Source organism: Ambystoma mexicanum, chromosome 4p (assembly GCF_040938575.1).
Source record: "Ambystoma mexicanum isolate Mex_15411 chromosome 4p, UKY_AmexF1_1, whole genome shotgun sequence".
Classification (NCBI taxonomy): Eukaryota; Metazoa; Chordata; class Amphibia; order Caudata; family Ambystomatidae; genus Ambystoma; species Ambystoma mexicanum.
The window spans coordinates 174563279-174635367 of NC_090927.1; positions in this window are offsets into that span (position 1 = coordinate 174563279).

Here is a 72089-nt window from a genome sequence, read left to right on the forward strand (position 1 = left end):
CTAGCAACCAACATCAACCACCAATGCTGTGGCACTACACAATATCACAACATCAAATTACTTTCCTTTATTTAAAACAACAAAGGTAGAATTTTGGAATATGCAATCACAACTTACATTAGATTTAATTGCAAATTAACCAGTGTTGCAGTTTATTACACAAACACACTCAACTCAGGGAGTTCCTTTCCAGCCAATGAATATGGCGCACAATAAAGCACCATTAGTTTGTTAAGGTTCCCTTTGGTAAGGCCTCCAACCCATCCCACACCCAACCTCAACAAATACTGGGTGCCACAATGGACTAAGAACCACGCTGGTTTGTAGTAAGAGTATAGATTTACACATTTTTTTAAACCAAATTTGACAAACAGACTAACATCAGACACCAATGCTGTGGCAACACAAGAACAAAAATGACGTCCGAAATGGCACCAACACAGAGATAATACTAAGATATGCAGTCACAATTCCTGCAGCTTTCTATTCAAATCACCCACCAATACAGAAAAAGAACAATTGAAGCCACACAGTGATTCCTATTTTGGTTACAATACTTTTCCTCCCAGCAACCCCTACTCTCCAAACATCAATTAGATATGACTCCTCTGAATTCAAGGCCAGTGGCAGAGAGTGGGAATACAATGGGAAAACCATTTTGGGTTCTGTTAGAAAGATGCACTCTTTAGAAAAAGGGATTCAAGGGGAAAACTCGTTTTGCACTTATACAGATGCAATATGAGGGAAAGAAAAGCAATGGGAACATTCATTTTTCCCTACCAAAAAAGAATTGGCAGGGTTTTTTGGTTTGAGTCAGAGCACAATGGCATAAAAGGGCCAATTTTGTTTTTTCCACCACACATGCAAATGAAGTACAAGGTTTCACAGTTCTGATTTACAATGAAGGGGATCAATGAGGAAGTTTGTTTTGCTCTCTGCCCACGCATTTGTAAACAGGCTATTTGGGATTAATTCCTTTGGATTCAGGACCCCTTTCTATACTGAAGTCAGAGCTTTTTTTTTTTACAAATAGTCAATCAAATCTTTATGTCTATACCGGCTCGAAACACTCTGGGAAGAGCTTGTTATTTTAGGATGCTAACAAAACACATCCCATGATTTCTATAGGGGAATTAATTGATTCACTTTAATTAAATATGCTAAGGATCTACACAGACAAACAGGTTATTTTGCTATGGGGAAATAACTAGAATAATGCTTGAAAAATGCAGGGCCTACACAGTCTAAGGCTTTGGGATAGTTTTACTTACAGGCGAGGCCTTGTAGTGGGCATCAGGGAACAGCAGGGCATCTCTGGGACAGCAAGGGTGTCAATCAAGGATAGTCCCCTCTGACTCCTCCAAGGAGTCCCAGTCCGCTTCTATGTCTCCTTGTCCTTGTCTCCAATGCAAGATTTGGGGCCTCTCTGCTTGGGTGTTTCTCGCAAGAGTTATGCAGCAGGTCACTTCCTGGAATAAAGTGAAAAAGCCCAGTTCTGATGCAAACTGGTCTACTTATAGGGCACATGACATCACAAACTTGTCATGATTCCGCAGAATGGATTGGATGGTTTTCTCCATCCACTCCCCCACCTGTGTGCTAATAGGACAAGGAGATGAGGGGTGTGAGTTAGGAAAGCTTGGGTAGAAGAAAGCATTGTCATCCCAAACTGACATGTGGGTTTGGCATGTATAAACTCTGAAAATCTATCAACATGGCAAATACCCCAATATTTCAAATCTTTACATGTATGAATATATTTTTAAGAACTACATTTTAAGGCAAATCAGATGATACTAATCTGAAGTCTGCATGCCCTTCCTATCCAGAGATATGTTTTTTCTTTAGTCAAGAGCCGCATCACTGAAAAACATAATACTTCATAGTTCCCATCCTAATGTTGTCCTTCACCCTCACACCAACTTTCAAAACTCTCGGAATCATGGGAAGGCCCAAATCAAAATTTCCTTAATAACTTCTGTTATGTTTATCACACAAAGAACGTTTTGGCATGGTTCAAAGGGGATTACTATCACCTTTAATAAAAGTCTGGAATGAGCGTTGTGGCATATACACTGCCCTTTTTATGCAATAAAATATATTTGCATCACCCCCACCTTTTCTTTTCTTCCCAAGTTTCCTTTACCCTTAAACATGTGACCAGCCAGATGCTGGCTCGTGTTTATCTTAGCCTATCCCTCCTTGGCCTCCCAATGGTTCTGGCTATAGCTTTAATGCACATTTTATGGGAGTTGTGATCTCAAGGTCACTTCTGCTAAAATAATAGGCAGGGTTTTATCTATCTCCACTGTGGTTTCCATCAATGGCAGTGTATCTCTTTGTATTTTGTAGCACTGGACCTGATAAATTGTTGTCAACCAGACCTCCCTCTCTGGGACACGAAGAGAAAGGTCTTTGAAGTTAAAGTTTCATTTCAGGAGAAATGCCCAGCTGTGTGTATGATTCTCATGGCTTTTAACTCATACTGAATGCATTTTACATTAACTATGTTATAAGGCATCTGGGCCTTATATCCATGTGTAATGTATTTCTTTAATCTCACAGTTTTTTCAAAACACATGAGTAACACTTCTGGTCTGCCCATATATAGGGTAGTTATATGATGAAACCATGTTCTCCTTGAAACCAAGTAGGCACTTCTCTTTGCATACTGTCATTTAGGATGAGGAAAAGAAAGTTATTTTATTTCTTATAAATGCAATAAGATTGGTTTCACTTGAGATTTCGGGATCAGAATCTGGTATTACATTGAAGATAGTGTACACAGTGCTGTCTGTCTCTTTCAGTAAAAAGTGTAGCTTTTCCATGCATTTAGTAAAACAGCATTGTCAGCCACATGTCTTTCTTGCTGAAATGCATTGCACATGTCTTTGAACTTTTGAGATTTAAGCCCACTTTCCTTCCTTTGAGATTTAGGCCTGTTTTTGGTTCAATAAGCTTCATGTCTGACATCACCATTTCTGTTTTGGCTTTAGACTTCAATGGGACTTCACAAATCACTCTGCCTCTTTATTTATGGCCTTCAGGGGCTATATTTTACCCCCACATGTCCCCATTCCTGGTTCTTTGATTCAGGTGAGACAAAGAGAAGAGCATGGTTTCTGTTTCTTTATGGCGTTGGCCTTGGTTCATCCCAGGAATTTCTTAGCCAGAGCACATTGCTTGTTTCCCCATCCTGAGGAATTTGCCCTGTGGTCTGCACTGCACACTTTTTGGATTTTGGGTTTTGTGTAACGATGCCTGCCCCCAGACATCAGGAGCAGGCCAGTCTACCCAGAGTACAGGCACCCATGGAAACTCATGGGGGCCCAAAGGATTGCCTAGGGCTTCATGGACTCGTTGGCGCCAGGCTCATAGTGCCTTTTTCAGACAGATCAGGTCATCAAGTGGAGAAATCATGTACAGGCCACCGTGAGGCCTTTGAAGGGATTACTTTCTTCCAGGGACTATATTCTTGGGTGTGGTACTGGGACTATTTAACCTGGGGACTACTTTGTGGTGGCTATTTAAACCACGCCCGGAGAGCAGAACACGCTTCGCTTTATTCTGCACTTCTGCAGCGTAACGCTCACCGTGCCTGCAGCTCCAGCATCCAGTTCGCAGCTACGCCCGTCTTGTTCTCCACGAACCAAACCTGCAAAAGAGAAAAGGGAAAGCAGAACAGGAGCCTTACTATTTGTCATCGCATTCATCTAGGAGTCGCCGCACCTGCAAGAAAAGGAACACCTGTTACCGTGCTGTACTGTCAGCAGCAGCGCTGCAGAATACTCACCGATGCTCCTTTCATCCACACGATCCCGCGAGGCACTCTGATGAGATTGCCGCTCGGAGCACCCGCATCTGCAAAGGAAAGAAAGACAACACCTGAGCTGCACTGCGTTAAAAGACATTTAAATTCGCACCGCAAGATACTTACTTGGGAACAATACCCGCTCGAGACCTCGCTAGTCACCATCATACGTCCTTCATTCTAGAGAAGCGCCGCACCTGCAAAATAAAGAGAGGACAATTGATTAATCACATGAATGAACAATATCACTTGCTAAGACTAGTTCTTGGTGCAAAAACGAACTCTTACCTTGGCCCTACTCGTTTGTTTAGGAGAAGAGACATTTCTGCAAGAGGAAGAAACATAAGAAAAAGTGCAAGAGTAAACTATAAGACAACCTGAACTCTAAAGCATTGCATCATACTTTGGATTGGCATAAAGACTTACCTCAGAGTCATTGTTGTCTTGAACTCTGCCATAAGATTACAGGATCAGTGAAGTTAACTGGTTTCTACACACCCCTGCATTCCGACGCAGGATGGAGAGCCCATCCTTCTTAACAATAAGGTGAGACATAATAAGGGGAACACAAGGTGGTTATTGAAAAAACAGAAGTAAAACCTCTTTACAGCAGTCGGCTAACTACCATTTTTACCACTTTAGGAAAGTCCTCCTATGTGCCAGACAGACGAAACTAAGTGGGCAAGTGCAGTTGCTCGTCACTACACTACGAGTCACATCGGTGGAGACCGTTGCAATCCAGCTTCATTCGGCGCCCCTGTGGAACCCAGGTGAGCGTAACATTTTGGTTCTTCGCCCCTCCATTTCTGGTAGCTCCACCTCTGGCCTGTACAGGCAAGCTGTTATTTAATCTGCTGAAAATAAGAGAGGTTAAATATTTCACACAGTACTAATTTCCCCGGTAAGATTGACGTACGAATTAACAACAAAACCACAAGTTACACATTACTTTTCACTTGACATATACAATTCAGAACATGATCATTACTTTTGGTACATTCCTGATAAGTATACATTATTTTACTCCCTGTAAATGTTTGATTTTCTCTATCCTGGTTTCCATTCTTTACTTTTACTCTTCAGATGGTTCCTGGGCACTACCCTCACTGGGTTCTTCAATCAGTCGTAAAGTCTGTCTGGAATGACAGCTTTTCAACTGATTGATATGGACCCATTTCTCTTCCCTCTGTTCTCCTTTAGGGATGCGGATCTTATAAGTGACAGGTGAGATTTAATCAACAATTTCAAAACAACTTCAGCTCTTTGGTTTGGCTCCTTTGGAAAATGTAAAAGTAGACCCTGTCTCCTACTTCATACTCTATCTTGGTAGTCTTCAAGTCATAGTGGGTTTTCATCCCCTCTGCTGACTTTTCTAAATTGCCCTGAGCATAAATCAAAGCGTGCTGAAGTGTTTTTGTAAACGTTCAATGTACTCATGGTTCGTGGACGCGATGATCAGGGTCTGCTCTTGAGCTCTGTAGAGCAGATGCTGAAATAGGACCATTATTCATCCAGTCATGAGCTCAAATGGAGAAAGTTTTGTTGCAGAAGATGGTTTAGACCTAATGGCCATCAGGACAAGCGGTATTCGGATATCCCAACTAGGTCCAGAGTCCGCCACAAACGTCTTCAAGATGCCCACATTCATTTTATTGTACCTCTAGTCTCTCCCGCTCAAGTCTAGGTGGTAGGCAATGTGGAGTTTTCTCTTTACCCCTAGTATCTCCCACATCTTTGTCATTACCTCACTGGCAAAATTACTTCCTCGGTCCGACTCAATCCTTTGGGGAAGGAAGAAATTAAATGTCATTGATCATTAGGGCGGCAGTGGTCTCTGCCTTGTAATTTGGTGCCGGAAGACATTCCACTCACTTGGTAAATAAGCATGTCAGGTCAACATGTACTTGTTTCCTCTAGAGGAGCGAATCACTAGCCTGATGAAATCGACTTGCAAATCTTACCAAGGCAGTGTAATTCCCCTTTTCTGTAGGGGAGCTCTATGTGTGAGGGAACTTGGCAGAAACTGAGTACACACAAGACACCCCTTTATGATATGGTATGGTAATGTTTTATTATATAGCGCCTATACACAGGCAAGTGTTTCAAAGTGGTCAAGGAGGGAAGGAACACTGGGAAAAACAACAGTCACTCAGAGTCCTTGAATATCTCAGATTGAGGTCTTGACCCATGTTTGGCCAGTATGCAACCTCTTACAGGATTTCTAAGGTTATATGAGCCAACCTATGACGGGCAGTGGCCGCATCATGGGCATGACTTAACATCAGGCTTTGGAATGAGGTAGGGACCACCCACTGGTCACATCCAGATATGGATCTCCGTACCAACAAACCGTCTTGGATTCAGAACATTTTTGAAAACTTCATCAACACCCAGAGATCCTCCTTCCCGATATAATCGTATTCTGTCAGAGAAAAATTCACAGGGTCTTCAATATGTTGATGCAATTTCCTAATAATCGGATCCTCTTTTTGTGCAGTAATCAAATCTACATCTGGGGTTTCTTTACTCCACTGGGCAGTTGAGCGTGCATTTTGGGCATATGTTTGGAACCTGGTGACAGCAGCATCCTGGATTTCCCCTAACAGAGATTCGGTTTCTAAGAGATCCCTGTGGATGGCTCCAGTTTTGGCCAACTGGTCAGCCAAGTAATTTACAGTTTTGTCTCTAGTTTGGAGTGACCACTGATTTCTTCCAATAGATGGTCATCTCATTAGAGATGAACAGATCATCAATTGATTGGATTAATTTCCCGTGCTTGAGCGGTTTGTTATTCGCATGCCCTGATTTTTCCAATTAACCAGGTGCTCCACAAACCCATTCCTGACATAATCTGAATCAGTGATTATGACCAGTTCTTGGAGTTGGTGTTGCATGGCAGTGAGGATGGCTTTGTGTACTGCCATCAACTCTGCCACCTTACTACTTCAGGGTCCTATTTTGTACCCAGCAGATGGCTCTGGAGCATCATTCACCCAGACATTCCCAACGCCAGCTACTAGTTCTTTTTCCCTGTGATTACCAACATGGTAGCACCACCCATCCACATAAATCGTGGGTATCCACTGGCACGTGTCTTCCTCATAGACTTTGTGCAGGGAAGTAAGGTATTCCTCTTTGGTTGTTAGACTTTCGTCCTCAAGACAGTTTTCTTGAGCACAGTCATGCAAGTCAGCCAAACCTTGCGCTACGGGACTCTTATTGTTTTGGCCATTTCTGACCTCCACAGGAAAGCCTTGCATGGACAGAATCCAGGAAATAATTCTGGAATTACTCACATTAACTGTTCGAATGTGGTCACTTTGGAGATATTGCAGGGGCTGGTGAGGAGTCTCGACAATGATGTGCTCCCCCTGGATGAACGGGCAGTAATTCTTCAACACCACAATGTCACCAGGAGTGCCTGTTATCAATCTTTGAATTCTTCCTCCACAGAGGACACAGTGTTGCTCGCGTAAGAGACTATTTTGTTGACCTTGTCATGCTTTTGGTATAATACTGCTGCTAAGCAAGTATTTGAGAACCCTGTCTCCAAGAAGAACTCCTTGACCTTGTTCTTTATGGAATAAACCAAACAAAGCGCATGGGAAAGGCTTCTCTTTAGTTGTTTTACTGCCTCGGATTGTTCTGGGCCCCACTCCCACTTCACCCCAGTCTTTGATAAATGAACCAAGGGTCACGTGACCTCTGCGTAGTCTTCAATGATTTTTCTATTATAATTAGTGAGTCCAAGAAGACTTTGTAGTAGGGTCTTTTAATTTCAATAATCCTTCCACCTTTTTCACTTGGGGACTGAGACCCTCAGGGGTGATTCCATACCCTAAGAAGTTCACATGGCTCTTACACCACTGTGCCTTCTGAAAGGACAGTTTTGCTCCGGCTTTCTGAAACTGGGTCAGAACATAACATATTTATACTATCTGTTCCTCCACAGTTGAGCTCTTGATTAAGACATCATCTACATAGGCTAGGTTTCCCTTTTCACCTAAGTCGGGCATGGCATCATGCAGGAAGATATTAAATTAATTGCCAGAGGGGGTTTGGGTCAACATGTGTTGCTGCTCCCCCGAAGGTAAAGGCAAGCTTGTACTGGTCTTCCCTACTCACGGGTACTGTCCAGTAACAGTTGCTCAGGTCAATGGCGGTATACACTTTTGACCCTTGGATCTCGGCCAGACTCTGATCGATGTAGGGAAGGGGACAACTTGACATGTGGACCCGTTTATTTAACTCCCTAATGTCTGCACAATGCTACATTGGCCATTGGGTTTGAGTATCCCCAGTACCGGGTTGTTAAAGGTACTGTGGACTGGACGAATCATCCCACGGGATTCTAAGTTTTTAATAATCTCTGTGAGTAACTCCATAGATGTGAGAGGCAACCAGTATTGCTTCACAAATACTGGAGCCATCTCCGGGTCCGTAGGTATATAGGTTGAATGTATCTCTGTACATCCACAGTCGTACGAATCCATGGCAAAGATATCCTGAAAATCCAAAAACACATGTTTCAGCTTCTGTTTTTGCTCCTCGGTCTCACAGGCATCAGCAAGATTGATTTGTTCCTCACTCATCTGCCTAAAGCCTGGAAAGACCTCGGTTTTGGCAAATTTGGCGGTATCCTCCAGCTGAGCGGAGAGATCTCTTTTTATGGTGTTGGCGTGGACATGAGGCTTCAAGGATGGGAGGTAGTCACTGTTGACTCGAAATATCACCTTTATCGTGGGATTTGGGTTTTCTTCTGATTGTGGATTGGTATAACATTTCAGAGTGTTTCCTTCCAGTGTGGAATGCCACTTAAAACTGGGAGGGAGGTTGATTATCAAAAATGGAGAAGGGTTCCCATCACCAGTTTGTTCTCCTACCAAGATGACAGTGATGTCTGGCACTTGATTGTTCCTAACGTGGAATTCTATTTTGTTGGAACAGTGTTCAAACATGTGGCATGTGCCATTTAAACTCACATAATTTGCACTTTGTTTAAATTTTAGTGGCCGGTTAGTCTGAGTCCAGAGGACCGTGTTCACGCAGTCAATCAGGGGTGATAACCTTCAAAGGAAGTTATTCTCCAGTAGACAAGGTGTGCCTTCTGGAGTGATGACTGTCACCGGATGTTTCACCCTTTGTCGCCCAATTTTGATTTCCAAATCCACAGTCCCTTCGACGGAAATGTCATTCGCATCAAAGTTTTGGAGTTGTCTAGGAAGAGGTGTGAGGGGAATTTGGTGACTCTCCCCCTTCCTGAATTTAGTTGGTCAAAGGCCTTTGGGACAGAAGGGTGGCTTGGGATCCAGTATCCACCAGCACTGATAATGCACAGTGACCCTGTACCTAGGCATAACATCCTCATTTTCTCTCTTCAAGGGGTCAAAGAAAATGTGCATTTTGTGCCAGCTTGGCAGTTATTTCTTTTTATATTGTCACTATGGGATCTTGGACTAAGAAGATTTTGCACCCAGATATCTGTGGGATTGGAAAGTCCCCTTTTTCCCCTGATTCTTGGCTGTCCCCTTTTTCCTGCAGTCAGTTACCCGAACCTGTTTGGGCAGAGGATACCTCAGTGCTTTCAGAGCCATCGGGGTGACATATAGTTTGGGTTTAAGAATTTGTTCCTTTGGGTGAGTCTCCATACTTACCCAGTCTAAGTTAGGATATTTTGGGACCCATTTGTCCTTGGGAGGGATCCCTCCATCCCTAAAAGAGAACATTTTCTTCCCTGAATCCTTCAGGGATTCTTCCCCTTCGAACCAGATGATGCAGACTTCCTCCACAAAATGGGTTCTCTTTGGCTCTTGATTTCTCCTGCTTACCCTATATTCCCTAGTTTTCGGAATTTCTGGTGGTAGACGATTTGTATTCAGGTTCAGAGGTTTCCAGGGGTTTTGATCTGATGAGAAAGGAAGCTTCATGTAGGGCTTTGCATCTTCCTTCCTCCTGGGCCCCCTCCTCTGGAACCTGTTGGTTGTCAGAGGTTTCTTGACGTCATTGCTCCAGGGTACCAGACCCGGGTGTCTTGCTGTTCTGGACAGCAATTTCCATTTGAGGGCTTTGCTGAGCCCTCAACAAGTGACTCAGGTTTTGTGTTACGTGTTGGACCTGGCGCTCCAGTTGAGGCATCCTTTCTGGTTGCTATGGGAGTCTAGATTCATATCTCTGCTGCTCCCGGAAAGGGTACATGCCCTTCTCCCAGAGTAGCTCGGGTACTGGGAGTTTCCCTGATAACCCGTGATCCTAGGTTTCCCACCTCCTTGATTTGGGAATCTGTTGTCCTGAAAGCGGGGAGAGAGAGAGAAGGATTGTTCTGGAAATTGATATTTGAAGGGTATCTGGAAAGAAACTGAGGAAGTACTTACCTGGTTTGGTCCCCCCTTTTGCCGGGGGAGTCCATATGTACCACAAGATGGGTATGTTACCCTTGTATCTTGGGCTGACATAGGTGGCAGGGTCAGATGGATCATCTGCCTGATACGCTTCAAGGCTACCACCCGATTGGGTTGGATCAGAGGGTCTCCTCTGCCTCTCATTCTGCTTATTAGTAATAACGGGAGGAATATTTATAGGCCCCCCCATTTCAAGTCCAATGTCGGGGTATTTTTCACCTCGGACACCTTTGCAGCAGCGGGTGTATTTAACAGTTTGGGGTTTATAGGGTTATTTTTATTTTCAGCTGACTTTTGTACTTCATAAATCCGGATGGCATGTTCTATTACCCAATCCAGGGTCCTAAGCTCAAGGATGTCCCTTACCAGTTAAGTCATAATGTATTTCAGGAGCGCATGGAAGTAAATGTTGATGAACGGCGGCAAATGACACACCAGTGGGCAGTAGACTGTGACATCATATCCGAAGAATACAACATTTTGTAAACTCTTTACTTGCTAATGGCTTTCTGTGTGAGTCGTACACATCCAATACTATAGACATCCATATTCGGTCTTCAGAGGAAATTTGCAGACTGGAAGACTTCCCCAGAGCAATCTGATGGTTCACCTAGATACTCTGACTGACTGTCTTATTAGGTCTCACCTCACAGCCTCCACTCTAAGTCAAAGCAGGCTACATGTATTTAGTAGCCCTTTTTTGACACCCTGGAATCACATTTCTTTAGTATTTTGCTTTGACCCTTAGCTTATTAATATGATATGATGCTACATAGGAATGTATTCCTCTCTCTACTGTACCATCCTTGCTCTCTCCTCTTCACTCCCGGTAGTGTGAAATGACATTGTTGTAAATTGATGCATTTTAAAACACAAATAAATAAATAACTAGATAAATAAACTTGCCTATGTTCACCAGTCCTGCATGGTTGAGGAATCAAGTATTATACGATTGAGGTCCTCGTCAAAGTGTCTTAGGGGTATACGCGTTGTTTTAAGCAGATATTCCGCTGTATGATCCAGTTACCAAAATCTTCAAACTAAAGAAACGCAGGTGGGAGAAGGTCTAAAAACCACGCCAAACACATGGCAGCCATCACACGTGAAGCAATCATTTCTGTTCAATACCTTCCATGAAACTAGTTACGGCTCCAGAATAGAGCTGGTGTCTCTAGGAAATGCAATGACATTATGCATAGATGATGCCACCTTTTATCTGAGAAGCAAAAGCTAGAATTGCTTCCACTCCTTGAAAGCGACTTGATTGTCTCGCACCGGAAACAAATTAAACAGCGATGAATTAGCAGAGACAATGTTAATTAGGACTTGTTTGCTTTGACTCATGTTCCCATGCCAGATATGGTGATTACAGTGAATCAAGCTGCTGCCTGCTGCATCAGTGCCAGGAACAGCCGATTAAAGCTCGGTCGCATGTGGGTGGTCCAGTCTCGTGTGCATAATGTATCGGTTTGTAAAATGCACGAGCCATAGCGAACAAAAGGGAAATGAACAAATTTTGATGAGACCAACTTAAGGTGTATGCTCGAACTACACTTTAAAGACATGCATCACAGTTTGTGGATGAGACATTTTCCCTGGTTGTTCTATCTATCTATCTATCTATCTATCTATCTATCTATCTATCTATCTATCTATCTATCTATCTATCTATCTATCTATCTATCTATCTATCTATCTTTCTATCTATCCATCTATCTATATTTGTTTTCACAAAGCGCTAAATCACCCATAGACCTCAATGCGCACACTTAGACAGACAACATAGTACACAGCATAGCTACAACTGGGATCCAATATCCTAGGCGTGAAGCAAAGTTAGCACTAAGGATATATATAAGTGTGCGCCTCATAGAAGCACATGCCTGGATGGCTGTTTCCTCCCCACACCATTATGCAATAGTACAAATCCTGATGAGAGCACGTTCTCACCTAATGAAATGTGTTTCTCTTTTTTGACAATTTGAATGCACATCTCCATAATCGATAGAGCAAAGAAATCGAAGGCAGCTTGGCCTGATAGCCTATCTAACCACACCCTGAAGGATAATCCTAAATTATGGGCTAGGATATTGGTTATGGTTTTTAATGGCATTCTAGTATCCAAGGAAATCACAGCCTCTTGGAGAACTGAATTGTAGTTCCTATCTTCAAAAATGGTAAGCGTCTATTGCCAGCTACTGATCGGTCACTTAATTAATTGGATGTGAGTTCTAAGATCTTCTGTGCACTCATGCTAAATCATATGCGGCGTAGTATTGGTATGAGTCAATAGGATCCCTGAATAATACAGGTTTCTATGTTATTAACAATGACCCTACTACACCCCAAGGGAACCAGCTGGACTGGGTGTGCACCAACAATGTACAATCAGAACATGTCTCCACTGAGTCATGCATCTGGTCCGATCACAGTCTGGTTACCTTGGAAATAACACTAGGACCCCCCCCCAAAAAGACAAGAAAACCCATATATAGGAATTCAGAGTAGAAATTTCAAAAATCTAGGGCCAGAGGTTCTGACGCCTTGCCTACAGCAAGTCCTGAAATAATTTGCAGAAAATGATAGCTGTGAGACCATTCTAGAGAAATACACCTCTGGTCTGCAAAAATTAGTGGACAAGCATGCCCCACTAAAAAATAAGTTAGTTAGGAAAAATAACAATCATTGCAAATGGTACAATGATGAAATAAACACACTGAAACAAGAGAAACGTGCCAAAGAAAGAACATGGCTTCGGAACCAATCACTAGAGAATAGAAATGACTGGAAACGCAAGGACCTAGAGTACAGAAAGGCAGTCAAAGAAGCCAAACTCAACTACTACAATAGAGAAATAGAGTCAGCTGCTAACTCAACGAGCAAACTCTTCGAAATTCTCAAGTCAATCGAAAAGCCAAAGGCACTCTCATTACCACATAACCCATCTAAAGAAGATTGCGAGAAAGTACAAGAAGCTTTTGCAGCCAAAATTTTAAAAGCCAGAACTAATATAATTCAGGCAAGGGAATCCGCCAGTATTGAAACTTGCGCCACAGACCAGGAAACAGGGCAGCTTCCAGTTCAATGCCATAACAGAGGAAGATTTCTGGCAGGTACTATCTAAAATGAAACCAACATCCTGTGCAGAGAACATCCTCCCACAAAAATTATCCTGGTTAATAAAGAGCTTTTTGCACCAACCCTCACTAAAATAATTAACACCTCATTTCCGAAGGGAAAATTCCTAACACCATCAAAAAAGTCACTATAACCCCGCTGGTCAAAAAGCCGGACTTAGATCCAAAAGATCCTAGCAATTTACGGCCAATAACAAACTCCAATTTTGTATTGAAGATTCTGGACAAAATTGTCACAAATCAGCTACAACAACATGTGGAAGCACAGGAGATGCTACACACAGCGATCGGCTTTAGAACAGCCCACAGTACAGAGTCAGCTATGCTCGACCTACAATCCCACATGTTAGAGCTGATAGAACAGGGCAAGTCGGGGATGCTCATGCTGCTGGATCTTAGTGCAGCGTTCGACCTAGTGGACCATCAACTACTACAAGAGGCTCTAGATAAAACTATAGGTTGCTCTCCAACAGCACTGGCTTGGATAGTATCCTTCCTAAGTGATAGGAGGGCACGCATTTACTAGGGAGACACTTTCTCAGAAGCAGCTCTCATCCTATTTGGAGTACCGCAGGGAGCCAGTCTGGCCCCTCTGCTTTTCAACGTCTACATGCGTAGCTTGTGTGAATTATTGGAAAGCATCGGTGTGTTTTTCACTAACTACGCCGATGATACTCAGCTGGTTTTTGAAATGATGGGAGCCTATACACTAGATAGTGCGAAAGTAGAAGAAGTCTATAAAATCATTGACATCTGGATGCAGAAGCATTGGATGTGCCTCAACAATAGCAAGACTGAGCTCATGATATTTGGAGCTCAGCATGCAAGATCCAAACTAGGAGATTAATATAGGGATTTCAGAATAAAAGAAGCCAAAATCCCAGTCTTACCCCAAGTCAAAACACTTGGGATGTTGGTAGAAGCCTCAATGGGGGCCAAAGCACAAGTAAAGTATCTTCACAAAAACAACACATATTACTTGCGCTTGTTGAGAGCCATTAGACCTTACATAAGTGAAGCAAACGCTGCAAACATCGCAAGAGCGATCATACTATCCCGTCTCGACTATGGCAATGCGCTATTGGTGGGGGCCACCAAGAAAGAAGTGCATCGTTGCCAGGTCATGCAAAATGAGGCAGTTCGCATTGTTAAGAAAATTAAATTTGGAAATCACATATCGGCTGCAAGGAAAGCTCTTCACTGGCTCAAAATTGAAGAAAGAGTCTACTTTAAGGCCATGACGATCGTCCACAGATGCCTATATGGCACGGTGCCAAGATAGTTCAAAGAGAAATTTGCACTCTACATACCTAGGAGAAACCTGAGATCAGCCGACACAGGCCTCTTGGTTATCCCCAGGGTGAAACGAGCAACAGGGGGGGGCAGAGCCTTTCCATTTAAAGCAGCCAACTTTTGGAACAACCTCCCAGGGAATCTTTAGATTAGAAGGAAACTATGGCAATTTCAGGAAATTACTGAAAACCCACCTGAAAACCCACCTTTTTCAATAGCCTCTGGACTTTTCAGGGTCTCCCACTGGTATACATATGATCACCCGTCCTTCCTGAACTGTTTTCAGTTCTTACTGTTTTTCAACATGCCTCTTTCTTCTTAGGTGTTCTCCGCGCCCTGATGCCCGTGGGCTGTCGGCGCATTATAAACACATAGACATAGACATAGACATAGACATCCAACTGTGGCAAAAAGTGCATAAGTGGGGGTTGCCTTCTTCTATAATGGCTACCCTTATTAACGTGCACCTTCACATCTCACTTCAAATAAGACTGGATGGACATGGCTTGAAGTCCGATAGAGTCTACACATACAAAGGTTTAAGACAGGAGTGCGTAATTGGACCCTTGTCTTTTAAACCTGTATATAACAGTTTTAGAAAATTTCCGAGTAATGTGAACTTGGCTCCTCTAGAATTGGGTAATCTGATGATGAAATGGCTGGTTTATAGAGACAATTTGCTGCTAATGGACCAAACTCTTATTGGTATACACAGGTATTTTTCTGCATTTGAGAAGTACATGAAGAATACTGATCTGGTGATTAACGTGGCGACAACTAACATTTTGGCCTTTTTTTAATAGGAATTAGAAATACACATCCCTTCTCTTGGAAATTGGGTAACATCTTTATAGAGAAGGTGGACAAGATTACTTATCTGGGGATTCTTTTTGGCGGGGGAGAATAGAAGGCGGGCATTTGGATATCTATGCAATAAGGCTCTTGTCTTTGCTGTGCAGGTGAAATCAATGAAAATGGAAGATTCTCTATTCGCTCAGTCCTGGGTTTCTACAAAGCCAAGGTGTTTCTTAGTCTAATTAATGGAGCCAAAATCATTTTGATTAAGCAGGAGTTGATGTGCCGCATGCTGGAAGGAGTGCTTTGGTGAAAGGTCCTGGCCCTTCCGAACGGTGTTCTGAGTCCTTACTTTAGATATGAATTTGGTCTGCCATCAGTTAAAGCATTGACAATTGGAGAAGGCTTGGACTTTTTCATAAAATTATGGATCCTCTCACTGTCAAGGAGTTCCCCCCTTCTCAGTTGAGTTCGATCTTTGCTGGATTTCTTGATTGATGCCTTCTGGCGCACTGCTCGAGTCTTGAATAAGGCTGCATGAGTCTCTTCTGACTCCAGCGTGCGTTCAAGTACCGGGATGCAGGGGTCCAGGAATCCAGGAAATAACAGGGTGCACAACTAGCACATGAGTCCAGGAATCAAGAAAAGAAGGAAAGGGACTAGAATTGGGTTAGAGTGGAAGAAGCAAGTGAAACAATACCGGGAGCTACAGAGCACACGTCTGGTCACTACTTCACAATAGCATTGAGACGCGCTGGGCTGCGGGGGGAGTGGCATATTTATGGAACGTACTACGTCCGCCGTGAAGGCTGGTGCGAGGCGTGTCATGTGATATGCTATGTTGGGAGAAACAATGAATGCAAGCCCTGAAGTGACAAGGACGAGGAAGTCCAGAAGGGGCGCGTTCTGTGGGTCATGACACTCACATGTTGGATGTATGAACAGTTCAGCTTACTCATTATGCAGCGGATATCCTTTCGAGATGAGCTGTTGAGGCATCTAAATTTGATCTCGGAATTGCCTCAGGCAAAACCTGTGGCGGCCAAAAAGTCTATGCCAAAGTTGCACTGGTCTAGAAAGAGCGACTCCATAGGGATATATACGTCATTTCATCTGGCAGGAAGGGAGGAAAAAAAGACCTACAATGTTACTGCACTTGTTAAAATCCCACTCTAGACTTTTACCAAACTTCTTCTTAATGGTTAGGTTTATCATTTGCTTAACCAATGAAGTAATAGGGGAAAGGGGTTGGGTTCAGAGGGAAAACAGATATTGTACATTCTGTATGTATTCACGTGTGTCAGAAACTCAGGAACGTTTAATTCACTGAGAGGCATACGCCCAGATTGATCAGACACTTCTTTTCTCAATGAAATCTCTTTGGAAGGATATCAAATTGGGATTATCATTGCTGGCATATGATATATTAATTATGTCCGATCATATTTTAAGAATGGATTTTAATGGTTATGAAAAGGATTTTTTTGGAGTAAAATTATGGTTAGTCTTTCTATATACAAATAAAATAGGAATGTGTGGAAATGTCATGCATTCGCTTGAGTGTCTTCAGAAAGGGTCATTCTTGGCCACTGTATATATTTTCAAATGCTTGGGACATTATTGTATCTTTGTAAAGGGTCAACATGGGTTGTAAAATGTGGTGCCAATTTTTGCACGGCAGACCTTGAAACCCCTGTCATGCTGAAATGTTCTTCTGGTCCTCACAAGTAATGCAATAGTCTTCAGTGCGGCCCCCAGACATATATGTATTCAGGGGGTCCATTTGAACTGGTGCACCCTGGCCTGTGTATGGCTTGTGAAGGGGAGGATGGGCCAACAGTCCAGATGTGCTAACACATGCCAGTGTCTTGCAAGTTAAGGATTGACTGCCGGGACAAGACCACCCCCATGGAAATGCAGAGCCAAGTCACCTTCTGCTCTTCCTGTATGCCATGCACAAAATATGTGCAAGTGAAAGGCTGCCTATGGAAAGGTGGATCCTACAGTAAAAGAAAGACCTGAGGTGATGGCAAATTCTTATCAAGAAGGCTTTCCGAAAAGCAGTGAAGGACTCCTAACCCAGTGGCAGACTGAGACGAAGGCAGAGGCCTCTGAGGTAGGGTGACACATGTACTGGGAAGATGGGTTCCTATGCAGCATGCCTATGGTTTTGGATCTAGACAGGCCACAGAGTCGGCTGGTGCTTGCTCTCTACTATAGAGAGGAGGCCCTCAGAGTGGGACACTAAGGGTTGGCTAAAACGAGAGCATGGGCACTAAGCAATTTAGTTTGACAAGCAATTACATTTGATCAGGGGTGCTGTAGGTCATGCCATGCTATAGTTCTGATGAAAGACACATTTCAAAAAAATGGCTGCCATTTCTAATGAGACAGGACCAACGCTTATCAGACGAGTTGCTGAACGATCAATGAAGCAGTAATTTACTGTTCAGGAGGGATGATGTACACCTATTGGTAATCTGTTCAAATATTTAAGTAGGTCTACTATAGCTGTAAAGGGTGACTTCTGAAGAATACAAGTGGACTTGACTGCCCATTTTGGAATGATGACCAGGTTGTCTCTCGGAAGAGTGAATTGAAATGTTGTTGACTCCCTGCAAAAATGACCAACATCCTTCTTTCCCCTTTTTCAAACTTGTATTTACGTATAAATACTAACCATGAATGTATATAGTTGGTGTGGGAAGTTTTCAGACTGTGGATGGGAAATTTGGATTTACAAATGTATTTTTGGTTTTCTGATTGCACACCAACATCAGTAAATAATTTAATTGGTTATTCTAGGTATTGATAAACTGCGTTGCTCCATAAGGCAAGTGTAACATTGGTATTATGACTACAATATATAATGGACGTGATTATTAGAAATCAGCATTGTAACATTTGACAGTGTTAAAACAATCACATTGGGCCTCATTAGGAGCTTGGCAGTAGTTCTGCCGCATTTCTGCCAAATTACCAGCAAACTCCTTTACCGTTTTCCCAACTTGGTCCAGCGGGCATACCATGGGATTGCAAGTGGCAGGATGGCAGTGTAAATCCCCATATTCGGAGTGCATAGGACTCCAGGTAGTTTCCGGCGGAATTACCTTTGGCGGTAGTAACACTGTGGTAATTCCATCGAAAAACCACTGTAAGCTGGCAAATTCACTTCCAGCTTTTTGCTGGAGGTAAATTCTCTACCCCACCACCAATCTCATAGTTAGGTGGTGCGGGATGTAGCGGGAATACGGAGGTAACAGAGTTAGCATTTATTGCTGCCAATCTTTCCCACACCACACACCTCGTAATGAGTTCCATATGCCATAGCCAATCTTGCAAACTCCCTCTCCCCAAAGATAATTGTTTTTTTTTTCCTCTGGTAACACAACCATTAGGTAAGGTTGGGGTGGCTCAAGCAAACACACACCCACATGGAAATAGACAGAGGCATGTGGTGAGAAAGGCAAATATGGGGGAAGGATTGGCAAAGATAATGAGAAATAGAAAAATAGAGAAGGGGGACAAGATCAGCGTATGATACACTGGGTACAGCTCTTCAACGTGTAACACAAGTGTTCAAACACACAGGGCATCAAACACGGTCCTTGCTTCCTGTCTTGGACCACAGAGATCCACAAGTACTATTAGTTATCAGTTACAGTTTCCAAACTGCTATTAGTTTAAAGTTAATTTCTAGCTTAAACCAATGTTTTAGAAGCAAAGTATGCCTGCCATTTACCTCTCGCAGGAGCAGATGGCGTCACCAACGATTAACCTGGCTTATCCTTGAGTATCTGTTTGCGCCGAAAAAACAGTGAGTCTGTCAAGAATAGTAGAGGATTAAAGCAACAGCATACATCAAATTCACAAAAATCACAACAGGACGGTTTTAGGACCTTAAGGAAGGTTTTTGTTTTTGTTCCCGGAAGCCAGATCTTTCCCCCAGGGTTGTCTAATTTGGGATTTGCTTGATGTCATGGCACAAGGTGAATCCAATCCATCACAAGAAGGTGAACAAACAGAACGGCAAGACCATCACATGCATATGAGGCTCCCTCTTCCATACTCATGTTCACAAAACATGTCCCTGGAAACAATCCCTTTTTGTATAAGGTTGCTGTTCCTAAAATCACAGGCCCACTAGTCATGAGACTTATATTGTGATATACGTGCATGACTCAAACACGTCACACATCTGAACCAACACTCACACCAAAGACTAACCGTTAGTGCATTTATGTCATGCAGTGAACATGATATGAAAGCTCGCCCTTTCCTGTTAAGGCATTTGGTGCAAGTGGCAGGGTGGCATCAAGTGGCACAGTGGCACTAATCATCCCCAGCAGGTGGTGTAATCTTATCATGATGCCTTATTTTAAATTAAGTGGATGGAAGTGGTGGTGTTGGAATTATCACAAAACAATCTTCAGGTATGCTAGAGTCATCTGTTGTGAGGTGTCTGTTTTACCTTGTCTGAACCACTCCCCTGCCCCTGACTTTCTGTACTCCATATTTTGCCTCTGGTGGAGTAGAGAGGCTTGTCACTTTTAACTCAGTTCATATGTTCTTCTGTTGCAAATGTAACAGTGCAGAAGGAGGAGACTGACACACAGGTGGAATGGTTGGCATACAGAGAAAACCTAAGTTTCCCTAACTCCAAGAGGGGGTTCCCTCCCTCAACTAAAAGTGCTAATGGACTTGTCAAGATGTCCATGTAAATCAACAGTCCACCGTCCTGTGTCAAAAACCTACTTCTATCCCCCACACGTATAACTAAACTAAAGAGGTAGTGGATCTTCGGGATGATTTATGTTTTCTGTCTTATGTTTGTACTTTTGCCATGTGCTAATGTTTGTCACTATTCTAGCAAATGAATGCCTAAAGGTGTAGGTTCAAGGAGAATATCTTCTGAATTAAGAAGGAAGATGTCAGGTTGACCAGGAGAAAGGTCTGGCTACAGGAGAGTCCTATACAAATTGTCTTTACTCATGTTCTATGCTGTATGAGGGTGTGTTTTCCCCTTGCATTCCCTATACCCATCCATTTTCACAAGCCGTAACCCTCTTTCTGGTTACCCTAAACACCCCCTTCCCTAACCACAACTTCTCCCTAACCCTCTTTCCCCCATCTTCCCCCCATTGGCTGCCTCGAGTTTACCTGTTGGTACTAATCAGGAGCCTGTGCCAACCAAGGTGTGACATTTAGTTCCAATCCGACCTGCAGCTCGTGGTTTTACTATATTTTCATTGATTTATAAGGCATGTTGATTATTAAATTATGTGTTAATCTGGATCAACAAAAATCTGCCAGCCACAGTTTATCTGGTAACTAGACACTAAATAAATGTGCAAACCTTTCTGAAGCACCAACATGTGTCTCTGACCGGGTCTTATTCCATCCACATCAATATTCCTCCCATTTCCCTGCAGCTGTTTCAATACAATTCCAAAAAGGGACATTTTACCACATTGTATGACAGTATGTGTATGGGGTAAAGATGGAAAGTAAAATAGGAAGTGTATATTTATAGGAGTAAGAAGAGCAAGGGAGCTGGGCCCCTAATGAAATTTCATAGATCTGCCCAATCACTTTACTCTTCCAAATACGCTTTACTAACAAGTATCTATGTAATTCCCGAAAAAAAGCTGTGAGTTTTGGGATCTCTCTTATTTTACTGGGCCCATGTTAGGTTATGTAGATTGCTTAAATTTTACTTTATGTTGCTCCCCGGTTTTCTCCATTTTGAAGTAATTTTATAGAGTCTGTGTTCTGCTTTCTTGCACATTTCCAGACCCTCTGGAATGGTGTTTACCAGCAGCGGTTGTGACAGAACAGCTGGCACTGGTTTTGGCGTATGGTGCCCTCCCACCCCAGTTTGAGGTACTCGACTATGTGACCAAACCTGAAAGAGTGCAATGCACCTTCATCTCCTCCCTAAAACTGGCAGACGATCTAGCAGAAGCCTATGATGTGAAAATAAATACCATTTAAAGAAATATCTTCTACCTGCCAGCCAAGAGTTCCAAATCACTTGTGCTTGCCCACTCATGCCCTCTATCAGCTCACTCAGCATGTTAGAAACCAGAGAGAACTTCCATTTGAACTATGAACTGGTGTCTTTTTAGGCAGGCACCCCATCCTCAGGGCAGTCTTTCCCTGCAGATCCCGGGGAAACCATCAGTGATGAATACAAGGCATAACAACTAACAACAATGAGAGACCAATGGAGTAGTTTAAAGACGCCTGTTCCACACTCCAATTTTAAGCCTTATGGACAATACCAGACAAAAACAGGCTCATCCTTTACTCACACTCACGGTCCGTGGACCAAATAAGGACCGAGTCTAAGGTTTTGAAAAACAAACGTAACAAAATACAATTTTATTGAAAAGAAAACACAATATGCAATTATCTTAAAATACTATCAACACATCCTAAAAACATGTAAAACATAGTGCACTTTTACTAAAACAACAAATACAAAACCACAATACCAGTTCTAAATCAGTTTCAAATGAAATATAAAAAAACTGATAAAAAACAGCACCAACCTGCCTGGGTGTCACCTATACACACCAAAAAAGCTCCTGCCTATACAAATCTAAACAGAGCAACACAAGAAATTAATCCTTGGTGAATAGTTACGCTTTGGTAGGTAGCACCTCCAAACACCCAATATTCTATAGTTGTTGGAGGTAAGTTGTTAATCACCTAACTGTTGATCGTCTACCCTTTGAAACTGCTACTAGGGTGACTGTAACCACTCAATTGGTCAATGAACTACACCTTATAATTTGTGGTGCTCAAATGCCCGACATGTTTCATTCAGGTACATTTTAGAACAATTGCATGAACTTCATCAGGGGATCAAAAACAAAATCCACTATATACAATAGAAAAATATCATCAAAGACACGGTGTTTGAACTATCGAAGTAGGTGAAGTATGTCTCCACATTGGGGTTGCTTCCAAATGCAAGAAGGCCTTTAGAAAAAACAACCCACTGAAAAAAGAGAGGGGAGGAGGGATAGTGCCAGAGAAACAAACAAGGAGAAAAAGAGAATAGAGACCTGAGTTAGTAATATTCCTCAAATCAACTTACAAGGCTATAGCTAACCTTAGTAAGACTAACCAGTATCAGTCTTGCCAATGCAAGTACTACTAGGTTATGGTGAAGAGGGGAACGTTTCCACTGTGGACGTTTAAACACATTCTGTAGACCGAGAGAAGAAGACAACAGACCCGGTGTGAGCACAACACAACACAACCATTCGCTATTTTTCAGACAATGCAGGAGGTTTTATCTGACTACTCATCTAACTGCTCCATCAGGATTAGCAACTAGTGTCAGTACATGTTAACTACAAACCATGTGACTCTTTCAGACCCTGCCACCACTAACCAAGAGTCTGTGTTATTCCTCGTGAACCAAAGATCCCACGTGAATCTGTAAGGAACAGTGGTCCAGAGCATACCCTCTCATATACCAACTTAACTGTGTAATACCACGGATTCACCACCAAGCCACATGCAAGTGATGAGTGCTGATAAGGTACAAACTTCGAAATCAAGGCAACCTACCCTCAGGGGAGGTGAGCATGAAAACAAATCTTATGCCCGCTTGCAAGCCTGGTCTCGTGTTATAATGTTCTAAAGTACCTCACTGCCGTAAACCGAAGTCACGGCTCTGAAACAGAATAATGGAGAAACAATGGGTTAAGTACGCCCCGTGGTCCAAGTGCCAGTTGCTGCTTCCAAGATCTAGCAGTCGACACAAACAGTACCGAGCGTGAACAGCGGCTTACCAGGTGTCAGTAATGCGTTGGAAGCAGAACCTCTCCGTCTCTTCTGCTCATATGCGCTGTCCCCTCTGTCCCGTACCTACGAGACACCCGGAAGTGTAAGTAGGGGCAGGGGGGTGTGGTCTTCAACTCACAAGACAGGTCAGGTGATCTACGCATCTGTGATGTCCGCGGAGTGAAGGGATTCAGAACGGAATATGTGGTGATAAAAATGATGATCACTACAAAATGAGGCGATGGAACTGCAACATACAGACATACTGGGTAAGGTGCAATAATTGGCGCAGTGTGAACACTGTGGCGCCGTATGTGAGCAAAGGAGGCACAGTGATGTGAATGGGAGAACTGACATAGAGACTAATAAAGCACAAGTCTAATCAGCTGGACAAACCTACAGGGTGGACGAGACCACATTCATTGTGTTAAGAGCTGCATTAACATAAAACAATTAATCACTTGGAGGCATCAAGCTAACAGTGGTGCCAATCCTCCTGTTCATTGAGGCCAATACTTGCTGACCTCATAAGAAATATTAACCATTTCTCTTTGAACAGAAGTTTCTCTGTTTTGTTGTCATTTACCTTGGACCTGTCAAGTTTCCATAAGACAGTCCATTGTATATCGTCTGGGCTATGTTCCATAATGATGAAATGATTAACTAATGGGGCTGCAATATTCTTCCTTTTAATGCAACTCCTATGTTCACTCATCCGATTCTTGACTTTCCTTTCTGCCATCCCCACATAGAGATTATGACAAGGGCACCAAATAGCATATACCACATCGGTGGAATTTGCAATTAGTGAATTGATTTTGTGTCCATTGACGCTTTAAGCCTATGTCAACTTCTTTCGTACCTTTAGTGTATTTGCAATTGACACAATGACCACACAGAGAATGACCTGTAAGGGTTGCAAGACCCCAGGATTCTGTGACGCTAGTCAGATGTCCTTGTTTTGTCGTGATATCATTCCTCGTGAGCAATTCTTTCAAATTGGAAGTTCTTTTATATGCACACATAGGGAAATCTAAAGGACATTCACTTCCGGCCAGAATATGCCAGTTTTTACGTATTATTTTGGTGAACTATATTGTTTGTAGTGGGGTTCTTGTGACGGTATTCTAACAGGGCCTCTCTGTTGTTATGTTTAGCTCTTTTGAAAGCCCTGTTCACTATCCTTGAGGGATAACTCCTGGCTACCAATTTAGATTTCAGTAGTGCTGCTTCTGTCAGGAATGTGTGATTAAGAGTACTATTTCTTTTGAGGCGTAAAAATTGCCCAAGCGGTTAGTTCTCCCGTGTGTGCCTAGGGTGGCAACTGTCAAATTTGAACAAAGCATTGCAGTCTGTGGGTTTATGGAATGGGCTGACCTTCAGAGTGGTACCGGTTTCATTCACTTCAATAGTGATGTCTAGGAAATCTATTTTCTTGCTACTGCAGGTGTAAGTAAATTTAAGAAACTGATTCCTCTGATTGAACCATTGGAAAAATTCTGCAAATGACTCTTCTGAGCTGTCCCACACAATGAGAATGTCGTCAATAAACCTCCTCCATAAAGCAATCTTAGAAAAAAAAGTATTAGCGTGAGGATAAATGTGTTCAAGTTCAAAATGTTTGACGTATAAATTGGCTGCTCAGGGGGCTACAGGTGAGCCCATTGCCGTCCCATGAACTTGATGGTACAGTTTACTGTTAAAATAAAAGTAGTTCTCGGTGAGGGCCATCTCAGCACACCATAAAATGAAGCTGTTTGGTGTAGAGCCTGTAGTTCTTTTAGTTAAAAGAACATCTTCTAGAACATCAAGGGTCTCTTTTTGTGGGATGCACGTATACAAAGCTATAATGTCGAGACTGGCTAATAGTTGTGTTTTGGGGTCAAAGCTCATGTTCTCCACACAAATGATAGCTTCAGTGGTATCCTGTATATAGGAGTACATGGTGAGAACAAAAGGTTTAAGGTACTTATCGGCTAGTTTGGAAAGGGGTTCCAGTACAGAGCCAGTGCCTGACACAATGGGACGGCCTGGTGGGTTCGTCAATGATTTATGTATTTTGGGTAAAGTGTAAAATTTCAGGATGGAAGGTTTGGTTACACATAAGTAATCATGTTCCTGCTCACAAATCCAATCTCTCTCAAATGCTTTGTCCACTTTGTTGCAAATTAAGGCTGATAATCTCATGGTGGGGTCAGTTTCGATAGGGGCGTAAAAAGTAGTATCTTCCAACGGTCTGCTGCATTCAGTAATGTATGCTATCTTGAATTAGTAGTAATGTATATTGCAGTAGTAATGTATATTGTCTTGAATTACAACTGCTCCCCCCTCATCTGCTTTGCGTATCACAATGTTCTTGTTGTTAGCCAGACTCTTCACGGCTGCCCTCTCAGAATTACTGAGATTTTGAAATGTAGGACCTGGAGGAGTGCTCTCAAGGAGCTTCAAATCTTTCCACACTCTTTTCGCGAAGACAATGGCTTCAGGAGTGTGGCTAGCTGTAGGAGGATCAAATGAGGATCTATTACGTAACCCACTTTCATTGTTTTCCTTATCGCTGTGTACATCTGAAAAAAATGTTTCTGATGGATCTTCCGCAGTAGTTGTTCAATTTCAGTATGTGTTCGGAAACTGCCATACTGTGCAGTGGGAACGAAACGCAGCCCTTTATTCAGAATCAATTCTTCAACCGTTTCAGGTTGGTATGTGGACAAGTTGACTAATAAGGATGGTTGCTCCTCGTTCTCCTCTTGTCTAGGTCCCAATTGTCTCCTATTGTGCGCTCGTCCAAAAAAAAGACCGTGGGTATACTGCCCGTGCGCTGTTGTTGTTGTGGAGGTGGTTGTTGTTGTCCTGGGGTAAACTGATTAAACGCTCCCCCCTTCATTGAGGTCTCCTGCTATGATTTCTGCCTCGTTGTTGGCGACCGTGGTTTCTGTAGGATCATTGTCCATTTCCTCTGTTGAATCCTCCTCCGTTTGAGCTACCGGAGCTGAATGAGGTGTTCGCCCTTTGTCCTTGTTTTCCTTGCTGAGACAAATAGGGGGAAACATACCCCTCTTTAGTGTATTGGAATGCATTTTCGTGAGAGAAGTCTTTTTTTCAATTAAACCAGCTCATCCCAATTACTCAAATTTGTGATAAGAGGACCCTCTCCTTCCAAGAATAGAGAGGCTTGGGCCAATAGATCTTCAACATATTTGTTGTCATAACTTTTGGTTTTGTCCGATGCCATTCTAGAGAGACTCAACTCATTAGCTAGTGAGGGTCTACCTAAGAGACAACTGAACCAAAGATATCAATCTGTGTGCTCAACCATGTCCAAACAAATCATCATCAATCTCTACTGCTCCTGAATGTGTTCTCTGTGACCCTCTTAACACAAATCTCGTGGGAAATGCCCGCGCTAATACAACTAACAACAATGAGAGACCAACGGAGTAGTTTAAAGACGCCTGTTCCACACTCCAATTTTAACATTCTTGCCTGGATTGGTATGACCTCTACTGGATTAACACTTTATGAAATGTAATGTAACACTTTGCAGACTTCACAACGTTGCAGAATAATTTGCGGGTGGCAATGCATGCCTGCAATTTGCTTATATGGGCAAGATTGTAAAATGTTGCCAGAGGAAGTTCCCGTTTTTGACAAGATTCCTGCGCTTTCAGGACACACTCAGGAGCTTCTGGGTACACGGGAGAGAGCATGCCAAAGTCTAGACAGGGCCAAAGCAACTTATAAGAGGCAAGCTGATCAGAAGAGACGAGTCAGTCCCAAATATGAGGTGGGAAACCAGGTGTGGTTATCTACTCAATATTTCAAGGTGTTTGGTTCCCGAACATTTTGGCCTCGATTCATTGAGCCCTATACAATTGTAAAATGTGGGTTTGTAGGGGACTAAATGGTGCTCTATAAGGGCTCCATTTTTCCAATCCATAAATAGCAAAGTCTGCAAAGGTATATATGTGCAGGACCAAACAATGGGTGCTTAGTATTCATGCAAACCACTGCTGAAATTATGTTTTGCAAATCAATTACTTCCAAACAAAAGATAATAGCGATGAGAATGCTATGCCATGCAGGCAGAAAGCAAGACAGATTGGGCCTGATTACGAGCATGGCGGTAGCCGTGCCTGTATGGCAGGCATTTCTACCGCCATGCTTGCTACCGGCCCCGCCACCCACGATTGGGCAATAACTGGCCCATTACAAGATGAATGGGCCGGTAATTGCCCTTTCACGGGTGGCGGTTTTGCCGGGCTCCCAATCCCCATTCGACCCCATAGGGCAGAATGGGGGTGGAGAGCATGGTTGCAGCGGCACCGTTGATAACGGTGCCGGTGCAATCACGAGTTCTGCTCGCGGTCGTTAAGACCTGGCGGGCTGTCAGGAACCCGCGAGCAGAACTCGTAATGCAGCAGGACGGCACGATGGGTGCTGGTGCGTTACCAGCACGTTCTTACCGTTCCCGCCACTATTATAATGATCTTCTCTCGTGACTGCCCTGCATTCATGATTGACTGCTGCATCTTTCTGACCAGTAGAGTCTGGACCCTTACTGTGGTCTGTTGTGTAACAATCACATCTCTTTCATAGTAAAGCACAGGTTATTACAAATTCATGTTTTTACATGGCTACCTTTTTTCGGAGGAATGTACTGTGGGTATAAGGAGGGTAGGGCCACAACCATGCTTATTTTATGTTATCATATAGTTGCATTGTATGATTTGTTTGTGGGTTTACAGTGCACTGATGCTACAAAATGACTACTGCTCTGCAGGAGTTCAGGGATGAGTAGTGGGGAAAGCACTACCTCAGACCACTCTGCTACTAATACACCTGTGATTCCAATCATAACTGTGATGCAGGCACCACCTAACAACATGTATATCTGATTCTCTTCTTTTGGTAAGCGAGGCAGAGGGCAGGCTATACTCTTCAGGAGCGCCCTAAATTGGCTGAGAAGTAACATACAGACAATAGTGCAGTTGTACCAAAACAAAAGAAGGTCCAAACAAACGTCTATAAAAATAGGATCTTTAATAAGACGATCAAAAATGCACACACCCAATAAAAACAAAATGGGGCGCCTCCTGTAAATATAGGGAAAGCAGACTAAAGGGTGAAGGGGAACTCTTGGTTTGTAGACACGGTGACAGGCAAATATTTTAGCAGTAAAATGACAGTTTATGGATATGGCTTTGAAAAGGTAAAGAAGGGGGCTTACATGTAACGAAGGTCCTTTAAGGCAGATGTGAGTTTCTTCAAATACATTACAGTTCTTGTGTTTGTGGCTCAACCATGTCAACCATGTCAATAAAGGCTTGTAGGTTCTTTACAGCAGTCAATCTGCTGAAGATCCAGTCAAGTCATGCTTTTCCAAAGGCGTGTCCGTGTTCAGATGGTTTGAGTCAATGTCTTCCAGCGAGTCGATTTAGCAGTCTCGTCGGCATCGAGGATTTGTTTGTGCTGTGTCAAGCCAGCGTTCAAGATGTTCCAGATGGGTGACTCAATGTGGCTTCCAACAAGTTGAGTGGGCGTTCAATTCGGGGCGAGATGTTGCTTCCATTGGATCAAGACAGCAGTCGAGATGCAGCAAGTGGGTTGCTTCCATGGAGTTGAGGTGGTGTGTGGGTCGATTCAAGGTGGTCAACTCCAATCTATCACGTTGGCATCTGGATGGCTCAAAGAGCAGGTAAGCGGTTAAAAGTACTTGGAGTGCCAAATGCAGCACTGTCGGTCCTCTAGTGGCATCAATTGAGCCACACACGGTTGACCCAGCTTGAAAAACATCTGGTGGTGAAAAACTAGCTTTTGTTTGCTTATTCAGCTTTGCAGTCACTAGGAGACCCAATGCTGGGTCTCAGCGTCAAAGTGTGTCCTTTCCCAGTCAGAAGGTTTGGTAGGGAGCACGTGCAGTGTTCTGTCACCTTCAGCGACTGTATCACCAGCAGAGTTCAAGGTGAATGCATCTTGTCTTAAAGTCCAAAGATGAATCAAGTAAGGGGAGTGTCCCACATCCGATATAGTTTAAATGCTAAATTGGATTGGTCCAGAGCATGCCTTTTGTCAAGAGTGCAATTCAGGCTTCTGTAACAATTGCATTTGCCTGCTGACGTCATTCCCAGAGTGCCTTGTCTGTATGAAATGTGTGTGTGTGTGTGTGAGCCCTGGAAAAAAACAAGATTTTTAGACCCTTCTGTGGTCCCTGATGTGAACCTCTACTATGGGCCACCGTAAATCCACCCCTTCCTCTGTCTGCCTACATCAAAAGGTCTTCAGTAATCTGCATCCTGTTGTGAGATGACTATTGTCTTTGAAACACAGGTTCCCAGGTGACCTCCCGAGGAGGGCTTCTGTTCACTGGTTAAAGGTGTCAACTCTCCAGAGGGGGATCAAAGAAGGATTCCTGCACTCTATCCCACATGGTGCATCGTCTCGGGAGGATAGCTTAGCGGCAACGTGCTCACCTTGGAAGGAAATGACACGGATCGACACAGGTTTGATCGCTGGGTCCGCGCTTAGAACCTCTGGTATTAAGCGTGTTATAAATAACCTATCATATCATATCATGGGTGTTGTGGATATACCCAGGCCAGAAAGCTAATACACACCAAACACTGTCACTGCTCAAAAAGCTGACAATAATATGATATCCAATGCTTTTGGTAGTACATGGTTTATATTTGTATTTCAATAACTGGAACCAGCATGTCTAAGATGCTTAAAAGCCTTCTCTGCCTGTTGGAACTTTCTGTTCCAGTAGCTGCGTTCAGGGGTGCACATGAGACCTTTGAACCTGGCCGTTAGCCACTCCAGGGCAGTTGCTGGGGATGTCAGGAGAGGGTCCCACCAAGATACATGTGTACATTGTGCATTTTGCCAAGGAGAATTATGAAAATAGGATCTGGTTTGCAGATCTCCCTTTCAGAAACATAATTACCTACATCATTTTATTATTAAAAGTCAAAAAGCCCAGACTGCCCCACCTTCCCTAAATGGCATTCTGTTGCAACTGCACAACAGAGAAGACAGAGGGGTGGGGTCGATCGGAGGCTGGTCCTAATGCCTACAGTGGAGTGGCAAGGGGAAGGAGCAGAGGGAGTTTTGAATGGAACTGCTGGAAATGGAAACAATTGTGTTTGTTAATCCATACTCTTTATTAAGTGTTGCATCAGGAATTGTGTAATGCTTTATTTAAAAAAAAATAGTTTTGATTATTATTACTATATAGTATAACTGATATTGTATTTTCCATTTACTGTTCTGTTTTTTAATACATGCGTTATTAATCTTAATTATTATTCTTGTTTTATTTAATGTTATCATTACTGCGATTGTCTTGTCCATGCATTCTTAAAATGTTTCATTACATTATTTTTGCTGATCAATATTGGTTGTATTCATTATCACTATTATATTTTATATGCATTGTTGCTATTTTTTATTTATATTGCCTATTATTTCTGATCAGTTAATATATTTTTACTATGTAATAATTCATGAACTATTGCAATGTTCATCATTATATCTACTCCACGAGTAATAATTTTATTTTGTAAAACTAGTCTGAATTTGTACACATGTTTAATTAAACTTGATTAATAGTTCTGAACAATATTAATTTGATCGTTAATGCTATTACTTTGTTCATGAATAATCACCGCTTTTATTAATCTTGATCATTATTTTTATTTTATTATTTTTTTATTGGTTGGTTGTAATTTACAACCTTTCAATATAAAATTAACATATCCAAGATAAGGTACAAGATGCAAGAAACACAAATAAAAGCAATAGGACTAGAGGTCATTCTCAAAACAAATACATAATCCCAAGAGAATAAAATCGCTACTTGTACCCTTTGCACCAAAATAAAAGACGTTTGTACAATAAGACTACCTGGCCATTCTCTTTCTCAGAAACTAAACTTTATATCCCTTTTAAATCAGCTCCTTGGAGCTAGGCTTAACTTTTAGAAGCAGTAGGAAATTAATAACCACTAGGGCTAAAGAGACTGAAAGAGTATTGGAAATCATTCCCAAAGCCCTGTCTACAGTCACTACGGCATAGTGCTTGAAATACTTATAAAGATGGTGCTTCTTTGGATTGCCAAGCTAGGGAAGGCTAGAATAATCTGTTTTAAAGTTTTCATTTCACTGGGTTCGCTTACAGAATTACATACTTTTTGGTCATTTGCCAGTTTCAAATAAGTACCTGAGACGTCTCTCGTATACCAAAGATTTAAACACAGTCTCAGTAGCCAGTTCCTATAACTTGCATTGAAAAATCTACCTAAATAGGTTGAAAGTTGGTTGAGTGGTTTTTTGGAGAAACTACCAAGTGTAAAGGCTTTACATTTAGTGCATTCTTCCCTTGTCCTAATCCAGTATCTAAGGAAGAGTTTATTCTTGGCCCTGGAGGGATCATTTACCAGTCATTCTAGATCAATGTCAGCCCATTGCACCAACACCTGATTTTCTGTTACCCAGGAACTCAATGATTTGTCAATTTGTGTTTCTAAAAGCTGCGCTAGAACAAAGAGTAAGGAACATTTTGAGTGGTTATCAAAGCACTTTCTATACAAAGCTAGGACGCCTCATTCAACCATAATCCTCAATGATGGTAGGCCAAGCACAAAACAAATACATTGTATGCGGCAGCTCCTAGGCAATGACAGAACACATTTCCAATATAGCCCTTCCAGTTTCTCCCAATTCGGCCTATCCTTCATTAATTTGGACTTGGCTCCATAAATCACCACAGGAGAAACTTTTTGCTTATAAAAGGTAATGACTGGAACTACTGAGAATGCACAAAATGTCCTATATAGTATTGAAGACTTGGCAACCATAGTCAGCATTTTCTGACACACAACTAAATTATATGGAGTTTCAGTTAAACTAGAGTTTCTATTTACCCCTATATATGTATATTCTTTCAGTACAGCCAGAGGCAGCTTATGAAGATCCCATCGGAATGTTGGTATTTTCTTAGATTCAGTAGGCGAGAAGATAAGAATGTTAGATTTCTTTACGTTAATCTGTAGATTATGTTCAGTAGCATATTGTTCCAGTGCCTGCAGTTTCCTCTGCAGCCCTATTTTCGTTTTATCTAGTAGAACAATCTAGTATCTAGTAGAACAAGGTGATCCGCATAGGGGAGCCATGATATTGGGGCTGGTTCCTTTTTGGAGGGAAGAAATTGACTTTGGAGAGACGACTGCCTAGATCACTAATAACAAGCCCTGTTTAAGTCCTCGGAATGTCAGGATTGGGAATGTTAAAAGTCCTGCTCCATTTAATTTAACTTGTAAATGGGCTTCTGGAAACAGTTTTATGAGTAGATTCAGGATGAAGTCCAGACAGGCTGCTCTCTTCAATTTTGTCCAGAGTAGTTATCGCGAGATTGATTCGAACGCCATCCTAAAGTAAATGAATGCCACATATACCTTCTGTCTAGTTTGAAGGACCTAATTCTTTATAGATGTTAGGATCAGAAGATTTTGAATAGTTCCCAATCCTCTACCAAACACAGACTGACAGATATCAAAGTGCCCTGAATCAGATATCCATTTCTTAAACTTTTGAAGTAATAGCAGAGCAAACAATTTACCCGGGGCATCCAGCAGGGCTATCGGGCGATAATCTAATGGGTTATCTCTATCCCCCTTCTTAAAAATAGGGATGATGATGGAATGTTTCCACGTTTGAGGGATACTTTCATCATGGAGCACCGTTTTAAATATAATCTTTAATATGGAAGCCCATTGGTCAGGTTGGGCTTTGAGCATTAGAGTGGTTAGCCTGTCAGGAACCGGTGCTTGAGAGGCAGACAATCTCTTAATTTCATATAGAACGTCATCCCTTTCAAATGGGAATTTCTGCAGGGAGTCAGTTGGTGTATATTGAAACTGATGATGGGGTTGTAGCAATTCAAACAGTTTACTGAAGTATTTATATTTGAAGGTCAGGCGATTTGTTGAGACCTTTGTCTGGATAAATAGGTTTAGAACACTTACATAAACTTCCTTTTCATCTTTTTGAGAATAACAACACTTGTCATTTTTTTTATTTTTATTTATAAGGAGCCAAAGCCTGCAGGCATCAGAGCGCTGACGTAGAGACAGGAGACAAACAAAGGTGACAAGGGACTCACAGAGATGAAGATATGACAACAGTCTATACAAGTGATTACTTAAAAGACCAGTTTTCAGTGCAGGGAGGAACTTCAGGTTATTTTGTTCCAGTCTTAGAGCAGTTGGAAGTGTGTTCCCGATCCTGGCGGCTCTAACAGGGAAGGATCTACCCAGTCCGTTCGTCCGTTTGTGGGTAACACTGTTGATCTGACCCTGATTTCCTGAACGGAGGGGTCTGCTAGGGACATATGGACACAGCAGTGATTTCAAATAAGAGGGGAGCTGTGCCAAAGAGGCAGCGGAGTACCAAAGTGCTAGATTTGAAAGCAATCCGATCTTCCACCTTCAGCCATTGTAAGTCCCTTCTATTGGCCACAATGTGTTTGCCTCTTGTTTTGTTTTTGATAATGTGCACAGCACTATTCTGGATTGTCTGACATTTAGTCAGACAACCAGTGTTTGCCCCTTTAACAGCGCATTGAAATAGTCCAGCCTTGAAAGCATGGTAGCTCAGGCAATAGTGGCACAGTTCTCTTCACTGATCAGAGGCCTGATGTGTCTAAGTAGGTGTGGATGATACTGACAGTTTATGTTCATTTGATTGACATGCGCTTCAGCGCTCATTGAGGATTCCAGAGTGACACCTAAGGTTTTTACTTTGCCTAAAACCGGGGTAGCATAATTCCTGATTTTAAAGGTGAAGTGTTCTTAATTTCCCCAAACTAAGTTCAGTCCATTTAAGCCTATCCCTACCTGATTGAACAGTAACTTGGTGGTAGTAATTACTACTAATAGAATTAGCAATCAATATTGACCTCATTCTGCAACTAAAATAGCATGTTCAATACACTGTTGGGGTAGCACTTCAAAATGTATAATTTCAAGGAAAGCCTTGCTAGATATAAACATATAATCAATTATAGCTGTATACAGGGAACATCGCCAAGTTGGTTGTGGGGCAATGTACCCTTGAAGAGCTCAATTCAGCGTTATAAACTTCATAGAGGACATTAATTGCATCCATCTCTTTGCTCCAGCTGTGAGATATTTAATTCCTTCCATCAGACAGCCAATATTCAATTCTCCAGCAATGAGAATTTTAGTGATGCGATCATCTGCCAAGCAGAGATCCAACATATTTTCTACAGCCTTTATAAATTCATTATCTCTAATTGCCTGCGGGTTCCAATAGAGATTAAGTAGAGCCAATTGATGTCTCAGCAGATTTGTTAATCGATCATCATATAATCTGGTAAACTGGATGAATGGGTTTGATGATGCCCATGCCTCCAACGTTAGCCCTGTGTCTAGTTTGCAGGCTGTTATTAAGTCAGCAGACAGTCTGCCTTTTTGGTGTTTTATAGCTGGTATCCAGCAGACAGCATGAATGTCCCAGGATACGGGACCACTCAACCATGTCTCCTGAAGTACAATTATGTCAGCCGCAGCCAGTTTGGGATTGTGGTCTGATAACAGATTCATAAAACCTCTTGTATTCCACGAGATCAATACAAGATTTTTATTGGGTGTCATTTGTTGGCATTATTGCTCAATGCTGGGGTGATGTTTTCTTCGCACCCCATGCACCTGTGAGCTATCAGTATGAATATTAAAGGGTGGCAAGTTTGGGAATGCTACTTCCCTTATCAATTTGCCTTGTGCAACTTGACAAGAGATACACAGGGGCAAATAATCAAAGGAGATACTTGAACTTTGAGGGACTCAGTGATCCGATTTTGATTGAGGCGAGCTGAGGGTACCCAACTCCTTTTCTAGCATAAAGCCTTGCCATACAAAGTGATGTTTGGCTGCCCAGATAATCAGTTTTGAGGGGATTAATAATTCTACCTTGTCAATAAACTTGCGATCAGTAAATTGCACCATAGCTATATTTCTTGATCAAATTGATTCTAATCTCGGAATTGCTGTAGTGAGTCTTAGAATATCAGTTCTATTGGGGTAGGGATCTCGACTACGTCGATCTTGCACTTGTAGATATAGGATGTAACAATCTTCCAGTGGATATTCTCCCCTAATCACCATAGGGTCGATTTCATTTGTAGAAGCCAAATTTGGGTAACTTGAGTTGTCTCTCTTATGGTCAAGATTATGTCTGTGTTACGCTCACCTGGTCTCCACAGGGGCGCCGAACGAAGCTGGATGGCAACTGTCTCCACCAGCGTCACACGTAGCAGAGTGGTGAATGGCTGCACGTGCCCTCTATGTTTTGCCCTTCCGTCACAAATGAAAACTTGCCTAAAATGTTGAAACGAGATATTAACTAGCCATAAGGAGGAGAACCGGCTCCCACCTCCTGTGACCTCCTTGTGGACCCCTCTACTATGTTTCACCTTAGAGTTATGAATGGCAGACTCTCCATCCTGCGACTGTATGCAGGGGTGCATTGCAGATCAAGGATCTAGTTACTTCACTGATCCTGCAGGTTACTGTAGAGTTCCAAACAACTGTGACTATGTGGGTAAGTCTTTACACCAATATTTCTTGGTATGGTTTGCTTTAGAGTTCAAGTTGCCAAAATGCTCACTACTGTGCTTGTTTCTTTGCAGATGCCGTTTTTGATGCACCCGATGAAGAGTGTCTCCTCTCCACAAATGATGAGCAGAATTCCAGAGGTGAGTTTCAACTTTAGCGCGATGTGACAATGTCTAAAATACGGTATTGTCCCTCTGTGCAACTAACCTGCTGTTCCTTTTCAGTTCTGCATGTGCGGTGACTCCGGAGCGGCGATCGAGGGACCGCAAGAGTGTGCAGCCTTCGGGTGAGTATTAGCGCTGCGTAATGTTGAAATGTCTTTAATGAGGCCTTTTTCCTCTGTGCGGCTAACCTGATGTTTCTTTTCTGTTCGGCAGGTGCGGTAGCTCCAGAGCGGCGATCGTGTGATGGTGCCTTGATGGATCGCAAGAGTGAGCAGCCTTCTGGTGAGTATTAGCGCTGCGCAGTGTTGAAATGTCTTTAACGTGGTCCTTTGCTCTGCGCGGCTAACCTGATGTTTCTTCACTGTTCGGCAAATGTGGCAGCTCCAGAGCGACTGAGAGGGAGCGTCAGGTAAGAACTTAACTGCTGTCTTGTTCTTGTTTTTCTCTCTCTCTTCCTTTCTTTCTCCACAGGCAATGGTTCATGAAGTCCAGGACGGGCGTGTCTGAAGACCGGATTGGCTGAAGCTAGCAGACACAGTGAGCGTTACGCTGCAGGAGTGCAGAATAACGCGAAGCGTGTTCTGTTCTTAGGGTGTGATTTATATAACCTCAAACAAGTAGTCCCAAAGTGAAGTAGTCCCTCCAACTACACCCTACACAAATAGTCCCAGATAAAGTAGTCCCTCCAGCATGCCTCAGACTGGGCTGAATGTGATTCCTCTTCCCCTGCAAACTGCCTTGCTTGAAAGAGCATTATGAGCCTGGCGCCAATGAAGGAAGTCTTTAGGCAACCCTTTGGGGTCTTAAAAGTCCCCATAGGTGCCGGTACTTGGGGAAGGCTGATCTGCTCCTGATGTCTGGGGGCAAGCACTTTGACAGTCTGTTGGGGGCAATGTTATTATTTCTAATCTCATTCGCCTGCTTTAGGTCCTCTTTTTTTTGTCGTAGAGACGAGTAGGAACACCTGAACATTTCTCCTGATTCCTTAATGTTGCCAGTCTTCTTTGTTCTAGCATAGGAATATAATTTCTACTCTGGGGATTATCATGTCCAACATTACGTTTGAAGGACCTAGAGCCCCTCCCAAATAGTGAGTGAGTCGAGATTGAGTATATAGACAAATTACACAATTCCTCATCAATTGATGTATTAAGAAATTCTACCACTGGATTTAATGGAGCATGTTGAGCAGGAAGAGGATGAACTAAGTCAATCACAGGTTCATCCAATTCTATTACCACAGGCTCGATAATATTGTCCAGTATTTTTTTAAAATTTGTATTACTTGTGTATGATCACTTTTGTGAATTTTACAAGGTAGAACTGTTCTTTGTGTTAATCTATGGGGTAGAAGTTACATAATCTAGACAATGGTCAATTTTCCTTGTCCATGGAGTAGTTAATCTTTTTAAAGGCGATGTCGAGTAATTTTGCCATGGCAATAGTCCATTTGGTTTTTTCTCCAGACATCAACCTGTTCCACCAGACATCTTCTTTTCAAATCGAAAGATCTAGACCAAGCAGGGATAGGGGTAAACTGTCCTTTCCAGTTTCAGTTCCGGGCAATGCATAATCAAATGCCTTAAGGTTTCAGGTTTTTCTGGTGTAGCACGCAATTTACATTCCTTGTTCTTAGACTGTAGTCTGATAGATAAAACTTCACAAGTCGGAAGTAGATTCAATCGGGCTCTTATGAAGATGTTCATTAGCCGTTTATCTGGGAATTTAACACAGTATGGCAGTGGGGTTTTAAGCTTATTGAAGCTGGGCGGCAGATGTTTTTCTAATTTGTTTGCCTGGGCTTTGTTAACTGTGACGATCCAGTCCTGGGATTCCATTTTAAACTTTACTCTCTGAGGGTTCTTTATGAGGTCATCTTCAGTACACGCCAGTTCTCTTAGCTTAGTTTGTTATGAATTGGCCCAGGTATTTATGATGTTAGAATGCCCGTTAGAGAGCTCCCTTGCAATGATCTTATAGATTGGCAGTGTGTCCGGGAGAAGAGTTCTTCTAAAGAGTTGCATTATGCTCTGTTCAACAGTTGCTGCTAAGGACAACAGGCCGAGGTCACGCCTGATGCTTGCTATTGAAACTTAATTTGGGAGACCACAGACTGATCTCCACAGTAACCCTTTAAGTTTAGGCCAGATTGTTTCCGGCACAGTGAGAGTTGCTTCCATTCCATAAGTTAGAGATGGAACAACTTTGCCTTTTTAAAATTGGATGACCGGGACCAGTGAGAATTTGCGTATTATTTATCGATTGCTCGCATCTGGGCTGCAAGATTCCTTGTTTTTTCCCACAAAGTCTGTTGCATTTTTGACCATGCACTGAACTATCAATTGTTACGCCCAAATATTCAAAATGGACAATCACTTCGATGTTGGTGTTTTCCAGGTTCCATCTTCTGTTGCGTCTATTGTTCGATTGATGTTTTTCGAAGATCATGAATTTAGTTTTCAATTTGTTAATTTCCAAATTGTTTGCGTCCATGTAATGAGCAAGGTTTATAAGTTGTCGCTGTAAACCAATTTGGGTCTGGTCTAACAGAATCAGATCATCAGCATTTAACATACGGGACACAATGATGTTTCCTACTTTTGGCTCAGATTGTTGATTCTGTGTCTTTGAAGTCGCCCAGGAAGGTGACAAAGAGAGCTGGAGCTAACGGGCAACCCTGTTTTACACCCCGCTCCGATTGTATCTCTTTTGACAATAGACCTTGGTTGTTCAACCGGACACGAAATTTGGTGGCAGTGTGGAGGGCCATCATGGGATCTACTATTTCACTCGTGCACTTCCAATTTTTCAGTTTGGTCCAAAGGATACTTCTATCCACCTTATCAAAGGCCTGGGAAAGGTCTATGAAGGCCAGAAAAACTGTTGGTGCCCCTTGCTTGACTTTAGATTTTATTAAGTTCAGCAGAAGAATGTTTACAGCTGTGCCACCATTTTCTAAGAAGCCTATTTGGAACGGGTCATTCACTGGTGATGACTTTGTCCAGGATTGGAAGTGCTTTAGTAGTAAAGTGGTGAAGATTTTCCCAATAATGTCCAATAACGCTATCGGCCGATAGATTATTGGCTCTTCTCTATTGCCACATTTGAACTTTGGCACTATCACTGAATGTGACCAGGAGATCGGGATTGCCTTTGATGTACTACAATGATGGAATAAGATGCTGATAAATCTTGACCATTCCTCCAGATTTAGTTTGAGGTCGATGTTAGAAAGACCGTCTGGACCTGGCGCTTTTGAGGATTCTAGTCGTTTGATGACGTCTCTAATATCGTCTTCAGTGGCTAGGTTGATCCACGGCCCATGACTCATATGTGGTGGTGAATGGTTTTTAGCCAACGTGTCGAAACTGATATAATATTGTTTTATCTCCATTGTAAATATTGGCCTATGCCCAGTCGCTTTGCGAGGAAATCCGCATCGCAAGGTTGTGACCTCAAGTTAATCAAGCCTCCATTTTAGGTTAAAGCCACCATTTTGGCTTATCGTGCAAAGTCACCCCGTGGCCTAAAATGGCCGACCTGTGTTCTCTTGTTCTTACTTTAACCTCTTCAACCTCTGTAGGCGAGTTAATGTCCAACCTGCCTGCAGGCTATATGTTAGGGTCATGTAGACCTTGTCCTTTGTTGACCTCGGGATCAGGGGATTACTTGAATCGGCGATGTTAACCTACAAGTATACAAGAACAATAACACTATTTAAACATGACTTGCGAAACATCTGTTTGACCTGCATTAAAGAAAATGTGTAAAGAGTGTAAAGTTAAACCCAGAGAATAATAGTGCTTGTTAGTAAATGTATTAAGTAGTAAACCGCATGCATGAGATATGTAAATTAGGAATGAACCTGGCGCGAACCCTAGCCCAGTACATGATTAACTTGTAGGAGGCTGGACATCGTTATGAAGAAACTGTACAAATATGCTGATGTCCAGCTAGCAATTCCTGTTCACTGCTCACATTGGACCTGCTGGTGGTCTCTGTGATGTACTGACGGCCAAATAGCTATTTGTGTACTTTGTTTTGTAAACTGTTGAGTATTGCAATAAAGATTCTGGGAATCTTTACAAGCCGGTGTTGGTGTATTTCTCTTTGCATGGTGTAAAAGCCTTAATATTGTGTTTTCTGATTCCACAGATGGCGCCCAAATAGGGACCCTCAAGATTGACTTCGTCTCGTTGAAGGTTGGCTCGGCTATCGGACCGGGATCGGACGGTGCCAACAAAATGGCCCCTCTGGACGAGAAGCAAATTCCTCGACAGAACAGCATGATCCGATCCCTGAACGGTGAGCTGTAGCCGAGACAACGTCTTGATGAGGGTCCAGATATCGAGGTGGGTAAATGTGCCGAAATCACCAGACACGTGGGTCCTTAGAATTGTTCTTAGTAAGCCGATTAGGCCTCTCAGTCCTTTGGTCAGGTGAATCGTGACCCGATTCTTAATTTAACCTTGACAATTTGAATTTGGCGCATTGTACTCGCGAGCACAATTATTTGACCAGGTAACACCAGAAGTCTGATATGCCTGAGAAATTGTCTGCCTGCTTCAGGGCATTATTCCGCAGCGACAGACAATCTTTGGAAGATAGCCGTCCCGCACCACAGGAGGGGTCGCCCGCATGTACTATGTACTGTAAGAAAGGCTTTGGTAGTATAGTATTTAATGATATTTGGCACAGACAGACCAGACATAACTCTAATCTTCGGTGGCCAACCAATGGTAGCTTTGAAATCCCTCGCATAGAATATCTAGAGTCTGTATTGGTAAAGAAAAAGGCTAGACCTGCAGTATTGGACGCATTGCACAGTTGGTAGACAGAAGCTTTACAGCAACAAAAGAGTAGAGAGAAACATATGCGTCGACATATGACGAATGCAGAAAAGGCACTGTTATATGATCCAAATAAACAATTGGAATCAGTTAGGAACACGGACAGAGCGTTTCAATTAGGCATTCAGAAAATGTACCCTTCAAAAGATTTTCGTACGTCCGATAAACTGATTAATAAACTTTTGTATGAACGAAGGCCCGATTCTTCTGCGCCACCCCATACGTCCCTCCTCCTGGTGCTTTGCCCCTTCCTGTCGTTATTCCCCCTCCTATAGTCCCCCAGGTCCTTCCTATTGTTCTTCCTGTTGTTCCTCCAGCCGTCGCTCCTTTGCCTGCCCCCTTACCTCCACCTATTGATATTCCGAATGTGCCTACTATTCCTATTCCAAGTGATTTCGTATCGCATGTAGTAGACCAGGGAGCGGGATCAAGGGTTGTTACTCGTAATACTGTGTCCCCAGATAAAAAGAATGAATTGATTGCTTGGGCTAAACATTGTATGGAGAAGGGTGAACAAGCTGATGTTTTTTCCACACTCTAAAATTTAAAAAGCATTCCTGAGAAAAATGTTTTTATTGAAGGGTTAGGGATTCATTTGAGTATAATGTGGAATAGATTAAACAATGTAGATCTCCCACAAGGGTTACGGGATTTGAACACTTTAGCGTTGTCTAGAGATTCTGCGGAAAAAGTATATGAGCATGTCAAGAGGATTTTTGTTTATAGGAAGGAGTTGGAAGAGTTACAGAATGAAGAAGCAGATGGTGATAGTTTAGGTACTATGTTCTTACAGAAACGGTTTTCTCCTCGCAGTGAATTGATAGGTGAGGAAGCGCAAATTTGTACAAAGGATGGGATAAGATGGATTTCGGATATGTCGATAACTCCAGATGAAGTATATGACACGTATGGTCAGTATACGTTAGAAATGCAAAAGAAAGTGATACAGGTTATGGTAGAATACCTGCAGAATGAGTGTGTAAAAAGAAAGATTTGTTGTCCCGCAGAATTGTTGAGTGTTCATAAAAGAGCCTTTTCGATCGATACTTCTTCGACTGCCTTAGCGCTTGATTTGGCTCTGTTGCTTAGTAAGTTTTCGGAGCTATCTACTTCTCAGTTGCCTATGAGAGAGGTCCCTCTGACATTTGTCCCAAAAGTTGAGATTGCGGCCGATGCTGCATGAGGTATAGTCGCTGTGGACATTCCTGCACATTACGTATCGCAGTTTGTTCACGTCCCATTCTCGAGACAGGAAGTGAACACCATAAAGCAATCTATTCTTGATATAAGAAAGAATCTGACGGGGTTCTATAAAGAAATAGAGTCGGTCTTACAATCATCGGTATTCACCTTAAGTGATATTGATTTATTATTTCCCGTACTCCTGCCAGTTGATTTGTGGAAACAGATTAGGACTGTAATTGATGGACCTGGGTTAGGAGATACATGGGATAACATGGTTAGGCTCGAAAGAGAAAGACCAGCTGGCGAGCGACCGCCTCAAGTGATATTAACTTTGCCTGATAGGATTATTGTAAAATTAAAAACTATAGTTCCTGAAAAAAGAATCATTTGGGACAAGTTTACGGCCTGTGTCCAAGCAAAGTCTGAGGGTGCTACTGAGTTCTTCAATCGGTTCAAACAGGTATTTTCAGATTTCAGTGGACAAGACTTAGGCACAGAGTGAGGGAAAAGGCTGTTTGTCAACAAATTTGTACGTGGATTGCTGCCTGACATCCAGTTACAGATTATGTCTTCTGAAAGCGCTTGGCAGGCGAAGTCTCAATCAGAAGTACTGCACATGGCTCAATACTATGAAAATCGTGTGAATAATGAAAAGGAAAAACTTGAGAAAAGAAAGGGTGACCTGAAAACAAAAGTACTATTACAACAGATCGTTAGAAACCCTAGAGGGGGTAATCAATTTAGAGATCAATACCTTCCACAGGGAAGTACGCCCCTGGCTCTGGTAACCATTAACCAGTGTGCCTATTGTCGACAGGAAGGTCACTGGCGCGCACAATGTCCGACCTTGCAGCAAAGGTCATTTGGGAACATGGGTAGACGATCCAGAGGTCGCCCAGGTGTAGGGGGCCTGGCAGAGGTCAGTTTTTGCCAGAATCACAGCAACCTTCTTCACAGGATAAACTAGTTTCGAATGTGGATAATAGAAATATTTTTTATCATCCTTCTGCCGCCTACCTCTCTGAAGAGCTTCCTTTTGATGACATTCTGTTTCGTTAGGATTGCCCGAAGCAGGATTTGGAACCAACGCCTATTCCCGTTCATCAGAAAGGTCCCTACGTTGAGATGGCGGTGGAAAATAGGAAGCATCTATTTTTAGTAGATGCAGGAGCACAAAAGTGTTCCATTGACCATTCACGGGTTCCAAACATTCCCCTGTCAGGGCAGTCCAACATTTCCGTAGGGTTTTCAGGCACACCTGTAGTTTGTCCAGTCTATTTGCCGGTACCAATAACACTGGGTCCCTTCACGGAGTAGTGCCCATTTCTACTTACTACAAACTGTGGGGAGAATTTGCTGGGGTTAAATTTGTTGAAGGAATTGAATGCAGTAATACATTGCTCCCCGGAGGGAGTGCGGTTAACAATTTCACCTCAGCAATCACTCGCCTCTCAGTTCTTGACTCGACCTTTACCGCCAGAATTCAGTAACATTCCGGAATGCTTATGGGTAATTGATGATAATGATGTGGGCATTCGTCAAATTGAACCTGTTAAAATTATTCTGAAACATGGAGTGAAATTGCCTCGCATTCCACAATATAAGATCTCAGTTGAAGGCGAACAGGCTTTGAAATGTATAGTTTCTGATTTTGTACATCGTGGAGCAATTGAGGAAATTACAGGTAGTTTGTGTAATAGCCCGATTTTGCCAGTATACAAAAAAGGTGATAATGCGATTCCTTTTTGGTTTATAATTGATTTGCGTGCTATTAACAAAATTGTGGCTCATCAAATTCCCACTGTACCTAATGTTACAACGATACTAACTATGATTCCGGCTTTTGCCACTCACTTTAGCGTTGCTGACCTCAAAAATGCGTTTTTCAGTATTCCTATACATAAGGATAGTAGGTATTTCTTCGCGTTAACCCTAGGTTGACGCTCGTTCACATTCACTCGTGCACCACAAGGGTACACTGAGAGTCCAAGTATTTATAGTAGAGCATTAAAAGAGCAACTCGATACTCTCGAGTTGCCTACCTCTTGGCTGCTGATTCTGAGAGTGTCTGTAAAGAAGGCACCATGTTGTTGCTTTGTCATCAAGCAAAACATGGCCACAAAGCTTCACTCAAAAAAATCCAATATTGTTGTCAGGAGGTCGCCTATTTAGGCTATCTCCTGTCAAAAGAGGGAAGAAGGTTGACACCTGAACGAATAAAAACTATTTCTGGCATGTCTGTCCCAAATACGTTAGAGCCCTGATAGGTATGGCTTCTTTCTGTAGATTGTGAATCCCTAACTTTTCGTTAACGATTAAACCAATGCTGGCTTTGACAAAAAAGGGCATTTCTTTGCCATTGCCATGGACTTTGGAACACCAGACAGCATTTGATTTGCTCAAAACCGCGCTGTGTTCAGCGCCGGTTTTAGGAACTCCAAATTATGAAAAGGCCTTTGTGTTGTATGTGCATGAACGTGATGGATGTGCTTTGGCTGTGTTAAAGCAGGAACATGGAGGGAAGAATAGGCCGTGCGGCTATTTCTCATCCGTCTTTGATCCTGATGCATGCGCTTTGCCGAGATGTTTGAGAGCTGTCGCTGCTGCTGCTGCGTCTGTAAAACAGAACGAGGGAATGGTCCTGGGTCATGCGTTAACCCTAATGGTACCTCACTCTGTAGATATTCTATTAAATAGAACTCAAACGCAACACCTTACTTCCGCACGATTGACAAGATACAAATTGATCTTGGTTGCTCCCCACATTCAAATTCAGAGGTGTTGTGTATTAAATCTGGCTGAACTTTTACCTGTCCCGCAAGATACTGTTGATGGTGACGAAATGTCACACGATTGCCTTTACACTACAGAACAAGAGACTAAAGGTAGAATCGATTTGAAAGACACGCCTTTGAATAGCCCACAAGGAGAGCTAGTTTGTGATGGCTCCTGTTTCAAACTTCCGAATGGTACATCCACTGCTGCTTATGCCGTCACTACCTTAAGCACGATTGTGGAAACAAAAAGAATTATGCATAATTCTGCGCAGGCCACAGAAATTATAGCATTAACTCCAGCTTGTGAACTTTCTGAAGGGCTTACAGTAAATATATATACCGACAGTCAGTATGCCTTTTGTAGTTCACAACTTCGGTAGACTTTGGAAAGAACGAGGTTTCTTGACCTCACATGGCACAAAGATACAGCACGGCACTTTAATAGTGCGATTACTTTCAGCGCTCGCACTCCCTGTTCAGTTAGCCATCGTAAAATGTACAGCACATCAACAGGTTACAGATGATATAGGAAAAGGGAATGCTTTCGCTGATCAGATAGCTAAACAAACTGCCACTGATTTTAGTTCAGAAATGTATGCTGTAAGGGAAACTGTAAATGTTTGCACTTTTGGTGAAAGTATCGATTCTGTAAAAGATATTCAAGCAGATGCTACTATAGAGGAGACCAAGAAATGGGTCGAGGGTGCAGGGAGATTGGATGGTGATGGGTGTTGGGTGGACAATGTTGAAGGAAAATGGTTACTCCCTGACGCCTATATTACAATGATGGTCATTATGGCTCATGGTCCGACCCATGTCTGTGCGCGTAAATTGACTAAAATGTTACACAATGTTTGGGCCAATGATAACATTTTCAAAATTGCGGAGCGCTTTGTCCAAGGATGCATGGTCTGCTTGCAGCACAATGTAGAAAAAGGTACCTCGACTCCTAGAGGAAGTTTCGCTCCACCCTCTGTTCCGTTTGAGGTCATCCACTTTGATTTTATTGAGATGGAACGTTGCAACAATCTTAAATACGTGTTGGTTGTCATTTGTGCATTTAGCAAGTGGGCTGAGGCCTTCCCTGTTAGAGATGCAATGGCCATAACCACAGCAAAAACTCTGTTGAAAGAGTTTTTTCCTAGGTTCGTGCTGCCGAGAGCCATCTGGTCGGATAATGGGCCACACTTTATCGCTGCTGTAATCCTACAAATATGTGAAGGATTACAGTTTGATAAATGGTTCCATTCGGCCAGACATGTCCAAAGTGCTGGATTAGTGGAAAGACATAACGGCATTATAAAGAACAAGCTCGCTAAGACGTGTGCTGGCACCAAGTTAAAATGGCCGGACGCCTTACCGATCGTGTTGCTGTCGATGAGAACAACCCCTCAAACTAAGACTGGGCTCTCTTCCTTTGAGGTGGTAATGGGGAGGCCCGCTAATATTTGGGGTATGCCAAAGAGTCGTTCACTGCGGGATATAGAGAATGTGCTTCTTTCAGATTACTGTAACCAGTTGACTAAAATCTATTTTCAATTTATCACCAGGTGCGAGAGGCATTACCTGTACGTTACGAGGGTCCCGGTCACAGTCTACGACCAGGGGACTGGATCCTCACAAAAGTTTTCAAAAGGTCGTCTTGCCTTGCACCTCGGTGGAGGGGTCCCTAACAGGTCCTGCTAGTCACCCAGACTGCGGTGCGGGTAGCAGGGCGGAAGAACTGGATACATGCAACACACACCAAACGGATCCCGCAGCCCGTGCCATACGATACAGAAGACACAGAATCCCTTTCCAATGCTGTAACGAACGTGCCCGAAACAGCAACAACCGACAAGAGAGTATCAGAGACCGTTCCAGAGTTCGTAAGGCCAGACAAAATGGCCATCTTGTCTCCACACTCTCCAACAGTGGTACTTCCGGATCATCCATTTTCTGATCCCATTTCCGTTCACTCGCTACCTCCAGTGGGAAGTGACGACATACTGTTTTTTGACCCCTCGGCACCGGAAATTGTGAAATATAATTTACGTCCAAGAAGAAAGACGTACGGCACGGTTTGACTGTGCAATTGAGGAAATCATTTGAGGGCTTGCCTTTTGGCCCGACTGTACGAAAGGATTCTGTTGGCTAAGGGTTGTGGGAAAGACATTAAGAAGACGCGCGACTGGAGTCGCCAGCAAACGAACAATTGGTGTTTTTTCGATTGAAGACTACCGCTCGTACCGAACTTTAAGATAAATATGTGACTAGCAGAGACAATGATCAAGCATGTAAGGGGACCCCGAAAATGTATTGTTGCCTTTTTGTAATAATAACTGGGTTTTTAGTAACTATTGGTTTTGGGTTAGGGTACCTGGAGGAAGCATATCCGCTAGAGGACTTTTTACCTGTTGAAAATGTATCTGTTTTACCCACTCCTTCCATGCAATTGCATACCTTGTCGCCTAGAGATTCTTCGCATAGACGGAACTATCAGAATAATACTCTTTTGTTAATAATGAATGCCACTCATGCAATTTTTAATAGGACCAACTGCTGGATCTGCTCGCATTAACCACAACATGGGGATAAGGGGCTAGGTTGGTACATTCATCCTTTACCTTTGACAACTGCTTGTTATGCTTCTCTTAGAGCACTATTCTTTGGCCGATGGAATGACAGCATCTCAGGGAACTTTGATGGTACAAATTTGAATAGTTTTGAAAAACGTGTTTTGATGCCCCTGGGATGCTCGCTTTTGCAAATAAGAGTAAGCCAAACGTTGCTTCTGTTAGGCCCTCTGATAGATTGTCTCGTCCTTTTCAGTCTTTGATCTCTTTCAAAATGGCTCCTATAGGCAATAACAATGCCACGCCTCCATCTTATTCTGTTACCCATAGCCCCGATTCAGTTTCCTTCTGCATACAGAGGAATGGAACATGGTCAATGGGTGATTTTAGAAGATGCGCCAACGTTGCGAATTTGACTAGTGAGAACAGACCTCTGTATGTTGGTGAACCTGTTTATTTCGTTTGCGGTAATGTGGCATTTCCATGGTTGCCCAGGGATTGGCAAGGAACTTGCTATTTAGGGATTCTATTACCTGGGGTATTTATTGCCAGTACTGCAGAAATTTCGAAGACTCGTCCATGATGAGATGTGAAGGGGGATACTCCAGCGCAAACTCTAGGACACATCATGAAATCCTTTGTGCCATTTTTTGGGCAAATTATGAATTCAGAAGATATCAGGGGACTAGCGTGAGTACTGGAGAGAACCATCAACCGGACCACTGACATACTCTATAATATGACGTTAGAACAGAAAGCGATAAGATTAGTGGCTCTTCAGAACCGGATGGCATTAGATGTCATTCTGGCTGAGCATGGAGGAGTATGTAAATTAGTGGGGTCCGCTTGCTGCGTTTACGTACAAGACTCCTCTCCAACGATCTTTAGGGCGATCCAAAATCTACATGTTCTTAGTTCAGAAGTGCATGTTCCTGAGGGAAACTGGGAACTTACTGCATGGTTTTGGGACCTCCTACGGTCGTGGAGATGGAAGTTGTTTTCGGCCCTGCTGAGTATCTTGGGTAGTTTTCTGTTCCTTTGTTGTATACAGTGTCTCCCTGGTGTATGTTCGGTATTAGGGGGGTGTTGCGCGCAAGCAACAAGTGTATTAGGGCATAAAATATACGCCCCAGATAAGGTTTCCAAGGAGTATGTGTTGAAAGAAACTCTAGTGTCTGATCTAATGGCAATAGATATGTCTGATAATGATTCGGGGTGTATAATGCAGGTCAAACAGATGTTTCGCATGTGTATGTAAGTGCCCGAGATTTTATATGGAGAAATGCCTTAGCCTTTTAGTCCTTATGATAAGGTTCAATCAAGCTGAAATCTTCCATTTCTAGTGATTGTAGAGCCTCTATTTTTTTCAGAGTTATCAACACCGTTTTCTGGTTTAGGATCATGTGGGGGCTTTTACACGAGACTTGCTCCAGTTTGAAGACTCGGGTCCCCCTGGAAGTTTTGTCTATGCTAGTTGGTTGTTCGATTCAATGTTTGTCAGTTGGTCTTGTGTCAGAGTGGCGGTGTAGCTGCCTTTTGGATGGTGCGTCCTCATGACAAGAGATGCCACCTGTGGATGGAGGGTCTGGTCCCTGAGACGTTGTCTTTAGGGCACGTTTTTTCTTGTGATGATTTTCTGTCGCTTTGTGATAGGTGCCTCCTTCTGTTGACAGCTGAGTGTTTTTCACAGCTGGAGCGTCCTGTATCATTTTTTGTATGGCATTAATGGCAGCCATGACTGAGGTCAGGCTGGTTGTGACCTGAGAGCTAGCTGGTAATAAATCTGGCTGTAGGTGCTGTGATAGGTCCATCAGGCTGCTTGATGCCTGGAATTCAGCCCGAGACCTAGGTGATTTACTAAGGTCGATGAGCACTAGCGACTCTCTTGGCTTATTTTCTTGAAGTTTTTTTGTGATGAGTACTGAACCATCTAGATCATCTGAAGGGTGTCCACTGGGGGACCAGAGCCATCCCGTGGCAGTTTGTTGGCAAAAGGCTGTGGACCCGCCCCCACGCTGATAATTCCGTCCATGGGGGATGAGCCACTGGCCTCGGTGTGCGATGGTACAGCGTGAACCAGGGCTGTTGCCTGGATGGCTACTGGGCCAGACAATCCAGGGCTGTCTGTACTACGCCCGGGATCGTGCAAGATGTTTTCATTTGCATTTCCGTTTCTGATGAGTTGGAACGCTGAAGACCCGTCTGGATCAATGAAGTCTATGGTGTCTGGCGGGGCCGGAGAAAGGCCCCGCCCAGCTCGTCCTCCGACGGCCTCGGTGGTCGTTCCTCTCGTCGAAGCGGGACTCCGGCCGGGGCCGGGCCAAGACACAGGGACTGCCGCTGCTGTAGCCGCAGCTGCTGGAAAGTCGAAAGGCGCACGCGTGAGTGCACAAGCTGGAGGTGAGTTCCCCGGTATTACCCAAATTGTTCATTTACAATTGTTCGAATGAACAATTGACCGAATTTAAAGGGTCACAATTGACCTTTTCACAATTGACTGCATATATATATATATATAAAAGGGGTTTTGGGCGGGTTTGGGTTGGGTGGGGGGTTGCGGGGGGTTTCCCCCGCATATATGTTACAATTGCCCTTCACAATTCGGTCAATTGTGAAAAGGTCAATTGTCATTCGAACAGTTGTAATATGAACAATTCGTATACAACCGAGTTCCCCGGGTGCTTGTTCCACTCCCCAATTAAGCTAGAGTGTTCTCCGACCGCTTGAGGAATTGGGGAGTTGGTCAAACTTTCTTGCGCAGAAAATGCCACAAGGCTTGAGGTGGTCGTTAATTTTTCCAAACTCCCTGGAGATGCAGAGGCTTCCGGTGGAATACAGATGGGTATGACGGAGTGTGTGGGGAACTAGTGTTCCGTGGACAAACCAAAAACGCCCCTCTGGCGGGCACATTGTTCTTACCTCGCTTGGCTGGAGAGGCTTTGTCAGGTTGCAGTGAAGGAATTACGCTACTCCAAAGGCAGCGTTTAGGCTCGTTGTCAGGGCTCAAAGCCAATGGGTCAGCCATGGCCCCCTGCCCGCCTCTGCCATCCGAGGACTGCAGGACTGCTCTACTCGGCGTCTGCTCTGCGTTCCGCTCTGCGGAAAGGTTTGGTGTTTTGTGGGTCCTCCCACAAACAGTAGCAATGGACAAGATTGTCCACTATGTTTTTTTCTTTATCTTTCTTTTTACCCAGTTTTGTAGTGCTCTGACTGTGAATGGGAACAGTAAATGACCCTAAACATTTTTTAGAAACAAGTTGCCTTGACTTTATCAATGAAGGTTGGTTCTTAGATTTCTTGACATTTTGAACTTGCTTTGCCCATTTATGCCTTTTATTTTTATTCATAAATATTTGAAACAGTGGCTCTTCGACTTCTGAGTTCTGGGGGGCCAATGCCTCTTCTGAAGTAGAGACAACTGGCACATGCGGTGAGGGACCACCTTCAGTAAGCAATACCTCAGAAGGAAGCAGCAGGATCACATCTTCCTCAACAGCTATCCCTTTACTTGGGGACGGGCTTATTAGTATAATACTAGAGGAATGTGTCTGCATATTATTGTTTAGCTTATTCATTCCCACAGACGGGTATTGGTAATAATTTTGTGTCGAATTTGTCAGGCAAAGCCTTCCTTCAATTACTTCTACTTTGTCCATTAATGAAGGAAACAAGAGTGTCTATTTTTCAGATTTCGACTAGTGTGAACTGTATTTGTGTCTCATGTATCAAGATGACTTCATTCTGAGAAGCAAAAGGTGCAGAATTTCACCAGTTCGCAATAGGAAGGCCGATCGTGGGTTCTTTCCAAAGCACAAGTTGGTCTTTGCAGACTTTCCAGGTTTTCAATGTTCTGTGTAGATAGAGTCAGTCTTTCTGCAAATTGATCAAAGTGCACTTGAGTCTCTGCCATAACTACAGGCCTTGAGATTCACTGGGCACTTCAAGTGACTGGTCCATTAGGATCACTGAGCCAATGGGAACAGGATTAAGAATCTCCATTTGCCTTACTTCCATCAGAGCCGAATCCGGAATATCCTCAAGGTTTACTAGCTGCTGGTCTTTGTCACTGAAAAGTTTACTTGGTGGAAATGATTTAACAGACCACATTGCAGTGGTCCTAGCGAGCTGCTTTCTTTTCCTGCCATTGTTGCCCTAAAAGGATCTTATGTCCATTGGTTGGTCTTTAGCGCCCAGGCCACGTTGGTCATTCAAAGGCTGGGCCATTGCCTTTAATAGGGGAATGGAACAGGGACGAGATATGGGAGGGCAAAGTAATTTTTCCCCTGGAATCTCTGTTGTAAGACTGTAGGCATACAACATAAATTGAAAGTGAAAGTCTTAATTCCAGGACGAGGAGGTTATAGTTTGAACACGTCAAAAGCTATAAGCCCACAGTCACCACTCAGAATCTAAGTCGGCTCAAAGGCAAGCCAGCAGTCACCAATCAGGAGCTAGGTCAGCTCAAAGGCAAGCCTGCAGTCACCGCCCAGAACTAGGATGGCTCAAAGGCAAGCCCGCAGTCACCGCCCAGCACTAGGTCGGCTCAAAGGCAAGCCCGCATTCACCGCCCAGGGTGTAGGTCAGCTCAAAGGCAAGCCCGCAGTTACCGACCCAGTAGAAAAAGTAGAGTGTGAGCCAGCAGGGTTAATTATCAGATGAGAAGCGCGTCATTTGAAAGCAGTTCAATTCCCACACTTGGAAGTGCCAATGAAGCCCTTAGGCATCAGGAGGATGCATGGAGCCACAAATTACAAGTCTCGAAGTTTGAATGAGTCTCACCTCTTTACAATGGTCCCACAGGACAGGCAGGTGGGTGCAGGGAGATTGGGGCAGAGGGAACCTGGCACTCGGCTGCCTCGGACTGCTCCTACTGCCTCTCTCTGCCTCTCCACGCCACTCCACGTAATGTAGGTTAGGGTTTTTAATGAAAGGTCCTCCTCCAAAGGAAAAACAAAAAGAGCAGGCGGCAGGTCGAGAAGCGTGCTGCTCTGACTGCCTCTCTCCATCTTCCTGAGCCGTTCCACATCAGGTTAGGGTTTTTAGTGAAAGGACCGCCATCAAAGGAAAAACACAAATAGCAGACTGCGGGTCGAGAAGTGTGCTGCTCTGACTGCCTCTCCCTGCCTCTCTGCCTATTGATCATTATTATTTCGGATCTATGTACATTTTATTTTTTATTACTATTGCGTTTTTCACAATGTTTTACACTTTTCCTATTAATCTTTATTATTCTTGATCAATATTCATTGAACTTAGTAATAATACATTACTTTTCACGTATTACTTTTTAAATGACTGATTGCATTTTGTTAACTGGAGTGGATGTGATAAAAGGAATCACAAGGGAGGATTGCACAGAAATATGGCAACATATTAGAAAATCTTAAATAGGAAAAAAAACAATCATGAGAATGTGGACTTTTTGTATAATGTAAGCTGGTATATGTTTTCCTCAAATGTTCACAATCATTCATTAGGAGTTGCTTGCAGACAGGTCTAGGTCTGCAACAGGTCTAGGAATGAAAAGATTCTCAGATATCTGTAGTACATGTATGTACAAGTGCATATTATGAATGTATTCCTCAGCATGTGTATGTTTTACAACAAACACTGAATTCTACACGTACACACTGCGCCTCTATTAAGATTCAATTTCCTGAAAAGCTGAAGTGAAAAATGGCTCCAGCGTAGAAAAATGACGCAATCAGAAAAGTGTCAACCTCCAAGAAGACCGACAAGGCAGCTCAGCCTGGGAAAGAGCAATCCCAATTCTTTGAAAGACGCTTACAGCAGCAGTCGCCATCTGGCATGCCTGCAGAAACATGCTAGTAGTACAAGTCCCAGGAGGGAACACGGTGAAAGCTCTGCTGACCCACCGTGTCATTGGCTATGAATCATGCAGGAAAAAGAAAAGCTCTGTTTCCCCCGTGTACTGTAGTGCTGGAGCCTGTGGTATCCCCGGGCCTGGTTAAGGGAGCGAGCGCGGGTCGCGGCAATGACAGGCCGACACAGAGCGGTGCTGTAAACTTCCTTCTTTATTCGTGACTCGACATTAACTAACTAGCCCCGCCCCTCCCGCGTCACTTCCCCTCTCTTCCCGCCCGGGTCCCTCCCGCCCCCGTCGTCCAGGATACGTCAACATGACATCTCCCCCCTTTTTAAACTGTTACCACACTCTTCGCAACAGGCGATGATCTGGCGAGTCTCGAGTCCATTTCCTCGATCCACCGGCGAGGTCTGGTCCGGACTCGCTGTGGTCGTGTCAGCTCAGCCCTTGGTGATGGTCTGCTCACGGCCGTCTCGGCTTCTGGATCTTGATCCGATTCGTCGGCGTCCCACGGATCCTCTCCTTGTTGATCACTGTATTCTTCCTCTGGTGGGGCCTGTACCCTGCCGCTCAGGCGTCTTGTTAAGGGCGGTGGGAGTTCCTTGAAGTGGAACGAGTTCCGGGTTATCGCTCCCGTGGAGCCTTGTGCAGTGATCGTCAACCCCTTCCTCTGGGTAACGAGAAGAGGCTCTTCCCGAAATGCAGGCGTGTGCTTATGGGTCGAGGGTTGTCGAACTGCCACCACATCTCCTATGGTTATTTGGGATGTCTGGGCTTTTCTGCGGGCGTCAGTGTATTCTTTCATTCTGTTCTTTGCTGCTTCATCCCGCTCTCGGACTTCCGCATCCATCGCCGGGCGTGGTGCACTTGCCTCTGCTTGGGGAATTCGGGTTTGAGGGTTGCGCCCAAACATGAGTTCGGCAGGGGTCTTCCCTGTTGTGCTATGGGGCATTCCCCGGTAGTCCCGTAGTAGTTGGTTGAGTACCTGTTCATATGGTTGTTCCGTGAGGCGAGCAATCTGCAAGGCCCGCTTGAGTTTGGCCATGAACCGTTCGATCATCCCGTTTGCTTGCGGCCAAAGCGGGGTCACCTTCCGATGTCGGAACCCCAAGTATTCCGCAAACCTGGCAAATTGATGTCCACAGAACGGGGCCCCGTTATCGGTCTTGAGTACTTTGGGCACTCCATAGGCAGAGAAAATGTGGTCCAGTGCTGGGACGATGTGATGCGCGGCCGTGGACGAGATCATCTGTACTTCTGGATATCGGGAGTACTCATCCATTACTGCAAGGACATATCTTCCCCCCTCGATGGGTCCAAAGAAGTCGGCGGCCACCGCTTCCCATATGTTCTGCGGAAGTTCGGACATTTGTAGTGGCTCCGGATGTCGGTTTGGTGTAATGATGCAGCAGGTGGGGCATGTTCTCAGGGCGGCCTCCACTCGGGCATCCATTCGTGGAAACCACACCTTTTGGCGCAGCATGCGCTGTGTGGAGACAATGCCTCGGTGGGTCTCGTGTGCCAGGTTGATGACCTTCTCCCGCATGGTTGCTGGGATCACTAGCTTGCAGTCCTTGAGTAGGAGATGGTCTTCTGATACGGCTAACTCTTCTTTCACGAGGAGAAGTCGTTCCACGTCTTCCCATGTTTGGCCCCCTGCCGCTTTTCCTCTCTCCTTAGCCCTTCTCCATTGTCCAGATGTGAGACCTTCACATATGATGCGGCATGCAGGGTCGTTTTCAGTTTCTCTTGCCAGTTCCTCTGTGTTAACCCCCTCCGGCGTGGTTTGATGAACCAGGTATCTGAGGTAGCGGTCCGCCCCGATGGTTCAGGTCTGCTCTCGTCCCTCGGTCTCCTCGACAGGAAGTCAGCAGGGTTTTCACCCTTCCCTGGTCTGTGAATGATGTTGAAAGCGTAGTCTTGCAGACGTAGCCCCCACCGGGCGATCCTAAGGGTCATCTTGGCTCGGGGATTGCCATAGAGAAACAGTAGCGCCTGGTGATCGGTGACTACCTGAAATGGCTTTCCATACAGGAATAAGTGGAAGTGTTCGCATGCCCACACCACCGCTAGTCCTTCCTCGTTCTGGTGTGTTAGTTTCTGCAAAGGTTTACTGACCGAGGCAAAATCCTTGATGTACCTGCTCCAGTAACTGGCTAGGCCTAGAAACGAGCGAAGTTCTGACACATTGAGTGGCGCAGCTGTGTCATTCAGGGCTGAGACTTTCCCCGGATCTGGGGTCATCCCCACCTCTGAGAAGACGTGGGCAAAGAATTTTAGCGTGCTCTTCCGGAACTCGCACTTGTCCTTGTTGAGTGTGAGGTTTGCATCGTGTAGAGCTTTACACACCCTCATGAGGGTTTCGTCATGGCTCTTTACGTCAGTCCCAAACACCAGAATGTCATCCGAGTAGTTGAGGCAGTTGGGAATGTGCTTTATGATGTTATGGACCTCGGCTTGAAAGATCTCTGCGGCTGACAACACCCCAAAACTCAGCCTTTTGTATCTGAATAGCCCAACGTGGGTGACAAATGTGGTTATGTTGCGACTCTCGGGGTGTAAGACCAGCTGATGGTATCCCTTCTGGAGGTCTAGTTTTGAGAAAACCTTGACTCCGTTTAGCAGATGTATCATGTCCGTTATACGTGGCGCAGGGTATCTTTCCCTGCGGATTGCTTGGGTGGGACGTCTCATGTCGACGCACAACCTGATGGTTTCAGATCCCTTCTTCGGGACGGGGACGATGGGAGAAACCCAGGTGGTTGCTCCCGAGGCCTTTTCAATGATGTCCTGTTCCAGCAATTTCTTTAACTCATCCTCCACCTTTTGTTGGATGTTGACAGGGATCCCTCGGTATGGCTGAGCCACTGGGCATATGGAGTCGTCTATGTGTAATTTTACTTGTCGGTTCTTGAGTTTCCCAATCCCTCTGAATATTTTTGGATACAAGTTGTTGATCATGTCAATCGGGTCGATGTACTTGTGAACCATGATGTTGTATAAGATGTGTATCAGGCCCATATCTGCGGCGGTCTTGAAACTCAGGACACATCCGCTGTCTGTTTCGGTGGCCAGGACGTGGATTGGGACTTTCATCTCTTGGCCCTTGTATCGGCATAGCCCACTGAACCTTCCTACGCACTTGAGGGGAGTTTTCGCACCATAGGCGTAGATATCAACGGTGGCTGGCTGGAGCTTTGGTTTCGGGGTTAGTTCGGCATACACCTGTTCACTCACCACGTTGACAGTGGCGCCAGTATCGATGAGGAATTCCGTTGGTCTTTCCTGCAGCTTGATGATGAGGGTGGGGCTATGAGCGGTGGCTGTGGGATTTCCTAAAGGGTAAACGTACGTCTTCTTTTTGCGATCACTCCGGAAGAACTAGGGTCTGATTCTGTGGGGGATTGTTCGACCAGATAGCGGAGGTGGCCTCTTGATCTTCTTTCGGGTTTGGCCCGTGTCACGAATCTTCTCCTTTCTCTCCGCTTTTGGCGGTCGTCGCCGGAGTCCTTATCTCTCTGGTCACTTCCGTGTTGACTTGGGGGGTTGGAGGTGTTACTTGGGGTCGAGTGTGTGCTCGGTGTTCCCCCATATCGATTCCTCGAGCGAGTGGTGCTGTCTCGGGGCCTCTCACTCCCTCGATCCCTGAACAGTCTGCGTACCACTTTGAAATGGCCTTCTTCACCGCATGAGGTGCAGCATTGTCCTACGGCCGGGCATGTCCTTTCATGGGGATATTCGAATCCACACTTGTAGCAGAATAGTTCTTCTGTCCTTCTCTCTAGGTGTAATTTGTTCAAATTTTCGCCCAATGGTGTGCTCCCGAAACTTTCTACTTGACAGTCGATGGCTCTTTCGACCCTGGCCAGTGCCAGTATTTCCTCTAGCGTGTGGGACTTCTGGAGCAATTTCCTGCGGAATGTTTGGGACTCGCAACCTTATATTATCTGCGACCTGAGGGCTTCAGTGTTTGAATAATTTGCAAAGTCACAGTGCTTGAACTTTGTGCGGAGTCGCATTACATACGCGTCCAGGGTCTCCCCCTTTGCCTGCTTTGTGATGTGGAACAGGTGCCTTTAGTAATCGACATTGGTGTGAGGCGCGAAGTATGCTGCCAGGGCGTCTTTTAGTTTCTGTATGGAGTCTATGGAGTCCTGGGGCATTTCGTCTATGATGTCTCGGGTGGCGGAGCCGACCGCTAGCTTTAGTAGGCACACTTGCCTTGCATCCGCCACTGGCCCCGTGGCCCCCATGTATAGGTCAAAGTCTCGAATCCATTTGGTCCACCTGGGGCCCATGTTGCTTGTGTCCGTCACGTCAAAGGCTCCAGGCATCTGGGCAGCCAGTGTGTCCGGCAGTTGGTAGGGCACGTGATCCAGCATTTGGTCTAGGGGTGCTGGGGGCCCATTTCCTGCAGCTCCCGCACCTTGGTTTGCATCCTGATCAGAAATGGTGCTGGGAGCGTGGCTTCCCTACGCGGGATTCCGCTATCATGGTGTGATGGCCGTCTTAGGAGGCACGAGCACCATCGATGAGCACCACGCCTGTTGAAGCGCTCTGGCGTGGGCCTGGCCTGGTCCTAGGCCCTGGGTTGTGGCTGCGCGAGGGCCTTCTCCCTCTCTTGGCGTGGGCCAGGGCTTGATCGTGACTAAACACTTGGCCACTTGTGCTTGGGCCCGCACCGTATCCTGCCGCGTATCACTACGCGCACATGCGCTCGCCTGCTTCTCCGTGCTCACCGTCGCGGGCCGGATCTTCTCTCCGTCCTGTCTGCCAGGTTCCGCGACGCCCCAACGCTGCGGCGACACCCCGCGCTTCTGGGCTGCTGTGGGCGTCGGTCGGCGAGCGTTCTCGTCGCTGTTGCGTGCCGATGCACGGCGCTCGTCTCCGGGGACCCTGCCTCTCAGAATCCCACCTTCGTCGCCATTGTGGTATCCCCGGGCCTGGGTAAGGGAGCGAGCGCGGGTCGCGGCAATGACAGGCCGTCACAGAGCGGTGCTGTAAACTTCCTTCTTTATTAGTGCCTCGACATTAACTAACTAGCCCCGCCCCTCCCGCGTCACTTCCCCTCTCTTCCCGCCCGGGTCCCTCCCGCCCCCGTCGTCCAGGATACGTCAACATGACAGAGCCCATCTCCACTGGAGAAGCACAGTCACAGCAGGACTGGCAAGCACTAGTCAAAAGGTATTACCCAAATTGTTCGTAGTAAAAATATAAAAAGCTCCAGATGCGGTTGCAGCCAAATAATGTTCTTTAGAAAAAGGTATGAAGGCTGGGGAAAGTGAGGAAAATGTCCATGGCAGCCATTCCTCCCCATTGTCCCCTTCAGGTGAGGATGACAGTGACCCTCTATTGACCTCTTGAGGCCCTTCTGAAAGAAAGATGCAAGAATTAGTGTTGCACTTCAGTGGAGGCAATGATCATAGTGCGGCTGTTAGTTTTCGACATGTGAGTTCAAGTAGGACTGAGGAGCAATAAAAGCAAAGGACAAAACAAACAACCTTCTCATGTACACACCAATGCCATATTTTAGCCAAGAAAATGAAATGGAACCACCGTAGTGGAAGTCAGAAAAGTATGATTGGAAGAACAGTGAAAGCAATGTGACAACTCAAGCGCCCCGGGATCTTGTTGTATGTCCATTACTGAGTCTGCCAGCACCACTACCAAAAGAAGAAGCTATGTCACTGATGTTTCCAGTGTGAAGAAGGCCATACCACTGGACTGTGATTGTTTCGCAATTGATAAGAACAATGACAACATTGCATTCTGCATGCTCTGTTCATCACAGAAAGTCCTGTGGAGACACTTGTAAAAGAAAGGGATTTGCATTCTTATCAGGAAAAAGAGTAGAAATGAGATGACTGCTTGAACTTTTCAAACAAGGTAGCTGGCGCTCCTCTCCAGAAAGAACAAGGCATGATAACCTGTTCTGAGATGAGAGTTTGCAGCACACGCTTTTTGATCACTATGCCTTTCACAGATGGGAAATATCCATTTGCATATCAGTCTTTGTCCCGCCCACATGGGCAGTCCAGCACCGAAATGCTATGGCAATTCCTCTCTGAACAAGAGTACCAAAAGCAACCCCATACACGTGTTTCAGCCTTGTTGGGCCTCATCAGTGAGGTGAAGCTTTGCCTCTCTGAGCACAGTGAGCAGGGAGTCCACGTCTGGTTGCCCCCAGGTAACTCAGGGTGACCAACCCCAAGTTCCTATCAAATATTTCAAAAAAGGTAGCTGACTGCTTGAACTTCTACTGAAGAAACAGTGCCTAGGTTTGAGGAAAAAGATTATGATGGTGAGCGAGCTTTTGGACCACTGCCTCAGGGCATCAATCACCATTGAACTGTGAGGTCCGTTTTAAATGAGGCAGCGTGTCATTACATGGATGGGGGTGCAGAGTAGCTTTTACACCAATAACCAGACCAACTCAGGAAGTTGGCAAACATAACTGTTTTATTGTCAATTGTCTAAAACAGGGAGCACAACAAACATCAACGGACATCTCACAGCATAATCTCGATGCATTCCATGAAAAACTTCTTTGTATAAGTGACATCACAATGCGTGGCAAAATAAGAAAACCTACTTGGGATCATGATAGGTCAACGGGGAACATCTAAGTATACTTTCTATATGGGATAGGATTGTGATTGGGTCTCTATGTCAGGTGGACAATTTATGCCCACCCCTTGTGCAAGTCATCCTCAATATTTATTAGATACGCAGCACATCATTGGCTCTTACACTACAGGGCTGTTCGATACATGGCCCTCTATGACTGGTTGGCACGCTTGTACCCGTCTGGAACATTTGACTCGCTAGCAGCACAGAATCTGGTACCCCAGGTGCCTGTGGGTCAACTTGACCATGCCTCTCCACCCAATTAGCCCACCAATCACCGTCACTCATGCCGTCTGACATTCAAATTGTCTTTGAACTTGGCCTTGCAGAGTATCTAGAAGGGAGTGTGAGCATGTTCTTATCTTCAGTCTCGATGTAGCTAACCCATTTTTTATATCCATCTGTCCCACATGGCAGGAGACTGCATTTGAGCTCCTTCCTCGCATATAATGATATTAAATGAATAAAACTTGGCTTTCATAGTGTTTCCATCGTACCTTAACAGGAGCCCGCCTTACTTCTCATGTTCATTGTATCTTCTTGAATAGATAACCAGTTCTTGGCAGCCCCAACGCTTGACACTGAGCCAGACAGCCTTCTCGATCCTTCCTTGATTTCCAGCTGCTTTTATACTGCACCACTCTTTCAGCCCTTCTCTTTCATGGGCCCTGGCTTACTAAAGTTGCGACGTCGAACATCCAGACTCTTCACATATATAGATTGGTGGCATATGTATAACCAGCCTTCATAATTACTTCGTCTACTTGCATTACAGCATGGGCCTCATCATGAGTTTGGCAGTAACCCTTAAATGTGGCGGTAATGCTATTATCGCTGCATTTAAGGGTCCGCCAAATTTAAGGGAAATCCGCCGGCAGTAATAGCGCGAAAATTCCCCATTGGGCCCAACGGGGAATGAGGAATTCCCGAATGGGCCCAATGGGGAATGGGAACCAACCGCTCTGTCAAACCCGTGATCCGGGGCTATTAGCGCCGGGGGGTTTGGCGGAAGTGCTAATAGCCCCAGCACTAATAGCACCGGCCCTACCGGCCAACTCGTGAGGAGGCCCTACAGTTATGAAATGACTTATATTTTCTTCAGTGTCCTTCACACGTGGAATCTTCATTGTGCACATGAAAAGTTTACTCAATTCTTTACTTCGTCATCAGATTCTATAAAGTCTATATCGTTTCTTCCTTGGCATCTCTTCTTGGTGCATCATCTCTGCTTCATGTGATGTCACCAGTCTCTTGCATTCATCGCTCCACACTTCTTCAGGGAACTCCTTTAAGTGACTGTCATCTCTCCGCGGGTACATCATGCAGGGCTTTCTCAATGCATACCTTGTTTCGAGAATTCTTCGTGGGATAGGTACCATTACTTGCGTTGTGCATGTCGCAATTTACGGCTTCCCACATATAGGCAAAATAGGGGTGGGGTTTTTGGTAGAGGCATTTGGCTCCTCCTCTACACCATGTCTCCTGTAGCCTCCTCCAAGTGGCACAGCACTATCTCAGAATCTCATTTGATGCATCAAGTAGTGAGTCAGACACCCCTGATGTACACTTTCTCAGAGTACTACTCTTTTCCAGAATCAAGATTGATAACATCCAGTCTACAAGGTACCCCAGAAGCCATCCCTTGGCCCCGCCCACCTGGTGCCTTCCTGGTTGCCGCTCATTTTCCCCACTTAGCAAGCCCCGCCCACCTGGTGCCTTCCTGGTTGCTGTTCTTTTTCCCTACTTAAGGAGACCTCCGCTTCTTTCGCTTTGAGGATGGGGAGCAGGTGCAAGTGGATGATGGTTACCTGCCCTAAGCCCCAGTTTACCGATTTGCTGCTCTTTTTCCCCACTTAGCAAGCTCCGCCCTCCTAGTGCCTTCCTGGTTGCTGCTCTTTTTCTATACTTAAGGTGCCCTCCAGCCTCTTTTCCCCACAGGCCATCCCCACCCCTCTGGTCCACCTGTGATGTTCCCTTGTGCCCCCCCTTCTCGCACACAGGTGTTGCCTGTTTTGCTGTATTCTTCTACCCTGCTCCCCCTCCCTGCCCCGCAGCCTACTTCTGCAGTACTCTGTCCTGATACATTCTGGTTTCACCACCGTCTTGTGGCCAATGCTGGATTTGACTTTTATGGATTTCATTGATTCACGGGGCGTCACCCTTTCTCATGGTGGCCCTGAATCATGCTGGTCCCATCTTGATCTTGTATCAAGACTTGCAACATTATGTGTTACGACTGACTACTGCAATTGTATTCACTCTCCCCTCTTGCTTCTCCACTCTTTTTTACTGCATACTTTTTGTTCTCTCCTTCTCTCCCTTTCTCCCTTTTCCTAACTCCTCCCCTCCCCTCCTTACTTTCTTTTATGCACTTACTCTATCAGAATCGTCCCTGGACCTAGTATGATAGCAACCTCATCCGTCTCGTCCCCCCTCTCCTTACTTGTCCCCCCCAAGCACTATCTGAAATGTCGTCAGGCCTAGTATGAGAGTCGCTTTTTTGTTCCTCCCCTCCCTTTCTGCACCCCTCTACCTCACCTTTTGTTTTCTCCGGCTCTACCCGAAATTTTGTCAGGCCTAGTACGGTAGTCGCCTGTCTGTTTCCATTTCCTTCCCACTCTCCCCCTCCCTTCCTTATCTATGTCTTAGCTCTTACACTATCTGAAATGTCGTCAGGCCGATTACGATAGTTAATTTCACATCCTTACTGTTCATGGCCTGTAAGAATGTCATTGTATTTTCCCTTGTTCCCTCCCTTGCCTTGAAGCATTTTGAAACACATTGTGTATAGGCACTATTTAAATAAACTATCATATCATATCATATCATTTTTACAATGGGAAACTGATATTGGCTGTTCAACTCCTGCCCTATTCATTGAAGGATTTTGGGAGTTTCTCAAAGCTGTTTGTCCAAGCTATCAGGCACCCAGGCACACGTAGTTGTTCCGCACTTGAAATAGGTGATCTTCAAAGAGCACGTGTAGCAACAATTGGGAAATCATTGTTGAAGTCTGCCATGTATACAATTCAAAGTACAGGCAACAGACCATTTGCGTATCCTGGCACATAGGACTTTTGTTAAGGAACTGCACACCAAGCAAGCAACCAGAAGTACATCAACTGCCATTCAATATCATATTTTGCAGCAAGTAGCGCTTTCAATTATACCATGGATGTGATGAACATATTGCTATCCAATGCCACGGTTTTGGGACGGCTTAAACAGGAAAGATTGGCAGTTGGTGTATTTGTGAGCGTAAATGCTAACAACATTCTGTTTTCAATGATGGGTGGTGATTAAATTGCCTTGCACACTGCTTGAACAACACAGTACTGGATTTCCTGGAAAACGACACAGAGATTGCCAAAGTAATACCCTTCTGTGTCAGCACTTGAGACCATTTCAGACCTTTTGCCAAAATCCAGAAGAAACTTATAAGATTCCAAACTGTAAACTCGCAACCCCAGCTTGGCCTCATACAGAAGCCAATGTAATTCAACCATGCACATTCTTAAAATTCACTTTTGAAGAGCACACAGCTATCAATGAGTATGTGATGCAACACCAGTGGAAGCAGGTTCATGCATGTCTTTGACTCCTAGCTAATTGGGTTTTGTGAAATGGCTTATTAAGAGTTGAGCGTCCTTTGAATTTGGTAAACAGGATGTAGGCAATGTCAACACTGCAATCAGTTATATCATCTCTCTGGGCCATGTGCTCAAAGCACAGACTATGAAGATGGGACAGAAGCCTAAATTGACATTTGCCAACATGTTAATCCCATGCTACACAACTTGAGTGACCGTTTTCTTCCTGTTTCACAGAGTCATATGGGGAGCTGGATGTTTCCACTTTGCATTTCTGCTCAACCCTCAAACATATTTGGTTGTATGATAGCATGACATTTTGATGCTGTCGTTAAACCTGGGCAATCCCATGAAATCTGCCTTTATCAATGCAGTAATAATAATGGATTAAAGCATGGATGTGTCCTTGTGCCTCTTCTGTTCTTTTTTTTAATTTTTTATTGTGCAATATCTGGTTGTTTACACACCCTAAGCACAAACCTACATTTAAAGTATCCTAATACAAAGTTAATCACATTTCAATATATATACAATACATATATAATACTTTAACATTATCATTTTTGGAATGCTTTCCATCTTAAAAATGCTGAGGCCGAAAATATCATCGAGTTCGCACTCTAAAGAAAGGACCAAAATGTGTCCAGTTCAATATTCGATATTTCAGTAACAAATTTGCTATAGCCTTTTACATAGTTCTTTTTCATGTTTGGGCAAGTGGGAAGAATATGTCCTACAAAGGCGACAAAGCCTGTCGTCCAATGGAATTTTGTTTTCCATGCCCGCAAAAGTTCCTCAGTCTGAAGTAGATCCAATCACAGTAATAATATGAAGCATTTCAGTTCATGCAAACTATACATGGCCAGATAATATCAAGGGCTAGCAAATGGGAAAGTTTGGGTGCCAAATTCACTATGGGCCTCATTACGACCCAGGCGCAAAGCGAAAAACGATGGCGGTAAACGATTACCGCCATCGTCTTCCGCTAGGGCCGATTACGACCCGTGACCGTAAACTACGATGTCATTAGCGGCATCGTATGCTAACGCTGCCGCTGACTGCGCCAAGGGCGCGCGCACGCGAACATCCACACCGTACTTAGCGCCATGGCGGAAAGGTATGCGAATGCCGACCCAAGCGGACATGCCCCTAACGCCATCACCCAGCCCGTTAAGTACCTTACCGCCATGGTGCTAATTACGCCATCGCGAACCAACCGTAAAGGGCCATGTAAAGTGAATGCAGCTGCCACAGGTGCACAGAAACAGCACAGGTGAAGGCAATACAGACTCAGGAAGTACAAAAAGAGCACACCCCACCCCTTCCCACACCCAGTCACACTCCACAATGATACCAATAGGACTAGCAATGTTGGGGTTGGAGGACCTGATAGCAATGCGAGTGCTACAACAGCAACTACAACAACAACAACAACAACAACAACAACAACAACAGGCTGCACAGAGGAGACGCAGGAGGAGAAGGAGGGCAAGGCAGGCCCAGCAAGCCCCACCAGCACAGCCAGTGCCACCACGCAGGCAGCCCCCAATCCCACGCATCAGAGCCAGCCCATTCAACCTCACCTCTGAGCAGATCCACACCCTATACCGACTGGACCGGGACACCATCACCACCATTGTGGACATGATACACAACGACATCGTCAGCATGATTGAAACACCCACTGCCACCCCCCCCTACTGAAGGTAGTGTCCGTGCTCCACTTCCTGGCCACAGGCACCTACCAGCACACAGTGGGGCACTTGCATGGCATATCACAACCATTATTCTCGCGTACACTGATGCAAGTGCTCGATGCCCTCCTCAAGCACACAGATGACCACATCTCATTACCACGGTCTGCCCAGGAGATTGCCAACACCAAAGTGGGTTTCCATGCACTGGCCGGCATACCTGGTTGCATTGGTGCCATTGAGTGCACCCATGTTGAATTGGTGGTCCCACATGCCATGGAGGTACCGTACCGCAACCGTAAACATTTCCACTCAATCAACGTGCAAATGGTCTGTGACTCCAACAGGATCATCACACATTGTTGTGCCAGATTCCCCGGATCAACCCATGATTCTATGGTCCTTCGGAACTCCACAATACCACGCTACATGGAGCGACATGCAGGCCCAAGATCCTACCTACTCGGTGAGTCTAATGTCATGAGCATGGAAATGCAAAGTGGGTGTTGAATGACGTACCAATGCATATTTCATCTGGCAGATACAGGGGGGTGATGCATACGTCACATGGGTGCAACTAGCAGTAGCCAGATCATTCCCTGTGGCAGCCCTGACGTCAACAGAGTAGTGTACACATCATGCCTGACCTAATCATCCCAACATGTGAATGAAAGTGCATCCCAAAAACGACACAACCATCTACAAGTGCATTGTGCAAATTGTGACCGCATTGACCCTAAAGAAAACCACCAACATGCACGTCACCATGCACCAACTACTGAAAGGCCTGTCCCCCACAACTGCGCACAAAGGAGGCACATGACAGACAGGAACATCAATGCACCACTACAAGACCCACAAACTGTCCCCATTGACACCAGTAATGCTCACTGGGGTCATAATAAGCCAGACATCAATGTTGCTATCATGTGAGCTTCAAGCTCACAGGACACGTGCAAGGTCACATGAATGACGGCCTGAACGGACACAGTGGATGGCCACTCACAAGGCAATCGTCCCCCCTGCATTGTGTTTTTGCATGCAAAACAGTACATGAGAGCCATGAACACATACTGGTTGCACAGTGTAAATCCATAACCACAACTCCAATTGGTGCACAGTAACAGTCAGAATCAAGGCATGGTTGTGCGTCATGTTCACATATCAATCTCGTTCCTGACACATTCTTTTCTCACATTTTACAGGTGATGCGGGCTATCCCCTGAAGAGGTGGCTCCTCACACCAGAGCGGAACCCATCGAACCAGCATGAGGAGGACTACAACCATGCCCATGCACGTACCCGTGTGGTGATAGAGCATGCTTTTGGCCTACTGAAGGCACGTTTCCGCTGCCTCAGCAGGTCTGGCGGGGCACTCCTGTACCGCCATGAGAAGGTTGCAAAGATCGTCATGGCATGTGTCATGCTACACAATATGTGCATCAGACGAAACGTGCCTCTGCCCCCTGACGCAGAACCACAACCACCTGATGATGGGGATGATGATGATGGGGATGGGGCAGCACCTCAGGGAGGCAGCGATGCACAGGAGGGGCATATAATGCGTCAGAATGTCATTGACCGATACTTCTAGCACACACAGCGAGTGTGTAACATATGGATGGCACTTGGGGCACTGTGTGTGTCTGGTATGTCAACACTGTGGACTGTAAAACACACATACGCAATGAGCAATGTCCACAGATTTCGTTTGTGAGAAAAGAAAAAGTGTATTGTTCTTCTGAATAGGTATAACAGAACCCCTCCCCCTCCCCCCTGGACACTCCAACACACCCAATTCCCCCTCCCCCTCCCCCCTGAACACTCCAACACACCCAATTCCCCCCTCCCCCTCCCCCCTGAACACTCCAACACACCCAATTCCCCCCTCCCCCTCCCCCCTGAACACTCCAACACACCCAATTCCCCACTCCCCCTCCCCCCTGAACACCCTGCAAACATGTGACAGTGCCCGTGGTGAAGTGTGTATAGTTTAGCACACTATTGACTGCCCCCTCTCCCGGAACCTGGGGCCCCCCTGCCTGTGCTCCTCAGGGTCCTGGATGACCTGCGGACGGGAGAGGCTTGTGCTGAACTTGCAGCTGACGATGTACCGGGCTGCTCAGTACGGCATGTGTCCAGAATTGTCTGGATGAGCTGGCTCATCATCTGCCGCACTGCAGCAAGTTCGGAGCATATGTCCCTGCTGGCAGTTTGGATGGCAGCCCTGATGCCATCAGCTCTCCTCTCCATGGCTGCACTGGCACTTCCACATTCTGCAACATGCTGCGTGAGGAGTGTGCCCAGTGCTTCCTGCCTGTTGGCAATCTGCTCCAGCGACAGCTGGAATTCTGGCCCAATGGAGGGTGCCAATGGGGGACCAATGGGACTACTGCCATCTTCCACAACTCCCACTGGGCTTGGAGTTGCTGGCCATGAATTAGCTGGCGATGGGCCCTGGGTGTCATCTCCATGATGGCTGATTGGGGATAGGTGTGGTGAGTGCAGTTGCGTGTTGTGGTCAAGTCCAGTGTCATCCTCCACATCACTGTCGGCAGCGATGGCTGCAGTCTCCCCAACAGTACTGCTCCCTGCTGACACATTGCCCTCAGTGGGCAACAGTGGGTGTTGTTGGGCTGCAGGCGCTGTCACGACCCCTTCCTCGGGGGACTTTGCTGCCCTGGCCTCTTCAGCCTGGCGTGGTTTCTGCCTGGGTCCAGCAGAGGTGGATGCATGGTTCCCTTCTCCCACTTTCCTGGCCTTCTTGGCTGGGGTGCTGGTGCTGTCGTCCCTGCCAGTGTCCGATTGCGAGCCTGTGGTGGAGCAGAGGAGGGTGACTGTTATTGATGGTTCAGCGGACATTGAGCAGGCATTGTGAAGAGTGTAATGGATAGATGGTGGAGTTAGTAGCCCGTGACATACAGGTTGCCTCCCTTTAGGTTCGGTTTTGCATGCAGGTGTGTGTCTGCCTACTGTACAGTGTACATGCTGCATGTGCGCAGGGTGTGGCTCATCTGCTGATGTGTTGCGTCTGCCACATTGTGATTGTCACGTGCAAGTGTATCAGGGTGTCTTGCAAGGCTGGATATGAGGCACCTACCTGTGTCTCCAGATGTCGGGGCCCCTCTCTCCATCTCGCCGACACCTTCGATGCACTCAATGCCAATCAGAGAGGCACATGTCTCCTCCCATGGCTGCATCTTCAGTGGGGAGTTTGCTCCCCCGCCAGTTCCCAGGGCCAGGTTACGGTTGGCAGACATAATGCCCCGGACCCTGATCCGCAGGTCGTCCCATCTCTTGCGGCACTGTTTGGAGGTGCGTGGGGTGGTTCCAACAGCACTGACACGTTGTGCCACAAGTTCCCACACCTCCTTTTTGCGGCCTATGGCTGGCCGGGTCATATCAGTGGAGAAGATAACATCGGCCTTCTCCTGGAGCGTGTCTGCAAGCATTTGCAGTTCCTCACGACTGAAGCGCTCCTGCCGCTGCCTGTCACATGCCTTCTTGACAACTTTCGGCATGGTTGGCTGAGGAAATGGGTGGGTTATGGGAATGTCAGGATTTGAGGGTTGGTTGTGGTGTGGTTGGGTAGGATGGCAATGGATTGTGTTTTTTAAGATGGCCGCTGTGCTGTTTCCCGTTCCGCCGCGATTATGCTATTTCCGGTTCCGCCTAATTGCGGTCACCGCTAATTACGGTGACCGCTGACTACGGTCGGAGCAATGATGGGTGGCGGTAGGTCACCCTGCGCTGTTAACAAGGGCGGTAAGGGCTGTTTACGGCATGGCGTAGTTTACGTTACCGCCATGGCGTAATGCTCGTGCGGGATGGGTCGTAATATGGCGCTCTTATCGCCATCGGACCATGGCGTTAACGCTCATTACGCCATGGCGGTAATTTCGATCACTTACCGCCTGGGTCGTAATGAGGGCCTATGTCTTCTGATCTTTGCAGTTTTATCGACATTACACACGTTGTCCCAAAGACCTGATTTGTTTTTCACTAATGATTATATATTAGGAGCCGTCAGAGCCACCTTCGGTGGGATATCGAAGTAGCCAAATAGTTTAGTGCACATTGTTTTGGTTCGTTATAGAACCCGTTTTTGCACCCCTTTTCCTGTTGAACCTTTCCAATTAATGATTGTAATGGATTCCTATTTATAGCACAAGTTGTGATCCTTAGATATAACAAAGTGTGCTGTGTTGCCCACATTGACTGAGGGAAGGTAAGCCATACTCCAGCCTCAAAGCCTCCACCGGTGTGGAGGCAGGTAAATTGAAGAAAGACCGTAAGATTTTACCCTCGACCCTGCCCAGCCAAGTAAAAAAAAGCTACACGAGAGCACAGAGAGAACATACATAATGCCCGGCGTAATACTGACTCGATAGATCTCCAACATTGCCATCACATTTTACCCACCCTGCTTCTCTATGTAGTGCTTTACTACACACCATTTCATCCATATTCTGGGGGACATCAAATGCTCACAAAAATATGTGGTAGGTTTTTGTTTAATGACAAACCCCAGATAACAATAGTCTTGGCAATGAGCAAGATGGTGTCCTTAATTTTACAGTTAAAGGACGTTTTTTGGTATAGCTCCACCAAGACACATTATTTTCAATTTTGAAATGGTAATTTTTGCATAAGTCAGACTGGCTATTGAAATGCCATTAATTTTAGGTGGAAGGTTATTGTTTGATTTGATGGAATTAGTCATATCAGTAAAGCCCGTCAGCTCACCATCCTGATTTAACCGTGCCACAATCAAAGTGTTTGTGTACAGTGGTTTAATGAAATGTAACAATTGTGGTTCTATTCCCCAAGAAACCAATTTCTTTCACATTAGCAGGCGTGAGACTACATCGAATGCTTTAATGAAGTCAATATAACAAAAGAATGAATTCTGGGAGGTATTTGTCGCTTCTGCCATTAAGCATTGCAGGGTGGCAATGTTGTTGTTCGTACTATAGGATTTTCTAAGTCCCATTTGAAAAGTAGCTAAAAAGGTCCTTTTCTGTTGCCCATCTTGTAAGTTTTCTTAAAAGTATAGTGGCAAACATGTTTTGACTGCTGTCCATTATGAGTAATAGCCGGTAATTCGATAGAACAAGTCGATCACCTTTTTAAAAAGCCAGTATGAGTACAGACTTTGTCCAGCTATTAGGTAGACTCCCTGTAGCCTCAATTTCTTTGAAAATATTAAATAATATATTCAACCAGAATTGTGGATTGGCTTTATAAAATAAATTTGTTTTCCATCAGGCTCCGGGGCTCTCGAAGTCTTTAAGTTATTATGTTACAAATATGGTCTGATTCGGAAACCTCTAGTATGGTGTAATCTTTCTCAGTAGAGAACTTTCCCGTCTGCTTGTTTTCTGTCTGGTCATAATATAATTCAGTGACATAGGAATTCAGCAATAGGGTTTAATTGAACCACACTAAGATTCGCTTTGGTATTATTGAAACGAGCTCAACATTTATTTTTATCGTTAGTTTTGAGTAATCCGTATAAAAATAGCCACTTAGTGTTCTCTAAAGAGTGTTTATGCATCCGCAGCCAATTCTTATTTTGTGTCTTAAGGACAGTTAGCAGCGTAATCTTTTCAATTTTTAAGCATCAGTGGATACCCCTAACTTCAGCTCTTGCTTTACAGTAAAGGGATTTCCTCTGCTGTATTAGTGTGTCAACCCGTGCACGGTACAGGCTTCAATGGTTTTCCATTGATTTGTTTATAAACATCGGGGTGCAATGCCCAATTTGTTCTGCAATTGCTTCCATTCTTCAGTGGCACTGGTCATCCATCTAATGAACTCGTCTGGATTTGAGTACCTGCGCTCATTAACTTCTTTTTTTTTTGCCACGGTCCAAATTATATGGTGGCCCTGGTGATTAATTCTTATACTGCTGCTACAGCACACAATTGGCAGTTGGTCCCCCCATGTTAACTGTCCATGAAAGCAGGCAGTGGTCACTTGTCTTATTAGAGTGTATTCGAATGTCACTACAGCCTATAGATGTGTTAGCATCTGTGAAAACATGGTCTATATGTGAGCGTGCAAGGCCATTTGTCCAGGTATAGGTGTCCTCTTGATTATTCTCTTGTTTAAAAACTAGAGAATGTAACATGTGCGATTTAAAAAAACAATAGCCAATTTCGATCCAGCCCGCCATGCAGGTGCTGATTCAAGTGTATGTTCTTTACATTTAGAACCCCGGCAATAAATACTCTGAACCTATGGTGTTTTTCGTACCACTTTATGAGAATCTCATTTATGGTCCTCTGTGTGATTTTAGTATCCACACCCATGGGGGGGGGGTCGTATATGATGTTCACTATTAAGATCTTGCATGCTGTGTTGTTTTTCGTTCTAAATATGACACTAAGATACTGCAGGGTATTGATATGTTCAGCAAATGGTTGAATTTGGAACCTAGTTTTGCATCCAATAGCCAGCCCACCCCTAGCTCTACCTCTTCCAGATGGTATGGCTAGGTTATGATATGATATGATATTTTATATGATCGCACTCATACACAGGTGTTCAGAGCGCGACAAGGCAAGGATATGTAGCCCATGTCTCCTGCAAGAGGAAGAGGTCTGCCCCTACCAAGGACACACATACATATGGATGTACTAGAAATGAGCTGTAGCCCTGCATATTCCAAGATGTCCATGTCAAGTTTAGCTTTTTTCCAGGTTGTCACTTCTCACTATAAGGGATCTTCTCAGGCATCCAATGAGAAATCATCTTAGAGTTTCAACTCAATGAGCGAGATGCTCGTAGAATGGAGCGTTCAGTGTGCTCGAGTTCCTGCTCTGTAATGATTTTCTTTTCAACTGTTCACTTTTCTTCAAAGTGGACCATTTTCTTTGCTTTCCGACTTATATACCTTTCAAGTCCCATTTCCGTCAGTTCCTTAATACTCGCCTTTAAGAGGGCTACC